At 32.7% G+C, this 72,089-nt stretch overlaps 4 protein-coding genes and 1 non-coding gene across 6 annotated transcripts; 2 read left to right on the plus strand and 3 right to left on the minus strand.

Annotated features, from left to right (window-relative positions):
* Positions 1-673: 673 nt before the first annotated feature.
* LOC114379897 (transcription factor ILR3-like) lies at positions 674-4,498 on the minus strand. Its single transcript, XM_028338707.1, has 5 exons — positions 4,114-4,498; positions 2,445-2,507; positions 1,749-1,826; positions 1,471-1,633; positions 674-1,145 (listed from the first exon to the last, which is right to left on the minus strand). The coding sequence occupies exons 1-5, from the start codon at positions 4,251-4,253 to the stop codon at positions 891-893; spliced, it is 699 nt and encodes a 232-aa protein (XP_028194508.1). The 5' UTR covers positions 4,254-4,498; the 3' UTR covers positions 674-890.
* A 4,510-nt stretch (positions 4,499-9,008) lies between these two features.
* LOC114379600 (thioredoxin-like protein CXXS1) lies at positions 9,009-10,869 on the minus strand. 2 transcript variants are annotated; one of them, XM_028338288.1, is made up of 4 exons: positions 10,560-10,868; positions 10,323-10,445; positions 9,821-9,878; positions 9,382-9,467 (listed from the first exon to the last, which is right to left on the minus strand). In XM_028338288.1, exons 1-4 carry the CDS (start codon positions 10,659-10,661, stop codon positions 9,394-9,396), a joined length of 357 nt encoding a protein of 118 aa, XP_028194089.1. In that variant the 5' UTR covers positions 10,662-10,868; the 3' UTR covers positions 9,382-9,393. The 2 variants fall into 2 exon arrangements, with proteins under 2 accessions (XP_028194088.1, XP_028194089.1); XM_028338287.1 differs by lacking the exon at positions 9,821-9,878 and having other exon boundaries at positions 9,009-9,467; positions 10,560-10,869.
* Positions 10,870-30,322: 19,453 nt separating this feature from the next.
* Positions 30,323-36,578, minus strand: LOC114378017 (kinesin-like protein KIN-14N). Its single transcript, XM_028336522.1, has 17 exons — positions 36,305-36,578; positions 35,950-36,204; positions 35,628-35,772; positions 35,425-35,534; positions 35,206-35,325; positions 34,902-35,084; positions 33,669-33,878; positions 33,506-33,580; positions 33,190-33,336; positions 32,973-33,111; positions 32,757-32,866; positions 32,263-32,424; positions 31,960-32,159; positions 31,565-31,646; positions 31,334-31,438; positions 31,149-31,253; positions 30,323-30,815 (listed from the first exon to the last, which is right to left on the minus strand). The coding sequence occupies exons 1-17, from the start codon at positions 36,374-36,376 to the stop codon at positions 30,636-30,638; spliced, it is 2,400 nt and encodes a 799-aa protein (XP_028192323.1). The 5' UTR covers positions 36,377-36,578; the 3' UTR covers positions 30,323-30,635.
* Positions 36,579-53,726: 17,148 nt separating this feature from the next.
* Positions 53,727-53,799, plus strand: TRNAA-AGC. The gene has a single exon. It is a non-coding gene; the product is annotated as a tRNA-Ala (tRNA).
* Positions 53,800-57,195: 3,396 nt separating this feature from the next.
* On the plus strand, positions 57,196-57,826 carry LOC114378815 (protein MAIN-LIKE 1-like). The gene is made up of 2 exons (XM_028337425.1): positions 57,196-57,351; positions 57,464-57,826. The coding sequence occupies exons 1-2, from the start codon at positions 57,196-57,198 to the stop codon at positions 57,824-57,826; spliced, it is 519 nt and encodes a 172-aa protein (XP_028193226.1).
* The last annotated feature ends 14,263 nt before the right edge of the window (positions 57,827-72,089 follow it).

The raw sequence follows: 72,089 nt of genomic DNA on the forward strand, positions 1-72,089 counted from the left end.
AACAGTTGGACTTGAGAGGATGCTTTTGACACGGTGTTAGTAATATTGAATGGTAATTGAAAATGTGTATTATAATTAGCATGCGGGGTTTTGATGGCTTGGAAGTTTAGTAGATTTACGAAAGATGGGACCATGCAATTTGTGCTTTTAAACAGAATAAATATTGTTTTTAATTCTCAACTGTTAAGGTTTAAGGGAATGGTCAAGGGGTCTCTTTTCCAAGGCCAGAACATGCCAACGGCTTACAACAATGAAGAATCAACAAAAACAATAGAACTCAATTTTTTTTTAAAGTTGTCTCAGCCCTATTCATATATTATCGTTCCTCTAGCTCAGCCTCAAATTTAGAAGAGTCATCAACCTCCACGTTATAGACAAGCGGCGTAGGGCTAATATACCTGTCACCGAAACACCATATGTAGTATTTGTATTTACACCCCCCACACATCTCACTAATAGTTGAGAAACTTTCAATAACTTAATCTATTTGGCGTACAAAGGGAAATATGGCTGCACGAAATTTAAAACTAAAACTAAAGTACCATAGCTCTATTGCTTCCTTGATTGTTAAAACATAATATCTAGTATCTACTAGCCTATTTTGCAAAGCCTAAACCAAAATAATGCTACTGCCAACCTAACATTGGATTATCTTAGAACACAGTAGCAAGTATTAAAAAAGAGGTGAAGACAGCCAGAAAAGCTCATTTAACATTTACATGCAAATACCAGCATTAATCATAATAGTATCATATGCCGAATACAGTCAGAAGTCACCACTGGGTCCAGTTAGAATACTTAGAAGAAAACTAACAAAGCCAAGAAGGTATTGGTAAAATGGATACAACCTTGGACCAAAATGCTGGCCCAGAGAATTGTACAGTGCCAGCTTAGGCAACTGGTGGTCGGAGAACATGATCCTGTGAGGTATCCACTGCAGCAGGTGGCATGAATTGCCACATTGCAACTCCTGGATAGCTAATAAAAGGTACCAACTTGTTGCCGTGGGCTTGGCCTTGCACCGCAAATGCAGCAGGGGGAGGCATGAAACTAGGCTGTGCATTCAATGATTTCAGCTGCTGCTCCAGCTTCTCCTTCTCTGCCTTGAGCCTCTGTTTCTGATCGCGAAATTCATTCTTCTCAGCCTATACAAACAGATAAGAAATTTGATATTTAATTCAGATAATATTGAGATTTTCAGTCACCATTAGGAAAAGGAACTACTTTTAAGGCAGAAAATGAGCTGTTTGGTTTGAAAAAAATGTTTTCTATTTTTATTTTTCAGTTACCTTGCTTTCAGCATTTTCCCTATTTTCAATAGTTTGTATAGGAAACAATGAAAATAAATTGTTTTCCCTGTTTCCTATAGAATTTTTGAAAACATAAAACAAAATGAATAATAGGTAACATTTTAATAATTAAAAGTGAAAACAGAACATTCTCTTATATGAATGTAACTTGAAACCTCACCTTCAAATCTTTAATCTTTTCTTGAAGACCCTGATTAGTGTCTTTCAACTTCTGGGCTTCACCCCTTAATTGGGTCACCATTCGGACAGCATCAATCAGGATAGCAGTCTTGTCCGTTTTGGCAGGCCTTCCAGGCTCCAAAATGGAGCCCAATTCAACAAACCTAATCATATCCATCATATAAGGTACATGCCTCAGCTACACATTTACACAAAAACTCACACAAGGATAACAGAAAGACAGGGGAGGTAGTTGGAATTTGGAAGTAAACAGTGTACTTGTCATTAAGCCTATCTCTTCGCAACTTCTCTCGACATGCCTTGGAGCTAGAAGCAGCACATGATTCAGACCTAACTCTGCAACAGGAAATCAACAAGAAAATAAACTTCCTCCAGGGATAAGCAGGCTGGATTGGGTACACTCATTTTTGGAGTGTAATCATTGATTTAATGTTGATATAAAGAAGAGGAGTTGATGTTACTAGACAGGGAAGTGTTATACTTGAACAAGATAACATATGCAATGCAATAGGATTTGTGATTATTTCTTCTTGATTAACATCACTTGCCCTAATTAACCTCATCCTTTGACTTAACTATATTATAGACATCTGTCAGTTGGTTTAAAATCACTTGTTGCTAGTGGTGCCAAGAAAATTTATTTAAATTATTTAAAAATTAAATTAACACTGCCTTTAGATTTAACTTAGGTTTTCAATCATTATTAATTTATTATGGTATAAAAAGAAATAAAACAAAACAGAACAGTAAACCATATGAAGACAGTAATAGCAAGTAGCCAGGCACACAAGCAAAAGTGCAAAACAGAGATTACGAAATAAAGTGAAAAGAGAGCATCAGAAGAGCAGGTAAGATTGCCAAGTGACTAAACATGCTGATTCTTTGTTTTCTTTCCTTTACTTGGCAATATTATTTTATTCAATAAAAATGAATGGGGAATAGAACAATGTGTACCTTTTCTTTGAGCCAGACTCTTTGAGACCGTCAGAATCCCCCAATGAGCCATCAATGTCAACACTAGGAGTAGATAATATTGTAATAAAGAAAAGCCAGTCAAAAAATAACTTTTTTTATAGAGGCACAGGTGGAGAGGTAAATATAGTAAGAATAAAATGTCAGCAGTCATGTTTGACCAAACAAAATTGTATATGGCCTTAAATCACAGACATATATGTTTTAGAAAGGAAAAAAGTAATCATCTAACAGTAAAAGGGAATTGAAATATATTCATTACATAAGAATGTATTACTAAGAATGGCAATAAAAGTAGCATTTCATAGTCCATATTCCATAGGTCTCTAAGGAAAAACCCTTCCTGAATTGGTATTATCAGCCATTCAGATACTCAAGTTCTCAACCTAAATCCATCCACTTCTCTCCCCTAAAAAAATGTCAAGCAAAAGAAATATGCATGCTTCTGGTAAAATTATTTCCCATTCTCATAATAAAACCTAGAACCAAAGGAAAATGGCAGTAACGGGAGTTAGAATAATAATCTAGTCTTATCCCCCCACTAGGAGGAGTTGCTTTATTGGGCTCTAGCAGTAGCCAAATTTTAGTATACCATTTACAGAAGATTTTTCTTAATGGTTTTTAATAACACCTTTCTTAGGTCTTCGTCTTCCTCTGCCCCTTAATTAGAATATCCTCTTCTCTATTACCCCCCTTCTCTGACTTTATCAGGCTTCTTCTCAAATGACTAAACTTTACCACCTTACGTGAGTTTTTTCTTCTCCTCAATAGGTGCTACTCCTTCCATCTCACTTTCTCTCAAATATTTTTCTTCATAATATTGTACTTATCCAATCCACTCGTCCACCTCATCACTCTCATTTCTTCCACATTTCTTGTCCTTATCAGCACTTTCGCTACCCACAACAATCACTTCCATAGAGCATTAACAAACTTGTAAATCATACTTCACAGAAGAATCTTCCCTTGAGTTAAACAACCACTCCACAATTAATTGTGGCTGAAGCACTTTTCCATTTCACCCACCTAGCTTGATTCCAACCTAAGATGACATTATGACTTCAAAATAGCAAACCACCAAACTTGGAGGTACAAATGATCCCCAATTTCATATGCCAACAACTTTATTACATAAATGTAAATAAGTAAATTAAGAAAACATGAATTACAAGCCAATCAACAGTTCTTTAAAACACACACTGCACAGTCATAAAATGCAGAAACATACATCCATTATTAACACAGAAAATTAAGCAATGTGAAATCTGCAGAAGCAATTAAGACTCGCACGTGCAAGAATGTCCTGAGGCACCAGCATTAATTCTGACCAGACATTTACACACAAAAATACCAAATTCAGCCACGTAACATTCAAAAAACAAAAACCAAAACAACAACCACCGGTGACTAAGAAATCCCAAATTCTTTTATTTTAAAAAAATCACATTTCTTCCAAGACCACAAAATTCTGTACGGCACAGAACTTCCGAAACACAAAACCCTAAAACCAAACATTCACAAAACCAACACAATCAAACACCGATTAAGAAACCCTAATCATCAATAATAAGCAAAAAGAGGCGAAATCAGAGAGTGCGAGAACGAAAGCGAGAAAAGGGAAAACGCAATTAGCGAAGCGATCTGTGAGTACCCGACATTGGAAGGAGCGTCGAGGGCGTTAGGGGGCCATGTGAAGGCGGAGGAATTGACGCCAAAGGTGGCATCCGGAACGGGAATATCGTCGATCAAGCCGTAATCGAAGAGCCAATTGGTATTTTCCCGGGAAACCATTCTGAAGGGTTTTCCCGGAAAATTGAGGATTCTTTTTTTTTTTCCCGCACGGGGAAGACGCGGTGTTTTTGTTTTGCTGGGGAACAAATGGGGACTGTTGTTGCGTGGGGGTGTGGGGTTTGCTTGCACGTTTTCAAAGTTCGGAGAGGAAGAAGAGGAAAAAAAGGAAGGTTATTTAATTTAATAATATTTAACTATTTATTTATTGGTATAATTGTAATTGTTCTGGGACGCGTGTGTTAGAGTGAGGAGATGGGGAAAATTGGTGGCAACTGGCAAGTGGTGATTGAATTCTTCGTCGTCAGCTTTTACGACAAAAATAGAGTTCCGGGCTTGGACTTGGGCTTCAGTATTGGCCACTCTTGTTTGGATTACGAGACTTTTAATTAATAATTTCTTTTAAAAAATATTTAAATTCCAGTTAAAACCAAGTGTATGATTGGTTCGGCAAAGAATTGATTTTAATTCAATTTTAAATGTAACTTTACATGTTTAATTTCATGTAGGAGAAAACTTTAGAATTGATTATAGGTTGAGAATTGATTCTGAATTGAAATAATTTTAAATAATTTGTCCGTTGAATTCAAATTTTTTGACTGAATTTTATTCCTAATTTAATTTTATAATAAAACATTAAAACATAAATCAAATCACTTTAAAATTAATTTTAAATAAAATCAATTTTATAAAATTAATTTCATTCAAAATTAATTTAAGAAATTAAGTTAAAATGTTTAGTTGAAAATCAAATATGTAGTTAGGAACATATTTGAATTTTAAAGATAAAATATAAATATTTAAAATGATTTCTAATATTCACTTACAAATTCTTATACCATTCAATTGGTATGTAAATTTAAAAGCAGAAAATCATATGATACTAGAGGAGTGAAGTTCACTTCAATAGATGAAAATATTCAAATGAGATTGAATGTGAGAGAGAGTGATGAAAATCGAGATATGAGAAAGCACATAGGGTCATACATTTATATATAGGATTGAACTGAAATAATTTTTTATAGTAACTAAAAATAATTTTATATTGTATTTTAAATTATGTAATGTAAATATAAAATATAATTATACATTTAAAAATATTTATTTATTATATATTTCAACCATAATATAATTTATAAATTCAATAATATTAATTTATTATGAATTTTAATTGTATAAAAATAACATTTTTTTTTACATATGACTCAGCACATACATCAACTAACACAAAATTATTGTAATTTAATCATAATTTAAAGTTTGAATATTTGATACACAACTATATTAAATACTCAAAAAATATAACTTTGTTACTTTACTTGTCTTATTTAACTCAAGTAAAATTATTAAATAAACGTGATATGATATGTTACAAAAATAGACTAAATTACAAAAATAATACATTGGTATCTCCTTATACATTATAAAAACCTCTTACTTATTTAAAAAATATTATATCTATCGTACTTTTCTACAAAAGAAATTAATGTAAGTGTTAAAAAAGTAAGATGTTATATAATTTCAGGAAATCCCAATAACATGATTAGTGTAATTTACTTAAAAAAAATTTATCTTATATAGCACACAAATAAAAACTAGTTCTACGTATCAAGAAAACCTTAAAATACCAATTAATTACAAAAATTAATTTGGTTAACCAGAATCTTAAGATTAATTAGTATTTTATCAGAAATATAAATATAAATGATCATTTAAAGAAGTTATTGTTACTAGTAGGCTAGTAGCATTTTGTGATGCTAGTAGTTAGGGATGAGAATAGGTTAGGCCGGCCACTTAGCCTATATAAAACCTGACCTGAACTAACTTATTTAATTAAAAGGCTAGGCTCATGTTTCTTTAAAAGCCTATTAAATTAAATAGACCAAGATTAGGCTTGTTAAACAACCTTATAGATAGGTCGGCTTTTATATATATATATATATATATATATATATATATATATATATATATTATTTTTTGGATACAATTAATTTTTTTTAAATTAGCAGATTTTGTGTCTCTTTATATTACTCATAATTTTTATTAGCTTTCTTATTTTTGTTAACGTTTCATTTCCATTAACTTTCCTATTACGACCAAAGAAATATTAAAGATTTAATATGAAAAAAGCTTTTGAAAAGGTTATCAGGCCAGACCAAGCCAAAATAAAAATTTTCGATAGGTTATAGGCCAAACTCAAATCTCAAAAATTCATCGTAGGATATTAAAGTCTGGTCTCATTTATTCCCACCCCTTATCAGTAGTAGGAAATAAGGATGGTGTTAAAGAAGTAATTTTATAAACAAAAAAGTGTTTATGCCTTTTGATTTTTATTTCTTTTTAATTTGGTATCGTAACATATTTTCTTTTCCTTTTTTGGATTCCTTGAATGAATAGTTAATCACTGCACTCTTTTTCCTTACTTAATGGAACACGAGGACATATCACTAATGACGATTACTTGGCACTATGTATTAAGAGGCTTAGCTATTTGTGGAGAAACAAAAGAAATAATAATGGTTGGGGAAGGGAGGGTGGGCATAACCTCTGTTTGGAATGGTTGTTTATTCAAATCTTAAATATTTGGTGCTTTATGGGATAGTATTGACTATTGGGGTGTTTTTGTTCTATCACTTGTTCAAAACAGAATCTCAAAATAGTATCTACACTATACAATTAAAATCTATATTTTTTGGATCTGGATCCTCTAGCAAATTTTCTCTACTCCTCTCTCCATCGAAAATCCTGACCGTCCAATATTGCAGCCAACGATCCAGACAAATCAAGCTACTAAAATATCATTACAATAATTTTGAACCTTTGGATGCTACTAAAATTAATACAGTGAACTGAGTACGCAATGGGAGACTGGCACTGGCAGTACGGTAGCTTCACAATATAACCTGAATCAAATTATTACAGTGGACTGAATATGCATTTGGGTTTATCTATTTTTATAAGTAATGAAACGCAAATGCAATATATTCATTCTTCATCACGGGGGCTTTGAGTGAATATGCTAGGGAGATTGGTTCATCAGTGAGGGAGGAGTTCGGGGAGAAGGAAGGGTGAGCGAGTGATGGAGCCTGGAAGTTGCTGGAGAAAGATGGAAAGTTGGATTTATTTCTAAACCTTTAGATGCATCCATAGGTTAAACTTTATTGTAATAATTAATTTAATTCTCTTAATAGCTTGTTTTGTTTGAACCGTTGGATGCAATGAACGGTTGAGATGTTTGCTGGAGAGAGCTGTAGAGAAAATTTGCTGGAGAATATCCATGCCAGATCCATATCTTTTATGTATCAAAAACACCCTATATTATTATCATCAATGTTATTTTTAAAGGTTTAAATATTTTCACTTCTTACAGTTTAATGTTTTTTTATTTTAGTTTTTGTAAATTATATTTTATCCTTAAATCAACTTAGATGACGCTTTGACACATAAAAAATATTATCTAAATCGCCATAAGGACAAAAAATTTAAAAAACAGAATTTAAAAGGAATAAAACTTAAATTTGTTTGCAAAAATGAAAATAAAATGATAAATTGAAAGGATTAAAAATGTATTTAAGTTTTTCTTTAAAATAAAAAGAAATATAATTGAGGTTATATAATAGTGGATGGTTTATAAAGATAGGTACAGGGATAAAATATTAAGAAAAAATATATATATTTACAAATGTAGTTATAAGAACAAAATGCACATAAAAATGTAAAAATGTGTAATCAAAATTCCCTATTTTCTTTACCATCATGATTCTGTATCTATGTTTATAGATAATTATTTTATGTATTATTAATTTGATTCTTATATATGTGATATATTTTTAATTTGATCTTTATACGTGTAAGATATTCTTAATTTGATACCGATAAGAAATGAAAATATCTAACATGTATAAGGATAAATTAAGAATATATAGTGACCAAATTAAGGGGATTAACTATCAACATAAAATCATTAGAGACAATAGGGACCAAATTCGTAACCTTTCCACAAAGAACCCATTTAATAAGTTTTAGATAGAGACCAACTTGAGAATTTGTGAGTCATTTGAGACTAGCTAGGGTCCGTTTGTGTAAACTGTTTTTATTTTTTTAAGAACTAAATTCTATTTGTTTCTTTAAAAAATATTATTTTCATAATTATATTTTTTAAGTTTAAACAAAAATCCCTAAATTATGTATTTATCCAATTAAAAATAAAGACAAAAATCAAATCATTCAATCTAATTCAAATTACCTTTAATCAAATTAAATTTAATATTATATTGAAATCAACCTGGATCAAACTGATAAATGATATTTTATAAGTATTATAAAACATCGGAAACACAAACATCTGTAATTAGTTGTAAGATCTATTTTTTTTTATTAAATAGACAAATGTTGATTGTTTGTTTTTGTAAGAGCTACCATTAGTTATGTTTTGTTTCTTTCATGTCTTTCTCTCTCTAACGTACGTAACTATATTTTGTTACTCGCAAAGAGGAAACCATCTAAATCCATTAACTAATATGTCTTCGATTCACAGTTTAATCATGATTTAACCATCAATTTAATGGATCCAAGCAATTAAATCATGACCGAGTTCTTTCGGCCGTTCAATCCAATTCGACTTTTCAGAAATTGCATTTAGAGCAATTAGAAATTGAAACTACTTATCTTTCCCAAATGTTCCTGGTAAGTGTGTGAATTATATTTAAACTAATAATTGGTTTAATCGGTTTGAACTAATATGACTTGGCAATCAAGTTGCATTGATAAACTTAATATATACGACTACAAAGTATACAAAAAGAGAAAATTAAAATAGCATTCTGAAGAAAATGAATACACTAAAATACCCTTTTATAATAAAGTAACTTGCCCCTTCAAACCGACACTATTCCATGTCCACACCAAACCTTATACAAATAATAAAAGATCAACCACTTGGAATTTGTGACTTACAAGGAACGAATCCTATTAACTTTATTTTATTATTAAGAGAATAAACATAATGGGTCTTATTTAAAGCTCTGGCAAACTTTGTTCAATGTGTTCGTTCATGCATCATCACACAGACTTGGGTGAATGTGTCTGGTGAATAGAACAATTGATCCTTTTCCTTAACTCATCAGGGTTTGCACCCACAGTTTTATCCACTAGAGCTCCTCGATTCATCAACAAAAAGGTAGGAATGGCTTTGATTTCCAACTTGGAAGCTACTTCCTAGATAGAGCCACACAACACACATTAAGAGAGAATTCTGAATACAAGTGATACTCAACAATTATATGCACCAGAACTTCTCTCTTGGAAGCTCTAAAAAAGGATTAGAAAAGATATTAATTCATTATAAGTCACCTATAGATATCATCAGCAAAGTCACAATTATATATTCTTGTGATTAATAATGCCATTATTCTAAGTTAATAAAAGGCTTGAAACCTACGTGATTTTATTTATTTATTGAGATTAGATTAGGAATAATTTTAATAATATTATTATGTTTGCTGACATAAAAACAGTCTACATGACCTCAAAGTTGGGTTTGGAATCCAAAAGTAAACAGTCTTATCCACCTGAGCTCCTCCACTCATCAAAACAAATTAAAGGCTTTGATTTCCAACTTGGAGGCAACTTCATAGATAGAACAAAATATGAGAACATAGCAGTCGAACAAAAGTGGCTAAGAATTATGAATATAAGTGATATATACTCAGGAATCATGCACAGAATTTGTCCTTTCAATTTTCAAACCATTCATAAAGGATAGCAAAAGATATTATTTATAATTGTAGGTCACTTTTTTATATCATCCGCAAAGTCACACTTTATTAAGAATCAATTAGTTAAAGGCTTGAAACCTCTGTTTTTTTTCTCTCTTTTTTCTTGAGATAGAATAGAAGCTTACATGCATTCAAAATTAAACAACTAGGAAATGTTTTTCTGGACAACGCTTTTCATGATTTTATATGAATATTAGATAGCATTGCATGTTCTGCCAATTAGAAGCAGTAGTTTTATATAAACACCAAACGATGAAGGATGTCCTTCCCACCATAGGTTATACAAATAAATTACCTTGACCTCATCAACATCAACATTCAGAAAGAGAACACTTTGATAGGTGGAGGCCAGTTCTTCAAAAAAAGGATTCATAGTTATAGAAGGCATGCACCAATAAGCAGAGAAATGAACCATAACCTGCAATAGGAAGAATAAAAGAGTTATTAATAACCTTAACCAACCAATTGTAATAATTACAAATGCAAACTGATTTATAACTAAATGAATCCCCAGAAAACAAATGATACTCACAGGATAGCCTTTATTGGTTGCATTAGTTATGTGGTGTTCCCATGATTTTCTTGAGTCAATTTTCACCACTTTAGATTTTTTGAGCTGTTGTTGGCCTTTCATTTCTTTCTGCTGCAGCTGCTTCTTCAAAATGTTGATTTATATATAAAATACTCTTGGAGGAAATCTCAGTACTGTAGAAGAAATGCTGATTTTCTCTTGAATAATAAATCTGTTTAATTGAATTATATAATACAGGATATAACCAATCTAATCTAGCTGGGGCATTGTTTTAGCTAATTCTTTGGTCATGTTCATTTGGCCAAATAATAAAAATTATAGTTAGACTTCTATTATTAGTGTTCATGCATATATAGATCTATTGATAACAAATATATATATATATATATATATATATATATATATATATGAGAATTTTGCCAAATTAAAAAACACATCTTGCTATTTGTCAGCTTTGCTCCCTGACTCGTGTCATGATGACATGCAAAAAACACAGCAAGCAGTGGCAAATTCTAGTCTCTTATCAGTGCTGTGGAGAATGGACCATGCCCATATTTGCTAACCAAAAGAAAAAGAAATACAGATGATATTATTATTAATATTAATAAGATTAAATATGTTTAAGATCCATATATACAAATATAGTAGTTTTATATAGTTTTTTTTTTCTTATATCGATTATTGTAATATTCATTTTCATTAGTCCCCTCTGTGAACCTGTCAATAGTAACATGTTTGACATCCTTATAAATATAATAATTTTGGTTTTATATCCTAAAAATGTATGACTTTCAGACTAAAATATAAAAAAAAATGATAGACATGATACAAACAAATTTTAACTATTTTTATCTTATTTAATAATATTATTTCAAAAATATCTTTCAACTAATTGATATTTTATTTTCTATGACGACTCTTTAATTGTTGATTCAATTTCTAAAGAAAAATACTTTGCAAAATATAGCATTTTTGTTTTTAAGTATTCCCTATCATGAGGACAAGGATTGATCAAAACAAGCAATGGCAAATATTGTAGGGGTCATAAACAATAAAAACAATTTATAGAAAGTAAAAGTAAAAATTATTTTTTAAAAAAAAAATGTAAGACACGTAAAATATGAATGATGAGGATAATTAAAAAAGTTCCTTTTAGAATAAATATCCTCCTCTATTAATGAATAACTTAATTTTTAGAGCTGTTATATGATACCATAATAAATCTATAGAGATTTTGATTGTGGATAACAGCTGTATGAATTCTCATTTAATGAAGTCATTATGAATTCCCATTTTATGAAAGCTATAACGAAACAAATGACATGCTTCATTAACGAGAGTCGAGAACTTATGCAGCTATTGATTCAAAAACTAAGCAAACCCCCTAAATTTATTAGAATATCACAAAATATCTCGTGGTATTTTATCATTTAGTTTAGGTTTAATTGTATTTTTACATTCAACTTTTTAATTATCAACAAATTTTGTCTTTCACAAATTATTTTAGTGTATTTTATCCCTAACTTTTAGAACCTTAGAAATTTTATTCTCTTCATTTTTCAATTAATAAGCATAAAAGTTGAAGATAAAATTTATCAAAAAATTAAGAAAATATTCGCTAAAAATTAGGAAAATTAAGTAAAAATTTTCAAAAAATAGAAAATTAGGAACAAAATGATAGAAGTTAAAATTCATATATTTTTTAAAAGTTAAGAGTAAGATATATTAAATTAATGTGTTGAGAATAAAATTCGTCAAAAATTAAAAAGTTCGAAATAAAAATATAATTAAGCATCTTTTTACCTGTGGGAGTAACAAACATCACAATAATAACTCAAGACATGCTATCTAACCAACTGAACTCAACTATCATTAAGCCTTTAGTTTAAGGATCTGAGAATTCTTGTTTTATTTGCAATTTTTTTTTAAAAAAAAAACTGAAAATTCCTGCTGGCATGGTTGTTAACCGATGAAGTAATTACGTACAAGTCATCTTGAAGTTAAGACATCTGATTCGAATCTTTGACATTACAAGGAAAGTTTATAAGTTGTATTCTCCTTCTACGTGCTGGTCCAATCTAATATTATTAGCCCCCCAAAATATAAAAACAAGATAAGCTAAGGAATCTAGTCTTTCAGTTTTGGCAGGCAACAAAGTGACAACAAAATCTTGAACCTTAACGTTTTTATTTTTTATGAGGAACTTGCAATTTTGGATATATGGATTTGGATATCTCATGTCATTTTCACAGCCAGAATTTCTTTATGTTCCAAATTCTTACGAGAGATGTGAATGACAATGGTCAAGTAGCCCATTTTATATAAATACGCAGCTAAACAAGATCATGTGTGAGACTACCACTCTTGTGATGATGTGTAGGCCATCCTTGTTGGTATTTAAATCTGCATATGATTTATCATGAATCAATCTTGTCCCTAACTGCTGAAACAACTAAGGATGGTTAACCTTATCGGCTAACGTATTCAGCATACTTAATTGGAAATTTTAAATGATGTTCTTTAGTTGTTTTTGTTACAATTATTTGATATGTAAATTTTTGTTTTTCATTTCTATCAATAAAAAAATGTAAATTTTTATATAGATAATTCCTGAAGCAAAGGTGGTCCTAAGCGTCCAGGACTCTGTTTTTAAAGAGGTGCCAAAATTTTGTGTAGTTTTATAAATATTAAAATAAAAATTATATAAAATAAAACAATCATTGGCCATTAATCAACTCATTACTAATGAGTGATATTTTCACTTCTCAACTAAATCTTATTTCAGAAGAATTCTTTTTAAAATTTACTCATAATTTTTGGAAAAGGAACATGTGATAGAAAAAAATTTAATTTACTCATAATTTTGGAAAACTAAAAAATTGAATAATTTTTTTTTTAAAAAAGGTCTCTAAATGCACACAATCAAACCTTGAATCTCCTAAAATTAAATTTTAAATTAATTTTTTTCTCTAATCTATTTTTAAGGCTTGATTTAGTCTTTGAAGTTTTTTAGATTAAATTTAGTCTTCTAATTTATAAATTTGGCTCAACATGGTCATGCCTTTAAACTAGACAGGTGATGTTAAAAATGTATAATTAATGATAATTTTAAATCGTCATAAACTATAATAACATTAGTATGTTCTTAACATCATTAGTTTACTAATTGGAACAGAAAAATAAAATTAAATCAATTTTAAAAATTAGAGAAGATAATTGAACTCGAAAAAAACTAGACAATCAAATCGAACCTAATAAAGTTAGAGCATGAGTTATTTTTGTTTTTTTATCCATTTGTTTTATTTTTGTTTTAACGTATGTTTGAAAAAAATGTATTTATAAAAGTAAAATTTGCCTTTACAAACATAGTTAACTAATTAAGTTCTCCAAAATGCCAGAAAAAGTCAGACAAAATATTTAACCAGAGAACATATATTTGACTATAATGTGACATGTATTTCTTATGTTATTTAAAACACGTATAAAATTCTAAGAAAAAATTGTTATGTATAAAAATTTAAAAAGATATGAAATTTCTTAATTTTAAAATATGATATAATAAAATAATTCAATTATTTTACAACTATACTTATAAAAAAAATTAATTTTATACTATAATATTAAATTTTTTAAACAATATTTTGAATAATTTAACATATACAAATTAATTATATTAAATGCAAACTATTGAAATCAAAAGTACTTAAAATAACTTATTATTTTAATCTTTACTAGAAAATTTATATTTCATCAACACTTATGTGATATATTATTATACGTGTCTAGTACTATCTTTATCCCATGAGAAAAAATATATGCTATGTTAGTAACTATTAAGTTCTGTGGCGTGAGTATTTTTTTTTTCTTCTTAACTAACATAATCATGCACTTTTAAGTTATAGCACGATACATTAGTTGTAACAAATACTTAAAAGACTAGTATTTCTGTTTGCTCAAATTTCCATTAAGGATTTATAATGAAATTATATGTTGTTAGTATATTAAAAATAATAATATAAAATGGAGTTAGTATTAAAAAATATTTTAATTTAAATTTTTCACATTCTCATCACTTTTATCATGTTGTTATTATCACACAACAGAACTCTTAAATTATTTTAATATAATATAAAAATCTCAAAACGAGTTTATTTTGAAATTAACCACATTTTTTAAAAGTTATTTTTTTAAAAAAAAATTGAAATGAAAAGTAAAACAAATTGTTGTTTTTAAAATCTTCAAAACTCAAAACTAAAAATCACCCCAAATAGAGCCTAAAGTATTTATAGGCCTAATGGATTTGCTAAGTTGTAGGGGGTATTATTGAATAAGTAATTTAAAACTCTTTTGTAATAAAAAAATTTGATAAATTTATTTTCATATATTTGTTAAAAAAAGTTAACCTTATTTCAAAAAAAATTGTTATATCTCCACCTCAATGCCCATCAAATCAAGGTTAGGGGTTGGAATGAGTCAGGTAAACACATAACCCATATTACCACGGGAGACATCAATTGTATGAATTCGGTCTTCTGCTTCAATAGGTAAGGAAAGATATAGTCTATTAACATCTTAAACTTCAGGTTGCACAAAGGTTAACCACCTTGAGGTAAAAATAACAAACATGCGCATATGATATCATATACAAATAACAAGCAATAGTGATTCAAGATTACCAAACTCAACATTGGTCATACCCTAGACAATGTGTGAAGCCACTATGAAGAGCATGCACGACTTTAACTAATAAATTCTTTAATGTGAACCCAATTTTAATTAAGTTATCCAATTTTAGCTTTGGGAATCAACGTGTGTTTATATGTTTATTGGGTCAAGCCTAATAGGCAAGTGTGTTGAGTTTGTGTGTAAGGTCTAATGGTATTAATATCCATGGTAGTTCTATTTATTTAAAGAAGGGTAGGATCTTTACTTGACCCGAGTCCTCTATGATGACTTAGGGTGTGTTTGGTTTGCATTTTCATTTTTTGTTTTCATTTTCTGAAAATTGTTTTCATTTTTAAAAGATTAGAATTCTAAAAACATGTTTGGTTTGACTTCTTATTTTCTGCTTTCAAGAAATAAAAACATTGAAAATTCATTTTCAAAAGGAAATGTATTTTTATATTTGTTTAAAATTACATTCCTTGCCACCGCATTTTCATTTAACCCAAAATGAGGTTCCTGGTTTCAACTGAAAACTAGATTTTATTAAAAACAGAAATCCAACCAAATACATTTTCATCACCATTTTCTATTACCAGTGAAAATGAAAACAGAAAACAACCAAACTAAACACCCCTTTATTGTTCCATCCAAGAGTTAGTATGTAAAAGAGGAAAGCTAAAGAGGAAGTTCCTTTTTCCCACATATAGGCTTGTGTGTGCGTTTTCATAGTTGCTCTAGGTAGTATCTTCAAGATCTATGTAATTTATATTTTTTGTTATTTTTTGGGCATTCTAAATTCTAGCATAGATCTTATTAATACATACACTTTCACACTTGACCAATATTTAATAGACATTCTAGTGAGATTTAAATTGATTTGTAAAATTACAAATTTTATGTTTCAAATTATCTTATTTTTATCTTAATTAATTTATGTTTTAGGTTTGATTTGGTCCTCTTATTATTTAAGGTTCATTTAGGTTCGTGTTTTTTAAAAAATAATTCATTAGGTCTTTTATTTTTAAAATGTTCAATTAGATCCTTTACCCTGTCTTTGGATGAGGTATTTAAATAAGGTAATTCATTTTTTTAATGAAGTTAAGATACCTCTATCATAATTCAGTTGTTTGGATATGAAATTTCAAAAAATTTAAAATGACATCAATTTTTAAAAGAATTTTAATAGACTAAAATGGTTGGAATTGAAATTCCATCTAAATGGTAAGAATTTCAAATTCTCTCCTCTCACATAGGCCTATTCGTTCTCTCACACCTAAGTGGTGGTGGTGGTCGAAGTAACACATCACGGCGGAGGAGTCACCGAGAAAATCCTCCAGCTTCGGCAGCGACAGCGCATGGCCCACACTTTGTAATGAAGATTCAACGAAACTCATGTTGTTGTGGTCCATATTCTGCTCAACACATGAGGCTTTACGTTAAATTGAACTAGTAAGAACTAAGATGGAAAAAATATAGAGATCGACAACGCCAAGCCTTGAGCGACGCGAAGTCGATCGAGGCAGAGCTCGGCGTCATGCTTTTGGGTCTCTTCGCGCTTGAGCTGCTCCATTGTCGCGACGAACCTTTTATCATTCCATCTCTTTTTGGGGAGAACGTTGAGACCTCTGTGCCCTCCCATTCTTGATTGTAGCAACTTACTATCACTATAGGGGAGTGGGAATTTAATGGAGTTATTTGTGAATTTCTGTAGTCTATAAAACTCCAACCTTTGATGGACAATTAGTTCAGGCGGAAGGTGAAGAGGCTGAATAGAGAAGAAGAAGGTGAGGAGGCGTGTTAATACAAGAATATTGGGTAAGATTTAAAATTGTTTAGCATTAAAATTATTTTGATTATTTAATTATTAAATATTAAAAAAATTAATTATTAAATATGTTAGTGCTTAGCTTTACTTAGTTTTAAAAGATTGGCTAAAATTTTGTTAAAACATAAGCACTTAGACAATGAAGGAAAGCTAGAGTTGCTGCACATGATGTCTAACATTATGTCAAGGAATCAGATTGGGCTGCACAATGCACAAGGCAAGATAAAATGTCAAATGAAGAATTGAAGCTGCAGGATCCACGATGTCGGATACAATGTCCAGGACATCCTGCCCGAAAATACTGGACACATAAATCTGTTATATCTTTAACAGATTAATGTGCAGTCAGCAACAGATTAGGAGCTCTATCTTTAGGAACGAATTAAAAGATAATTAAAGATTGAATTACAAACTTGAATAGTTTCGTTCAGGGATTAGAGATTGAAGATAAAAACTAAAAGATAAAACTTTATCTTTTAGATCTTTAAGTGCAGATTTTTCAGGAGAATGTTAGAGCTTATCCAGCGCAAGTTGTTGCAGCCCAGATACGTACACTGCTATATAAACATGAAGGCTGCACGGGTTTTTAATCAAGTCAGAGATTGAAGAGTTATTTTGTGAGTTTTGTGACTTGAGTGTTTTGTGAGCCACCTTGATGCTACCCTAACATCAAGTGTTGGACCTGAGTGTGTAGAGTTGATCTCTATTGTTCAGAGAGCAATCTCTGGTGTGTCTTTGATTTGTTTGTAAACACGGGTGAGTGATTGAGAGGGAGTGAGAGGGGTTCTCATATCTAAGAGTGGCTCTTAGGTAGAAGTTGCATGGGTAGTGGTTAGGTGAGAAGGTTGTATACAGTGGCTGTTAGATCTTCGAACTAATACTATTTTAGTGGATTTCCTCCCTGGCTTGGTAGCCCCCAGATGTAGGTGACGTTGCACCGAACTGGGTTAACAATTCTCTTGTGTTATTTACTTGTTTAATCTGTTCATACTGTCATATACAATCTGCATGTTCTGAAGTGCGATGTCGTGACATCCTGTACGACATCTGTCCTCAGTATCAGAATTTCAAAATATTTTCTCGCGTTAAAATTATTTTGAAAATTTAAGTATTTAAAAAATGACTAATATTTATTTTTATTCAATATTGAAATTTTAATTTTTAAATAAATATTTTAAAACGAAAATTTGAATTTCATTGAAATTGAATTACTTTATCCAAACAAAAAAATTAAAATACAAGAAATTGAATTACTTCATCCAAACAAGATATTTACAAAATGAAAGGAATTTAAATCAAGACAATTAAAATGTTGTGTATTTGAATTTTCTAAAAATTTTCAAATCCTTCACCGAAACACAAGGTTATGTTTTTTAAAAATGTGTTCAATTGTGGTTCCACTTCTCTTTATTCTGCTTTGAAAAATTAAAAAAAAGTCCAAAATTGATTTTAAATAAGACTTGTAGAAGAAAAACTTCATGATGAATCAAGAGTGATTCAAAGATGTTTTGATGATAACAAAGATGATAACAAAAGATGATGATAAAGATGATGACAAAAAGCTCAAAGGTCAATCAAAGAATGAGTTCAAGATAGAATCAAGAACACTTCAAGTTTCAAAAGGAAAGTCGATTTCAAGAATCAAGATTCAAGAGATCAAGATTCAAGACTCAAGATAGATTCAAGAATCAAGAGAAGGCTTAATCAAGGTAAGTATGAAAAGGTTTTCTCAAAAATTGAGTAGCACATGGATTTTTCTCAAAACATGTTTACCAAAGAGTTTTTACTCTCTGGTAATCGATTACCAGATTGTTGTAATCGATTACCAGTAGCAAAATGGATTTAAAAAAGTTTTCAAATGAATTTACAAGGTTCCAATTCATTTCAAAAAGCTGTAATCGATTACAATGTTTTGGTAATCGATTACCAGTGCCTTTGAACGTTGAAATTCAAATTCAAATGTGAAGAGTCACATCCTTTCACATAAAAGCTTTGTGTAATTGATTACACTGATTTGGTAATCGATCACAAGTGATTGTTTCTGAATAAAATCAAAAGATGTAACTCTTCAAATAGTTTTTGACTTTTTCAAATTGGTTTTTAAGTTTTTCTAAAAGTCATAACTCTTCTAATGGTTGTCTTGACCAGACATGAAGAGTCTATAAAAACAAGGCTTTGTTTTTCATTTCAATCATCTTGAACACTTATTCATACAATCATTTACAAGCCTTGAATCTCTTTGAACTTCTTCTTCTTCTTTGTACCAAAAGCTTTCTGAAGTTTTCTGGTTTTCCAAACCTTGAAAACTTGTGTTATTCATCTTTTCATTCTCTTCTCCCTCTGCCAAAAAGAATTCGCCAAGGACTAACCGTCTGAATTCTTTTTGTGTCTCTCTTCTCCCTTTTCCAAAAGAACAAAGGACTAACCGCCTGAATTCTTTTGTGTCTCCCTTCTCCCTTGTCAAAGAATTCAAAACGACACAGTCTGAGAATTCTTTTGATTCTTCCCTTTCCCTAATACAAAAGTGTTCAAAGGACTAACTGCCTGAGAATTCTTTTGTATCCCCATTCACAAAGTATAAAAGGTTTAACCGCCTGAGATCTTTGTCTTAGCACATTGGAGGGTACATCCTTTGTGGTACAAGTAGAGGGTACATCTACTTGTGTTTGACTGAGAACAAGAGAGGGTACATCTCTTGTGGATCAGTTCTAGTGGAGGGTACATCCACTAGGGTTTCAAAGAGAACAAGGGAGGGTACATCCCTTGTGGATCTTTGCTTGTAAAAGGATTTTTACAAGGTTGAAAGAAATCCCAAGGACTGCAGGTCACTTGGGGACTGGATGTAGGCACGGGTTGTTGCCGAACCAATATAAAAACTCTTGTGTGTTTATCTCCTTCTTCCCTACTCTTTTAATTTCCGCTGTGCATTTAATTTCTGCTTTTACTTTCTGTTAAGTTTCTCTTCTACTCCTCATTCTCTTAACAATTTAGTAAAAGCCTTAGAAGAGTAATTTTTTAATTAGTAAAGGTTTAGGAATAATTAATTCAACCCCCCTCTTCTTAATTATTCTGTGGCCACTTGATCCAACAAGACCTACATTTTAAAAAATAAAGGACTTAATTGAACATTTTAAAAATGAAAGACCCAGTTGAACCATTTTTAAAAAACTCATGACCTTTTACTTTTAAATAATAAGATATTCAAATTGAACCTAAAAAAAAATTAAAGGACGAAAAAAGTAACATTTTTTATACATAAAAATCAAGGACAATTATAAAAAAAATTTAAAATAACTCACACAATCTACTTAACCTATTGTTCTATATATACTACCTTCATATTATCTTCTTTTTTTTTATCAGTGGGAACACATAGCAGAGGAAAAACTAAGGTATAATGAAGGAGATGCCCATTGCATTAGCTAGAAGCAGATTGCTAAGCTCAATCGGGGGGTTGAGAGAATGGTACTATCAACAACACCAAAGGAACCACGGTTTGCTAGCCAGTTGCGCACACATTGCCTTCGTGCAAGGTGTGTTGAAGGGTGATGCTCACGAAGAAACTTGAAGGCCCTGGCAAATTGCATGAAGTTCTACTGCAAGAGAAGTGCTGAGGCCACACCACCCATATCTGATGAGAGGTGCTACACTCACGAAGCAAATGATAGGTAGTTTCATTGCTAAGTCGACATCGTACACACTTGCGGTCACTTGTAAGGTGACACTTGAAAAAGAGACATGTTAGTGGGTAAACAATTAATATAAGAAAGCCATAAAAAGTGTTTGATGTTTTCTAGGAACTTTAGGGACCACATCTAGGGTTTGTGACCAGTAGCAACACTGGGGTATTATGTGATAACTGTTAAATATGAGATATTTTTTATAATAAAAATATAATGAAAATAACCTTAAAAATATTTATTCAACAGTTATTTATGCTTAATTGTTAAGAATTAATGTTTTTCTTATTTATAGTTTGTAGATACAAAAAAAAGGGATTAAAAGCCAAAAAGATGCAGAAAATAGCATAAAAAGGAAGATTTTGGCATCAGGCTTAGCGAAAAGAGCCCACTCAACGCGCAGCGCGCGTTCAGCGCAAAAACAAGAACTGGTGCTAAGCAAGAAGAGTTGTGGTAAGCACAAAAACAGGCACCCACGCTAAGCGAGCAGCGCAGGCTTGGCACGAGTACGCAAGCCCAAGTCCACTCCAGCAACTATAAAAAAAGGATCAAACCAAGGAGAAAGGACACACGAGTCTCAGAGCACTCTAATACACACCTAAAGCTTGAGAACTATCCCTTAGGGAATTCCTTCTTCTCTTCCATTATTTTCTATTCCCTTTTCCATCCCGTCTCCTCCATCAGTTCACTATACCCCTTTGAAGTGTAAGACCCCTTTTGGCTATGAGAGGCTAAACCCTTAGTTAAGATCTAACAGACCTAAAAAAGCCAAAAGATGTATTGTATGCATCATACCTATCAATGCAAAAGGTATTTTCTTTCCTATTATCCTTTCTTACTTTAAATTCATGTATCATTCATCCTTGCATCATCTTTAGGGGTTAGGTGAACACAAAAGGGTAATCCTTAATAGAAATACAAGGAAGGTCTTACATGCATCAGTTTTAGGGATTAGTCGCTCGACAAAGGGTAATTTCTAATAGAACTAAAAGGAAGGGGTATCTTAATAAAATTATTGCTAGACATAAAGTGATTGCATTATGCCTATGCATCAAAGTAAGCATCTAGAATTACGACTTCATGCATTTTATCTATTGAGTCTTTGCAAAGACATTTGGGAGATAGATAGGTAAAATAGGTTTGTCATCGTGAGACATCAGGGGCAAGTATTTTAATAGATGTGGGTAGGGAAAATTCACCTAATTGGTAGAGAAAAATATAAAATAATACATCTTAATTAGGTAAATAAGACATGCTAGGTCCTAACATTCCTATCTCATTGAATTCCCTATTATTTCCTTTGTCTTCTATTAATAGCTATTATTTTATATCATGTTGTTTTAAACTCATCTTTTATACTTCATCTCATCTTCTATTTTATAAATTGGAAATTATCCAACACAAGTACAAAACAAAGTCCCTGTGGAAATCGACACTCGGACTTTCGAGTCTTTACTACTTGGATATTTTGTTACACTTGCCAAATGGTTAACACTATGTTCTCTAGTAAGCCACTTGTAGGTAGAGTTGGTTGTGTTGTATTCCCTAGTGGGAGACTCACTTGAAATAACATATTCTTTGGTAGCATTGTGAAGATAAGTGTCACAAATTATGCTTGTTACATTTGGGGTTAGAGGAGTGGCTAGCATATGCAGATCTCATACCCCATCAACACACATATCCTTCAAAGACATGGTTGTATCTTGGATGTGGACGTAGTCCACCATGGAACAAAGGGGTCCTTGATCACACCATCGATCAAACCAGAAGGAGAGATTACCTTCACCAACATGAAAATGAAAGCTAGGTTCCAAGAGAGTGGTGGCTTTAATAATTGATTTCCATGTGTAGGAGCTACCGTCATACTCCTTGAGTTCATGGCCAAAGGATTCTAGCACTTACTTGACCAACCTCACTTGAGAAGAGTTTGCATTAACAAAGAGGAGGCAATCATCGACAAAGAAAATATGAGATTGTTTTGGTCCCCCTAGGGATCTACACTGGCTGTCAAGTATTATCTTGAACCCTTTCCTAAATTAGTATAACAAGTTTTTCAATACAAAGAAGGAAAAGGTATGGTGATAGGGGGTCACCCTATCTCAAGCCTCTAGTAGGAGAAAAAAGGGCAAGCACTTCGTTGTTCCATTTGAGAGAGAGGGAGGTGGCCCTTGTGCTATTCATAATTTATCTGATAATAGACACAAGGAACCTAAATTCAGTGAGAGTCAACTCCAAGAAATCCCAATCCACTTGATTGTATGCTTCTTCAAAATCAATTTTGAATAGAATAATTCCCTCATTCCCCTACATTTTATGCATATGATGGAAAATTTCCTGAGTGATGAGGGCATTGTCACTTGTGCCTTGACTAGGGATAAAACTACTCTAAAGGGGCCCAATAACATCATCCAAATAAGGTCTGATCTTATGAACAAGAAATTTAGAGATAGCTTTAGACAGAACATTCACAAACGGATTGGCTAGAAGTCCTTAAGTTTCTCAGGAACATCAATTTTAGGAGTTGGGACAATGACAACATCAGCAAGAGCAAGATTTATGTCACTTGTGGAGAAAACATATGCTACCAATTCCCAGACATCACTTCCCACTGTGTCCCGAAAAGTTTTAAAGAAAACCAGCTAGAAACCATTTGACCATGGCTTTGAAAGAATCCATAGATAAAAGTGCCAAACAAGTCTCATCCATAGTGACTAGCTATGATAAGTCACGGTGCATTTTGGAAAAGGTCTTTGAAGTACTTCAGGGCTTCCCTTTTCAACATGTCATCATCTAAGCACCAAATCCCATCAATCACAAGGCTTGTAACCCTATTCTTTCTCCTTCTGATCACAACTTAAGTATGGAAAAACTTGGTATTTTTATTTCAAAATTTAATCCATTTCTCACACGATTTTTGGAACCAAAAGATTTCCTCTTGGGTTAGAGTTTCATTGTAATTTTCCTGTAACTCCTTCTCCAATCGCACAAGATTACAAGAGACTTGATACTCGAGTTCTCTATGGACTTCCTTCATACATGAAATAAGCTTCCCTTTCCTCTTGAAAATGTTGCCAAACGTGTTAGCGTTGAATTTCATTAAGTCCTAATTTACATTGTGAAGTTTGACAAACACATTCGAGCTCAACTTGTTCCATGAAAATGCAACAATGGGCAGGTAATCTAGGAGGGTGAGCCATGTTGCCAAGAAATGAAAGAGACTATTTTTCTTGCTCTTAGCCTTACAACAACTCAAAAGAATTGGATGATCTTGCCAAAGTGGTGGCGAACCTTGAGGCCTGACTGAAGGATTCGAAGTCTAGGCTGGAGGAGTTCGAGCTATGAGTGGCTAGGGAGAAGAAGGCTAAGAAGGAGCTTAAGGAGGAGTTACTAATTTACTAGAAGGAGGTCATGGAGTAGCATGGGAAGGGCTTTAACAAGGCCGTGAAGCAGGTCGGGTTCTTCTCCAAGGCCCTTGATTTGGGTCTTTTGACCCTTTCAAGGATGTGAAGGATGATGTTTTTCTTGACGAGGAAGATATTGCTGCTGAAGAGAAGGCTACTGAGGAGGAGGCTGGCGAGGAGGAGCAGGATGTCGGGGCCAATGTTTAGGCCATTGTTTCTTTTTTTATTTTCTTCTTTTCTTTATTGTTGGATTTCGGCCTCATAGGCCTTGCAATTATGACAATTTTTATTTTTCTTCAATGCATATGTTTTTCCTTTGTTGACAAATTTTGCACCGTGTGTTCTATCTTGTGTGTTTGGCTTTGTCTGTGTAATGCTCCGTTACTTGTGGTAGTGAGAATAAGCCACCAGGATGAGAATGGAGTCTTTGACGGTGTAGGAAGCAGGACCTTGGTGATGTAAGAAGTACAGAAGTGGATGATATGGAATCATCTTAGGTTTGATTTCAACCTAACTAATGATCTTGTCACTCATGTGGTGGTTCTTTTTTCTTCTTTGTAGAGCATGGGTTTTACGAGCCGTTGGAGAACCGACCAGGGAATTATTCGTCCTAGGTTTTGGAGAGACTCACCAAGGGTGGACTACGGGTTTGACGAGCCTGAAGGATTCACCAAGGGTGGACCTTGGGTTATGCGAACCCTTTGGAGAAATGACATGTAGGACTCACCAAAGACGAACCTTGGGTTTTGTGAGCCCTTTGGAGAAACAACCTATAGGACTCACCAAGGGCGAACCTTGGGTTTTGCGAGTCCTTTGGAGAATCGACTAGGGAATTATCCATCCTAGGTTTTGGAGAGACTCACCAATTGTAGACCTTAGGTTTGACGAGCCTATAGGACTCACCAAGGGTGGTCCTTGGGTTTTGCAAGCCCTTTGGAGAAACAACCTGTAGGACTCACTAAGGGTGGACCTTAGGTTTTGCAAGCCCTTTGGAGAAACAACCTATAAGACTCACCAAGGGCGAACCTTGGGTTTTGCAAGCCCTTTGGAGAAATGACTTATAGGATTCACCAAGGGCGGACCTTGGATTTTGTGAGCACTTTGGAGAACCGACCAGTGACGTGTCCATCCTGGATTTTAGTGAGACCCACTATGGGTGAACCTTGGGTTTAATGAGCCTATGGAGCTGCGACCATGGATGTACCTGTCTTGAAGACCCAAGACAATTACAAAAATGAAGGGATGTAGAATTTTATTCAATGTATTTGATTGAGTGCAAATTCCCTTTGTTATCCCATATGTGCCTCATTAAAACTTCTCAAGCCAAAACCCTGATTTTTCTCTTTTGGGACAAAAGACTTGAGTAGGAAAAGGAGTACAACATTTGGTCTTGCATTAGGTCAACTGAAGTAGAACTTCAGGTAGGCAGCGTTCCATGTTCTTAGAATCGCTTTGTCATCCAGTTCATGTAGTCTGTAGGCTCTGTTACCTAGGTTTGTTGTGACCCTGAGTAAGCCTTCCTAGTTAGGACCAAGCTTTCCCGCTCGAGGATATTTTCAGGCTTCGCCTTGGACTCGCCACACTAGGTCGCTGGGTTGAAAGGTTCATGGTTGAAGCTTTGTATTGTATCTTCTTACTGCTCAGAGCTTGGTAGCTTCTTCTTTGATCCTGACCATTTCTCAAACTTTATCTATTGTCTCGAGCTTTACCCTTATGTTTTCTTCATTTTGTTGTTGCTGGAACAACAGTCTCCTTGTTGACGATTCCCCGACTTTAGCAGTGATCATGGCGTTTGTGCCATGTGTGAATCGGTAAGGAGTTTCATTAGTCATTGTCTAAGATGAACAATGGTAGGCCCAGAGTATATAGGGGAGTTCCTCTTTCCATAGACCCTTAGACATGTCGAGTCTAGTGCACAGGGCCCTGAGGATGACTCTGTTGGCTGTCTCTGCCTAACCGTTGGTCTAAGGATGTTTGACAGAGGTGAAGAGGTGTTTGACGCCCAACCTTGTTACGAAGTCTTCATAGGTTTGAGATTTGAATTGTGTATCGTTGTCAATGACAATGGCGTACGAGAGGCCATACTTGCATATGAGGTGTTTCCAGGTGAATTTCTCCACCTTATTGGTTGTAATTTCTCACAATGGTCTTGCCTCGATCCATTTGGTGAAGTAGTTGATGGTGACTAATAAACATTTGACTTCTCCTAAGCCTTTGGCAGTGGTCCCAATATGTCCATTCCTCACATGGCAAAGTGCTAAGGAGAGGTCAGACTGTGGAGATTGTCAGGATAGGTGCGTGGAATATTTGCAAACTCTTGGCATTGTCTGCATCTCTTTCTGAAATCAAGGGTGTTAACCCTGAGTGTCGGCCAGTAGTAGTTGATGTGCACCACCTTGGTTGCAAGGGAGCTTTCCCTGGTGTGGAGACCACAAATCCCTTCATGAAGTTCTCTCATGACATAGTTTTCTTGTTGGTTATTTAGGCACTTTAACAAGGGTGTTGTCAACCCTCTTTTGAATAGCTTGTCATCAAGGATGATGTAGTATTTGGCATCCATTTCAGGCGTCGGGCTTCATTCTCGTCTAATGGCAACACCCCTTGAATTAGCAGATTCTTGTAAGGCGTTATCCAGTTTGGTTCTTCCTCTTCTCCAGCCATAGTTTCCTTAATGCCTATGGTGGGTATTTGGAGCGTCTCCTGGATGATAGTCTTGAGGTGTTTAGTCTTTTTGGTACTGGCCAGCTTGGAGAGCAGGTCTGCTCTAGTGTTGCTTTCCCTAGGTATGTAGTGCATCTCAAAGCATTCAAAATTTTCAATGAGAGTTTTGGCAATGTGGTAGTACTTGAGAAACACTATTTCCTTGGTCTGGTATCTGTTGGCAACCTGCACCTGGACAAGCTACAAGTCTGTGTAGCATCATAGCTTCTTGGCCCAGACTTCTCTTGCTAGTTTTAGAGCTACAATAAGTGCCTCGTACTCAGGCTGGTTGTTTGAGGCTTTAAAGTTGAGCTTGATGGCATGCTCTAGAGTGACATCATTAGGGCCTTCGAGGATGATTCTTGCCTGGCTCCCCTTCATGTTGGGGGCATTATCAACGTAGAGGCTCCACCAGTTTGAGGTGGTTTGGTTGTTCCTAGCGAATTTTGCCAAGAAGTTTGCCATGAACTGTCTTCATAGGGCCGCAGGGTTTGTACTGAAGATCAAACTCTGAAAGTTCTATGGACCATGCCACCATCCTCCCTGCTACTTTAGGTTCTCGCAAGACCTGTTTGATGGGCTAGTTTGTCTTGACTACCACTTGATGACTCTAGAAATAGGGCATGAGACCTCAGACCGAGGTAATGAGTGCTAGTGCCACCTTTTCTATCATTCAGTAGCGCTTCTCGGCGTCATGGAGTATGTGGCTAGTGAAGTAGATAAGGAGAAGGTGTTTCCCTTCCTCTTGTACAAGGGTTGAGCTAACGAATTCGTCAACTATTGAGAAATATAGGAGTAGGGGTACTTCTGGCCTGGGTCGATTCAGGATAGGCAGTGTGGCAATGGCCTTCTTGAAGGCTAAGAAGGCTTGTTCGTAGGTTTCATCCCATAGGAATGACTCAATTTTCTTGAGCAATTTATAGATCGGCTTCGCTTTTTCGACGAGCTTGGGGAGGAATCTGTACATGGATGCTAGTCTTCAATTCAACTTTTGGACTTCTGGACGTTAGCAGGGCTATGCATCTCCAGTATAGTTGTGCATTTGTCGGGGTTGACATTTATTCTCCAATGTGTGATCATAAAGCCTAGGAACTTGTCTCTGCCGACCCTGAAAGTACATTTTTTTGGGTTAAGGCACATGCCGTATTTGTGGAGCTCTCCAAAGACCTCTTCCAGGTTTGCCATGTGTTGGGCTATGCTTTGAGACTTGACAACCATGTCGTTGATGTAGACCTTGATGTTTCGTTCGATCTGCTGTTTGAAAATTGGGTCCATCAATCTGGTATGTAGTGCCTGTATTTTTTAGGCCAAAAGGCATGACTACGTAGTAGAAGTTGGCATTTTCGGTTATGAATGTCGTTTTCTACTCGTCTTGAGCGTGCATCTGAATCTGGTTGTATCCAGAGTAAGCGTCCAGGAAGCTTAGTACTTGGAACCCGAACGCTCCATTGACTAGCCTGTCAATGCTAAGCAGAGGGTATGCATCCTTGGGACACACCCTGTTCAAACCAGTGTAGATAATTACTGACTTGTAGATAATAGCCAGTAGATAAATGTAGCTTATAGATAATGTTACATATAACATGTAACTTAGAGATAATTGCTAGTAGATAATTGTACCTTATAGATAATGTGTAGCTTTGTAGATAATTGAATACCTGCCAAGAGATAAAAGGATGACAATATATTCAAATAATAAGAGGTTAGAGATAACTTGTTGGTTTAGAGCCCGACTGCTAAGAGCTAGATATTCGTGCTTCTGTGTCAGGACTGACATGGAGGGTTAACATGTGTCTCAGAGTGTCATGTAGCGTGACACATGTATTTTGTGGACCCTAGACAACACAAGAAGTTATCTAACATACATAGGAGGTAACAATGAAAAAGGCTAACCTTGCGATTAAAAACAATACAGATCATGGTTGTTGTTACTTTCCCATATTTGGGAGACCTTCAAAGGTCTCCCACGTTAGCCAACACCTTTCTTTCTTTATATATCATAGGTCAAACACTTCACTCCAAAGAAGATTAAGCAATTTAACACATAAGAGGAAATTTTTGGATTTTTATTCATTGTTGAAAAGACTTAAATCATTCACTAATTTGAATTTGAAATTACATTATAAATATTTTGAAATTTATCTAAAATATAATAATTCTTAACATTTTGATAGTGAAAATTTATTTGAAAAATTAAATTTTTTTTAGAAATGTTTTAATAATTGAATCAAAATCAAGTTTCTTTTTTAATTCAGGGAGGGCCCAAAGGACCTCAAAATCAAGTTTTATGATATTGAGTTCTTTAAAGACATTTAATTATTTTTCTAATGAGTGTATACCTTATAGAATAATATTAACTACTATTATTGTATTTTCTAAATTAAACAGTCTCCTGCTCCTATGTATCTCCTGGAGCAATGAAGAATGAGAGTCCACATAGTTCTTGAATTTTTGTGTGTTTTAATGATTCTTATTTTTATTATTTTAGAATTTTTGAGTTGTCATATTTCATGTGTCCTAAAAGTAGAATTGATAGAGGTGTTGCACTATTTTTTATTTAAATATTTTTTATTTTCTTTACATAAAATTTTAAGACATCAAATTATCACAATTTATGTCTTAGAACTTTAAGGATTAAAAGAATGTCACATCGAATAACCTATATCTTTTAAATTGCTAACTCATTTTTTTATAAAACATTTTTTATTTGAAGATTTTATTATGAAAATAATTATTGTCATTATTATTATTATTATTATTATTATTATTATTATTATTATTATTATTATTATTAAAGAATGTAAGGACAATATTCAAATGATTATGATGATATTATTTTTTCAGTTTCTTCATGGTACTAAAAAAACTCAGGTCCGTCTCTAGATGCATATGAGCATAAAGAAGCTGCCCAAGAAAAGATATAAAATGCATAGGAGAGATCAAATTACACTAGTATAATTTCAATAATTATTACATTATTTTTATAACTTGATATAAAATATGATTTTTATTAATCATGTTGACTTATATCTACATATTATCAATATCGTTTTTATCAAATTTTGTCAAAATTGAACAACAACAAGATAATTAGATGATCGATATTTTAGTATATTTTAAAATGTTTATATTTCAATTTAATCTATATGAAGGAAGTACCAAATGATTTTAGATTAATATGAAATTTTACATATATGATCTATGTGAAAGAAATTTTCAATCCAACGATGAATTTTAATAAAATGTTATCCAATTAAAAATTATAAAATAATATAATAGTTATCAAAGTTACACTAATATATTTCGACCCGTCCTCAAAATATATATATATATATATATATATATATATATTTGTTCAAGTGGAGCTTTAAAGCATTACTCTTGATACATCGCCATGATTCTAAAAATCAAACCAGTCTAGTCAGTCGAAGTAAGATTAAATAAATATTTGTTCACTTTTGAAATATTATAATAAATCTTTTTTTATTGATATGCTTGTAAACAAACTAGTTCACCATTCCCATTATCACAAACAATTCACTTTCCCATTTGTATAAGAGAAATGTTATAAATAAATTAATACATAACATTAAGCAGAATAACAAACTGGACTTGGCTCCAAAAAAAAAAAAAAAAACAAATTGGACTACTAGAAGGGGTTCTATAAATGGAAGCTTAGTAACTTTCTTCACTATACAAGCTATATGCCGCTGTTAGAATCAATCTCATTTTCATTTTATTGTGATACTCATACAGGCACTTGGTTGCCACAAATGGTTAAAAAACAAATACACATTTCTGAAGATTAGAAATAGCTCAAGCGAGACTCTATTGAACGTCCATTAGTTTGACGCCGAGGTGTTCCAATCTCACAAGCATTGACTCTTGATGCAAACCTGAGTGAGCATAGTGACTCGCCAATTGAAGAAGGATCAGGTGAAATGTTCACAAACATTAGTGTCTTAGAGTCTCCACCTAGACAAGGCTGTTCAACCATCATGTTCAAGAGATTATTAATTATTAGATTATCTCAAATCATTCAAGGCCAACAAAAAATAAATCATCAATTTTGTAGTGTGGAATTCAAAAACAGGTTTAATTGTCATGCACTATCATTGTGAAACTTTTAACACTATATCTCAATCCATCAGAAATCATCCTTGGAATGACTTTTAAGGTAATTATGATAACAGTCAACAAGCTTATAATATACGATGATTTCTGATTGGTTGATAATGCAAGAAATTTTACACTGGAAATGCATGACAATTAAATTAAATTCTTTGGAATGCCATGTGAAAGAATAATAATGCATTACCTGAAGGAGATATGTAAGCTTTGAGTTCCTGAATGGCACATGATCCTCCTTCTTGGCTAAGGCGAATATAACATCACTCAGTGATGATAAACTTTTGTTGATTGCCTGGTTACAGATGAAAGAGTTTAAACTATGTGAAATCAAATAAGCACAAGTGAGAATAAAAGCACCACGACTTTGCATACTTGAGTTTCTTTCAACCGGTCCCCGGTTGATCCACTCTTTGAAAGCCGCTCGCTACCAGCTAGATCAATGAGGTTCAGAACACCTTGTACTTGTTGGTCAGTGCTCTGGAAGAAAGATAAAATAGGTTGCATTGTGATGCAAGTCAGTGTGTTTGTTGAAGGTTGAGATGGAAATTGAAAACTAAACATAGGACATGGTTTTAGTTATTGTCAAAAGAGAAACATCTTTACCTCATTTACACCGTATATTCGAAGAGTGAATACAAAATGACTTCTTGATGATTGTTCATTCATCTGGGTTTTACCCACAGATCTAAAAGGAGGTAAACAGAAAGAAAGAAATCAATACAGTTAAGTTGGAAATAAAAAGTTTTGTGACTACTTAGAGAAAATAAATCAATATTTTGTTCCATTGAAATTATGTCAAACTATGTTAACAAAACCAGTTGTCCATTTCTCTTAATCCTATTCAAAGCTATAATATGATAGTTTCTAAATGCGTCAAGATGTATAAGTATATAATGTTAGTAAAAAATGGTAAGCTCACTTGCGATGTTTGAGGTATTAATAATCAATAGTTTGTTACACCTTACAAGACAATAGAATATACACTAGAAATTAGTTACCTGCTATTTGCAGCTTGATTTAAAAGAAATGCAACCTCTTTAGCACTATGAACATCCACTACTGTGAGATCAGAAACTTGTGTATTTCCATTTGCGTCATGTTTGATTGTATATTGTTTTCCAGGAGTACCATTTTCCATGCGTGTTGTTGTAGATATCAGATCACGGATCGTTTCATTGTATATTTCCAACATTGACACCTGTAAATTTTGCAAGGAAAACCTTATCATCAATTCTGTGTCATATTTAAAATTTTATACGCATTGCAATGGTGTAAAATTAAGAAGAAAAATACTCTGTTACCTGCATTTCATATTTCCAGCCTTGAGGTTGCTGAGACTGCTTTGTTTGAAATATTTGCTCTAATGAACGAGGTATCAAGCCCTTCTCCTCTGGATGTCCAGGCCTTCCCATCATTGTATAGGTTTTCCCTGACCCTGTCTGACCATAGGCAAAGATGCAAACCTGGAAAAGAAAACATCACCATATTATTATACATCAATATATACAGTATATATATTGATTTACAAACATTCATGCTAGAAAGGCAACATCCAACACCAAATCTAACAGATAGACATGTGTCTCACAAGACTGATATGTCAGAACCAAAGAATCACAAGACAAAGAAGGGCAAAAATACAATACAACATGAAAGTGAGTATAGAAAATAAAGGGTTTTAGAATTCTGCTTTTCCAAAATTGACTAGTAATAGTGCATTAAATGGTTGATCCATATGTATATACGATTTTAAATGAATAGTGCTTTAGAGATGACAGAAGAACTTTGAAATTACCTTGTAACCATCAAGAGCACTTTGTACAAGCTGTGAAATTTCTAGAAAAACTTCTTCTTGTGATGCCTCTGGTGTAAAAACTTTATCAAATGTAAAAGAATGTTTTTGGCCTAAGAACAAAACAAGAGCAACATGAGTTGATATTTTTACAGCACAATCTAATTCAAGGAAAATGAAATAAGAATTGTTTAAAATACATCATCACAACAGATATACCATTTTGGGCTAGGTCAATGGCTCGTCCAGAAGTTTCCATTGATGTTGGATAACTGAAAATCTTGCCTTCTGTGCTACAACTTTCATCAGCTAATAAAGGCCTCACTCGACAGAATACACGAATGTTCCCTTTTAACTCCTGTTAATATGAAGATTATTAAGGTGTCAATTATTATTTTATTATTATTATTATCAACGTTTTGGTTCAGGGAATTACCAAAATGGTATTATGTAATTTTTTCCTCAGCCTCTCCCCTTCTATAAGTTTATATTCTGCATCTGCTAAGCGTCTTTGTAACTCATTAACAAATTTTTGTTGTCCTTCGTACTCTGTCCTTGTCTCGTATGCAGATATATTAGACACCTAACAAGGAACAAAATCCATGAATAAGATAAATAATCATCATAATGTATATGTCAAGGACCAACTAAAGAATTAAGCAATTAGGTAAAATTTCACATTCTTTATCTAACAAATATATCAAAGATTCTATACCTAGTAGTATACAACTTTTAAAAAAATTCTTGATTACCTGCAGTTTCTTCTCTGCAGTTGCTAGTTGCTCTTCCAATGCCTTTATCTGATTATCTTTCAAAGAACATTTTTCCTGGAGGAAGGAAGCTCATCCTCTCATGACTCCACAATAACAGAATGGTGTGATATTTAATAAAAATAAATAGGGTATACAAACCAACCTCCAGATCATTAGCTTTTAAGGTCAAGCTGTCCAATTCAGTGGAGGAGTGTTTCTTAGATTCTTTAACTTTCTCTAATTCAGAACTTAAAGTTTGTACTTGAGATAATTGCCGGTCTCGCTCATCTCTTACTTGTAGCAACTCTCCTCTAAGAGAGGAAACTTCTGTAGCCAGGACATCCTTCTGTTTTATAGCCTCCTCTTGAGAAGACTAATAAAAGAACCAAGGAAACTGGGTAATATACCAGCTGCATGATAAGTAAGAAATAAAAGAGAACAAAAAAGACAGCAAAACAAGTTCAATAACTAGGGTCATCGGAATTTTTTTGAAAGATTAAGATAGTTATCTTAAATCTAAAACCAAAAATTACATGTGCCTAAAATTAAGATAAAACAATATAAAATACAGTATTACTACATCTCTTAAAACTCTGCAATCAACTAAACTTGGCAGGATATTAGCACTTTCAGTTCTTTGGTCCTTCTTAACAAGGATTCTGATGAGATCTTTAGGGCAGATATACCTTAAGATCATATAGTTTCCACTTTCCACCACTAAAAATAATGCAGAAAGACCAAAAGCATCAGGTCCTGAAGGAGTAACATCTTGTTACTCTCTGTTATTTTCACTAATATTCCAATTTCTTTAATATATGAAAAGTGTTATTAAATTCTTGCTCGTGTTTGTATGTTTATTAATAAAAGTTTTAAAATGATTTGATATTATTAAAATAACTTATCCTCAACTTTCAAAACACTAATAGGAATATTAGAACCTTGGTCAGAGATACTAGCATTGGACTAGATTCAAAGAGGTCAAAGATTTTTTTCTGGAGTGAATTTTTTTTTTTTGGCAAACATAGGAAGATAGTCCCAAAGATTCTAATATTGCAAATGCTAATGTTTAAGGGGAAAGATAAATTTCTCTGTTCCTTTTTATCATTGAATTTGAAGGTTTATTATTGCATGAATATTGGCTACTTTTGAACTATAAACTATTTTCCTTAAGCATTACTCTATTCACTAATCACTCATTCAAAACCAGTTGACGATGAAGAGGGAAGAAAATCATCAGATTCTCTAATCATCTATCCATGTCCACAAAAATTGCAGCTTTCATATTTTTGTGCTCATCACAAAGCGTTTTTTATGTATCTACTAAGACGGCAAGTATCATGTATATAGTCTAGTTGAGCTCTGAATTGAAACAGTTCACATGTGAAAGCAAACTCACAACGGATATAGTAAGTTGACCCCTTAACATGGTGATGTTCTCCACTATAGTAGCCTTCTCTTTTTCTACGCGTTTAAGTTCATCCTCAACCGACGAAAGCTCAGAATGAAGTTTTCCATTGTACTGTTGTAAGCTTGTAATGTAATCCTGTAACCGCTTATACATTTCATTGAGTGATGCTATCTGCAAAAGTTCACAGATTGAAGACATTTATTTTTTATCATATTCACAAATTATTGGAAAAATTGAGAAGTGGAAAGAATCAAAGAAATTCAATGGATTGGAATTGTACTGTTTATTTTACCTTCTGATTTGCACTTTGCATCTCTCGTTGGGCTCTTCCAAGGTCCTCTGACAGAGTACTATGTGACCTCTCAATGTCAAGCCTAGCTTCTCTCTCTTTAACAAGAGATTCCGCTGCAGCCTTGTATATACAATGATAATAAAAAGATTAGAATTCATCGTATAACATTTCCTTTCACCATTTTTGTTTTCATCCAATTGACTAAAAATTCTTTCTTACCGACTTTTCTGTTTCTTCCTTTATCAATTTTTCTTGTAAGGAAGTGCAATTCCTTCTCATTTCCGAGATAATTGAATTTAATTCTTCTTCCTTGATTTTAAGCAGCAACTCTATGATCAAACAATTCAAAGCATTTTAGTAGTCAAAATCAGCAAGGGTGTTTCATAATTGAAAGGGGAGAAAAAAATGAAAACTAATCTTACCAATTTCTATGCATTTTTGCTGGGTCAGTTCCAGTGAATTCTTTAACTTTTCCTGCTCTAGAGAGTAGTACATCTCAAGGTCTTGGAACCATCTGATGCAAACCTTAAGCCTTTTTATATAATCCATCATATTTTCACATCGTTCCTAAACGCATAGAGCATGATGTTAATATATGAGTGATGAAGCAATAATTCAAGCAACACTATGTACCATGTAAATCAAACAACACACAAAGCCATGAACGTTGAACAATTTGATCTCAAATCCAAATATCAGAACAAACAACACACTCCTAAAATAAAATTCCAAACTTTAATTAACCTTATAATTAAATCTGTCCTTTCTCTTGGCTTTCTCACTTAGCAATGCTTCCACATCCTCTCTTGTGAACTCTATGACACCATAGTCCGATCCAGCATTGCTTGGAGGGGCACTACTGGGGCCAAGATCGTGGACACCGCCATTGACAACTGTGAAAGCTTGCCTTGTTCTTCCATTAATTGGAGTCCCCACCATTTTTTCTGCTCCAACTCTTTGCTCTTTATTGTCTAGGAGGAGCACATCACCCTCAAAATTCTGAAACCTCAGCATGATAAAAGATTATATTTTTAAGTATGGTGGTGCAATGAAACTGAAGAACAAGAACAACCCATGATTTAAAAAAACAAAAGGGTACCTTTGAATTTGAAGGAGGTGGTGGTGTGGATGTGAGTGATAATGGAGGCCGGTTCTGGTTTTTGGTGACCATTTTGAAGCACAAGCACTTAGTTAGAGAGACATATGAAAGAGAGAGAAACTCTGACTAATGTGGGGCCATGAATTGTTTTGAAAGATAACAAACAACAATAAATCAAAAACTGTTGCTTTAGCAGGCAGGAAGATTGATGAATGAGGATGATCCACAAACACAAAGAAGAGAGAGAGAGAGAGAGAGAGATGAATAGTGAGAGAGATAAGTAAAAAAAAAAACAAAATCATAAAACAAAGTGAAACTTTTATGATGTGTTTTCTTAACGTGTTTGCTTTAGATGATGATAGATTGCATGATGTTCTGTTTGTTACTTTGTTTGGTACTGTCACTGTGAGTGAGTTTGAATAAGTTTAGATTTCACTGTCTTCTTTTGAACGTTCAAATTAACTCAAATTCTATGATTACAGAAAAAAATTAAGTTTAAAATTTTCCGAAATGACTCATTTGACAGATTGTGGATATCAACTCTAGGGAATTTCTTGTTTTGCATATTCAAAGGAGTTAATATAACAATATGTATCTGAATGCACGTGTTGGTTATTTCAAGAAGTTTAAAAGGATAATACAAATGTTTTATAAAATAATAATAATAATTTGAGTAGATTCATTAAATTTTAACCTTTAAATAGGCTGGGGGGATCACGTGTAGTAAGATTCTTATGTATTAGTATAGTCTCCTTTTCCATTATTGCCTTGTATCTTGACAAGTGTAACAATCATAATATTAATCATTATAAAAATTCTTGAAGCTTTTAACCATTGAAGTTGGAAAAAATATCACCCTCAGATCGGAGTTCTTGGGCAATAGTCTGTCTATTCTCATGCCATGATAACGATAAAATTGATTATAAAGTTCAATAGTTTATAGAGTTTTATATATATATATATATATATATATATATATATATATATATATATATAGAGTGCATAGCAGAGAAAAGTTGTGTTTTAAAATGTTCAACGTTATTATATATATTTCTTAAGAAAACCATTATCATAATAGATGTTTCGATTCATACACTGACACAAACAGGGGAGATATAATGATATAACAAAAAGTTTATAGGATAAACTGAAGACAGAATTATATTGAAGAAAAAAATAACCTTTCTAGAAAGTTTATCATTTTTCACTCTTTTACTAATATATCTTTGCTTCAATTCACTAATATCCTAAACATCAATTATTTAATTTGGTGACAAGATAACTATCTAATTATGGAATATCAGTTAGCGATCACTTAGGCGTGAGATTAAATGGAACTTAGATACTAATTATAGGTTTGATGAGATGTTGTATCTACTTCTTAAAATAGTAAAAAAGAATAACATTGATTAAAAAAATAAAATAAAAATTTACAAAATGCTACGAAGTTATAAAGTATATCAAATAATAGGCCAAACCATCATTTGGTATTTTTTTTCAAAATTACCAAATGAGAGTAAAATTTAAATTAATATGCAGGGATAAGCCCGAGGATATTCTACTACTTCTGAGTATGTAGTGGTAAACTGTTATAATTTTTTTTTCATTGAAGTCGTATAAAAGTTTACGACTTTAATTTTTTTTTTATACGATTTTGAAATCGTAATTATTTTCTTATTTGCAAATTATTTATGACTTTAAAGTTGTCAATAGTTTTTAATTTTAATTATTAAAATATTTTTTAGTTTTATTTAATATATTTTTATATTTTATATATTGTTTTATATAATTTTTTATTTAATATTTTTTAGTAATGTTAATAATTATTATTTGTTTTGTAAATTAAAAAATAATACAAAAGACTTAAATTTAAATAAAAATATTAAAATATACTACATATATTAGTTTAACAAAAATATTAAAATGTGTTGTTATTAATATTAACAAATAATATTAATTTATAATTTATCAAATAATATTAATTTTTTTAAAATTATTTTTGTTTAATTTTTACAGTAAGTAAATTAGTAATTTTGTATAGTAGTATTAATTAATATCTAGCTACAAGACATAGCAGGGAGACCACCCATTAATCATATACATAATGAAATTAACAAACTAATTTTAAATAGATTTAAAAAATGTTTATCGTGTAAAACTAAAGGGTATAATTATAGTAACAGTTGATGACTGTTAATGTAATTTCTATTTTTTAATTTTATATTTGTATTTAATTTGTATTGTTCATTTTATATTAATGTATTATGTTATTTTTTATTTTAACAATTATTTTTATTATTAAATTATTATTATTTTTTATTAATATTTAAATAATTTATAAATAAAATGAATTAATATTACTGTACAAAATTATTAATTTACTTAATGATAATTGTGAAAATTAATTAATTTTTTAAAAAAATAAATTAATATTATTTGATAAATTATAAATTAATATCATTTATTAATATTAGTCACAAAACATTTTAATATTTTTGTTAAACAAATATGCATAGTATATTTTAATATTTTTATTTAAATTTAAATCTTATGCATTATTTTTTTAATTTACAAAACAAGTAATAATTCTTAACATTAACAATATAAAAAATTATAAAAAATATAGAAACTATTAAATAAAACTAAAAAATATACTTTAATAATTAAAATAAAAAACTATTTACAACTTTAACAGTTTGCGACAACTCAGAAGTCCGCAGGATATCCTGTGATTTATTCATTTTTAGATATTTAATTTAAATTTTACCTCCATTTCATAATTTTTTTTAAAAATACCCCTTAATGGTCGTTTGGCCCAAATAATATGTGTATAAACTATATATAAAGCATTTTTCATAGTTTCACACATAGCATAGTGATAAAATGGTATAGAAAAATACTTGTAACGAACAAAACGACTATGCATAGTTTATTGTGTGTTCTGACATGTGCGGGCTAGATTGAATAAAGCTATATATACCTAATGATTAAGACTTCAAGAAATTCAAAAGTACTACTGATGAACAGGGCCATGTACAAAAATTGATAGTTTGGTGGCATCAAGTTACCTTAAAGAATAAGAAATGGATGCTTTAATACGAAAGAATTATTGAGCTTTCTGCTTCCTTAAATTGGAGCATCAATTCGTACAAAGTAGAATTACGATTTGCTAAACTACATTACTCCCTAAACTTATTTTAATATTATTAAAATTTCATTAAAAATGATAATAATGATAGAGTGAAGTGCTGTATAAAGTTGAAAATAAAAAAGTTGTTGATAGTTAAAACATGATTTGCATCCCTAGAACTATTTTAGTTTAACGTAAATGCAAATGAGTTTTTTCTTCGGACATGTAATTAACACCTACTTTTAATGTTGTACTGTTGTTTCATCGATTAGAGAAATTGTACTTGGGAGAACCAAAACAGTAAGGATAAATTAAAGAGGAGTAATTAAATTTTGATCATGTAAGATGTATCTATGCAGTAAATATAAAACGTGATTATTTCCCTTTTATACTCATGATTTTGGGACTTTTATTAAAGGGTGTAATTTTTTTTTTATTTGGGGTCAATTATAAATTATTACGAAAATGAGATAAATTATAACATGTATTAAGTATTACTACTTTTAAATTAAAAATTATAACATGTGTTATGATTTATTATTTTTTTATAAAAATCGTAACAATTTTTTGACTTTAGTTTAATTTTTGTATTTACTACTTCAAAGTATATATGTTTTTTTAACTTATGATTTTGAAGTGATAAGTTTTTTTTTACGACTTTGAAGTTGTATTTTTTATTTATTTTTTTTATTTTTTTATGCTTAAATTTTTTTGTTTTAGGATTTTTTTATTTACTTGCATTTTCTTTTGCTTTGTTTTTAATTTTTTTAAAAATTGTAAATAATTTTATTTATTTAATTATTAAATAAATATTTTAAATTTTATTTGTTATTAGTTTTATTTAATATCTTGTATATATTTTTTATATTGTTTTATTTAAAATGTTATATATTTTTTAATATTGTTTTATTTAAAATATTTTATATAATTTTTTAATAATGTTTTACTTAATATATTTTGTATATTTAAAATTTAGATATTTTTTTTAATAATGTTATTGAATTTAATTTGTTTTGTAAATGAAATATATTAAATATACAAAATTATATAAAATATTTTAAATAAAACAATATTAAAAAATATATAACATTAAATAAAATCATATAAAAAATACATACAATATATTGAATAAAATTAATAACAAGTAAAATTAAAAATATTTATTTAATAATTAAATAAATAAAATTATTTACAATTTTTAAAAAAAAATTAAAAACAAAAGAAAAGAAAAGTAAATAAAAACACTAAAACCAAAAAGAAAAAAAAACGACTTCAAAGTTATATAGAAAAAAATGACTATAAAATTGTATAAAAAAATATACAACTTTAAAATTGTAAATAAAAAAAATTAAAGTTGTAAAAAAAATTATGACTTTAATTGAAAGAAAAATAAAAAAGTCATAACACTTGTTGCGACTTATTTTATTTTTGATAATCATTTAAAATTGATCTCAAAATGAAAAATTGAAACAAAATTTGCACCCAAAAGTTACCATAATTTCACTCCTACCAAGTATATTATTAAAAATAAATGCAACATTTATGTTGAAAACGATTGTTGCTGAATGTTTCGTTTTAATCAAACCTCCCTAGCTATCTTCAAGCGTATATTTTAGTAAAAGAATCCTTAAGCATAATTATGTTATATATGTGAATTCAGATAAAAATGTTCAGCATAGATAGATCCCTCAATTAAGTTAATTTATTGCCAACTCTCCAAGATTTCTACTTTAATGTTCCTTACCAATAAAATAAGAATAAATTAATGATCATTATTCAACCCTTATGCTGTGCAAGGATCCAACATTACTTCATCCAAATCCAAAACGTTTGGCAACCAGCTTAGAATTAAACAACTACTATTTTCAATGTTGCTTTAGATTGGGGCTAAGAATTTTCCCTTTCATTTTCCAAGAAAAGTTAGTACACAACTTTCTTCTGTGCCAACTTAGCAGAATGGAATATACAGTGAAAGCAAGTCACATACCACCTCACATGTTATAAGTAGTTGGTGCTTCCATTCACTTCTTGGTACTCAGCAGCATTCTGTGTCCTTTTCCTATGACCCCCCTTTGTGAGGCTTTTTCTTAAGCTATGCCCGTGGAACTGACTCATCTTCTTCTCCGTGTACCAAATAAAGTTTTGAATCGAGCCTGTTGCACTATACTATCAGTATTCAACTCATTGTTTTCCATGTGAAGTAGAATAAAGTTCAAAATTCTTCCTCTCACAATCTCACACATGCTCAGATCTTGCCCTTTAAAGGTAGCAATTCAGTGTCACCTAAAGTTCCTAGGGATCAATCAGACACCCTTTAACCGGTTTTTTCCCCATAATTATACCTATTTAATGTAGAATATTTCTAAAATATATTAGTTTACTAAAAAAAATTCTTAAATTACACTAGTTTTATGGGACAGTAAGAAAGACGAGTTTGATTTTCCCGACTTATGTGTGGTGATGTTTTTTTAAATTTAAGTTATTAAAATAATATAAATATTATATTATATAAATATATTTTTAATTGGTTTTAAAAATACTCTTTTATTAAATTAATTTTTTATTTTTTTAAAATTTTTTAAGAGTTTATTAAATTAATTTTTTAATAAGAAAATGATATTATTAAATATAATTATTTTTCTTATATCATTTAATTTACATAAGACATTTTTTAGGGGAATATTTTTTAAATAAAATCTGAATTTTATCTAATAATATATTTATTTTAGTAAAAGAATTAAAATTTTAATATTATTATTTTACTAAATATAATTTGTTTGTTATGTCATTAGATTTATTTAAAAATGATAATACTTTTTGTTTAATAATTTATTTATAGAAGAATATTATACTACATTATCAATAAAATATTTAAATAATCACATTTGGTTAAGGAAATATTTAAGATAAAGACATGTTGGGATAATTGTTTCTGCTATGGTCATGTTGCCGAGAAATTCCACATTTTTTTTACTTTCCCGTTCATTTTCGTCTTTGTCCATCTCAATAGGAATGCGAGTTGAAACGAGACGACCCTTTGCGGTCCTCTTTCTCCTTGGATCAGGACCCCATTGATCTCCTTCATATTCTTGCCACATTGATTCATGTGTCAGTAAATCAAAGACGTTGTCGTAAACGTGAAAAATGTGTTGTAAAGTGGATAGCAACGACACATAGTTCATGGATCAACATTGACAGATTTACAGGCAGTTATGACGTGAGAACACAGTAAGTGTTTAGCCTGATATTCCCCACAATCACACTTTTGGGATTGTAACATTACTCTAAACCTTCCAGGTGATTTAAGTGTTTGAAGTGAGGATTGGGTCTTTGTTAGAATAAGTGTGTGGTTGTGTCTGTCGAATTCATTTTAATTCTTGTTGACCATTATTCATTGCCTCAAAGACAACTTTAGAATACAGTGAGTCAGAGTTGATCATTGCCCGAGTTTGTCGACCTTTAATAGGAAAGAGTTGTGCGGTCTTGAAGTACGCCTCCTCAACCAACGATGACACTGGTAAATGTCTTGTGTTTTTGAACATCGAATTAGTAAACTCAGACAAATTTGTAGTCATATGTCCCCAATGCTTCTCCTAATCGAAGTATTGTACCCAATTCTGTTTGGGTAATTAATCAAGACATTTAGTTGCACTTGGCTTATTCGTACGGATATCCCCAAGATGTCGCCAGTGCATCTTCTCCGTGTATGTGTAACTTGTAAATATTCAATCAATCTATTAAGTTATGAAATTTGATTGAAAGTAAAGTTTAATGAAGAAATAAAATAGATTCTCACCGGCCAGCATGAGTGGTTTCACAGTTTGAGTTACCACGAAGAAAATTTTGTGCAATGTGACACAGGCAAAAGAAATGGGATGTGTCCTAAACCCATAAGTTACTTGGGTCGTTGGTTTGCCAACACCCTGGTCATCGCTTTGGTCATCATTTTGGTGATTGATATGATCAAAGAACGTTGATCCTCATCCTCACTAAAATCATCCATGTTTTCCTCATGAAATCGTATAATGGGATCTTCGTTAGCGGTGGGATGTTAGATAGGAGTGTTAGGTGGGAGGGATATATGGCAAAGTTAGATAGGAGAGTTAGATTGAAAGGTTAGGTAAGAGGGTTAAGTGGCAAAGTTACTTACGAGGGTTAGGTGGGAGGGTTAGGTAGGATATTCAGTGCACGTGAATGAATAATGTGCAGTTGCAGAATAGTGTAAGAAACATGTGAGTGAACAATGTGCAACACCACACATTAATGTACATGACAGACTGTCTGTTGCATCATGAGTTTTGACCGCGGTGTTCCGCATCGCGTGTCGAGGTCACGTGGATTGTTGAGAATCACATTAATGGGGGTAAACATACGCATGTGAGTGAATAATGTGCAACAACACACATTAATGGGTTGTCGGTGCATGTGAAGGTTAGGTACGACATTGCTCTGTATATCTGAAATCATGCATGTGTAGGCTATTATTACTGAAGTAAATTGAAAATGACAACTTCAAAGCATGCAACAACTACAACTACATAATAAAGACAGAGAAAAACTTAAATGCAATACAACAACAAAATATGTTAAATTATTCATTCTAATTTCAGGGAATTGTCCAGCTTCTGCTCCATGTCGGCCCAACTTAGGTCATTAACTTGAGTAAGTGATATTGAATTATGAACATCAACTTTAAGTTCCATACATATTACACTTGTCATATTCACAAATGTATGAAACATGCACAAAACACCTTCTTCGTCAATAATTTGAATTTCCCTATATTGAACTTGACCATTGAATTCATATATAGGACAACGATACCAAAGTGCAGTAATTATAGGCATAACATCATTATCTGTAATTGATGAATGTATTGCGATGATTATGTTTGGCACTATCATTGTTGGATTCAAGAGTAATGATTTTGTCTTGTCACCTCTGAAAACTGCATTTGCACTTGAACTTTGAATGATTTCACCATTGATATGAATATATGCACTAATTGGCTCTGACCTCATTTTGCTTGCTGTCTTTGTTTGCTCTCACAATTTGATTTGATGCAACTATGCCAAGTCTTTAGTGATATGGTGAATTTATATATACCATCATTTATATAAACCTCTATTGCATCATCAACATGTTCATCGTTCACGTACTTCAATTAACGACTTAATCACTTTCTATTACCATACAATACCTGAACCAGAATCGCAAATTATATCATTATTATCGTCTACCGGGTATCAACATATTGCCCCAATCAAATAATGTAGAATCGATCATGCATTGATCACTACATTGATTGGACGATGGAGGCCTGAAACATACACCTTTCACCTGCCATGGGGTGAGTGCACCATCACACTTGAAGATGTTGCACTACATCTAGGCATTAGAGTCGATGGTCATGTTGTGGCTGGACTTAGCTTCTTACATTGGGATGAGTTATGCGACGAGTTACTAGGGGAAGTCCCTCCCAAAAATGCACGTAAAGGAGTTGCACTGAAGCTAACATGGTTGCTAAGCATCTTGCGCGCACCATTGCCTGAAGAACCAACTATACACCAACTACAATGCAGGTGTAGAGCTTACATAATGTACATGATTACCGGTGCTTTAATTCCTAATAAATCTGGAAATAGAGCTCATCAAATGTATTTGAAGCTATTACGTAATTTGAATGACATAAAAAAATATAGTTGGTGTTCAGCTTGTTTAGCAAACCTGTATAGAGAACTATGTCGAGCATCATCGGAGGTTGGTAAAGTTATGGGTGGTTGTGCCATACTATTGCAGTCATGGGCTTGGTGCTGCATGCCTTTTATTGCACCAAGAGTCCCACGACCCGAAATAACTTATCCACTAGCTAAAAGGTTATTTACATATAGCGAAATCTAAATTTTAATTTCAATGATGCATATTATAACATTACAATGAATACTAGTTTTGTATGTTTTACATTTCAGATGGAGTGGTGGTAGATTAGAATATAGGGCCACATCTCGTGGTGACTTGGTCAGATATAGATCTCATATAGATCATATGGAGAGTCATGAGGTATAATACTATCATGAACTGCACCATCAATATGTACATATTAACATTTACTAATGTTGCATTGTTAGCATATATTTCAATTTTCTCGGGTCCCATATAGAGGATTTGAAGAACACCTATCGAGACATGCATACAAAGACATAGAGATTTGGTCTGCATGTATTGCAATTATTTGTTTTCCGATTGTGGAATGACATCAAACAAACCGGGTCAAGCTACAATTTGGACTACAACAAGATATCCATGTTGATCCCATGAATCTTGATCGACTTCACCAAATTGACATGCGATGCAATCATTACAGTGACTGGATGGAATATCATGTAGAGTGAATTAATATCTGGAAAAACAAACGCAATGATGTTTTAACTGGGCAATGGGTTGAAGGAATAGTGGCACATACACCAACGTACATGGAATGGTATAGGAAAAATACTATTTTGTTCTTGTCTGTTGCACAACAACTAAATGATTCACGCACAACAATTACCCATAATGTTGCAGGAACAAGTGTTGAACAAACACATTTTAAAATTCCACATCCTCAGTCAATGTATTGTACTCCTTCACCTGTTCATCAAACTTTTGGTTAGACTGGCGAGTCCGATAACGCAACCAGCCATGAATGGATGACTAATTTATTTGGCGTCGATTTGAATACACCAAATTCTGCAGCATCATATTTAGCTTTTTTACAACAGTTCGATGCACCACATTTGTTTGGAGAACAAGGACAAAGTTCTTCAGCTGTAGCAACCCACATTGAATATACTGACATAGAACAACAACATCATCATGACGTGGGAGAACCAGTCATACAGGAAAGAAGAAATCCACGATGTAATTGATGTCCACCGCCTTGTGGGACTGTCCATCATCTTGGTCATTGAAGTATAAAATGTTGTGATAATGTGATCAAATATGTTTAAGTACCCCTGTAACGATTTCATGAACTAAGATTTGGACCCTTGCAACTATGCTTAAGTGTCTATGTTTTGCATTTTTTTTAAATTATGTCCAACACATTAATGATATTCGTGACACACTTTTTCCATAGTTTGAACGTCAAAGAATCCAAAAAAAAGATATTTGTGACACACTCTGCAATTTGCACACATCTAAAATATTAAATGTCTCACCAGCAAAACTGACATGAGATGGACAACTCAGAATTTCTTTTTTCACTCTAAAAATTATAATGGATGTCTACTCCATCAATTACCAAGGATAAATCACAGTCCAAATTGACAACACTCTGCAATTTGCATACGTCTCTAAAAAATTAAATGCCTTACCAGCAACACTCTACAATTTGCACATTATGGACCCTTGCAAATATGCTTAAGTGTTCATTTACCCGTTCATCTAAATACATAGTTAACTAGTGATTCACCCAACTATAAGAAAATTCTATAAATACCACTACAGCTAAAGACATTCGTAACACTTTCAAATTTTCATCTCAATCCCTACCACAATGTGTCACTTAACTGCATATGTTTGTGTTTACTACAACGACCAAATCTGCAACACTAATGAGGGCACCACCTTCGTTAGTAACAACACAAAAATTTTCATGGTCAACAAGGTCATAACCTTTATATAATTGCTTGAACTTGTTTACCAAAAATTAAACATTGAACCACAACAACATATCCAACATCTCCACTTTCGGTGCCCTATATTTGAGTTAGGACAACATTATATGTACACATCTTTTATCATGCGACATGATGCTAATGTTCAACAAATGTTCAACATTTTTTACAACAACGCATCACTACCATTTGTGGAGTTATTTGCCATAATCTGTGACAATAATAACCCACCAAGAAACCAACATGGCTTAACCTCCAATCTTAAGGACTTATCAGATGAATACAAGATTTGTTAGGTCAAAAATCATGATAGTGATACTAACTACTCTTCTAGGCCTGAAGGAAGTAACATGTCTTCATCCCATGAAACAATATTCAAACGGGATTAGTAATCTACGGATGATTCATGTCTTAGTTATTTCTGCTTTGAGGTTTTCATGTAGTGTCTTATGTCCATGTTCAGTAATCACTTTACATAATGAAATAAATTTTTTGTTTAAATTTAAGTTAGCAATTTTCAGTTTACCCACTTCTATTGCAGTAGGTGGGATGATAACATAACTGTCGAAATTCACAACACTTTGCAATTTACACTACACTGTTTCAAAAAATTAAATGTCTTATCAACAAAATTGACATAAAATGGACAACTCATAATCTCTTTTTTTACTCTGAAAATTATCATGGACATCTGCTGCATTAATTACAAGGGAAAAATCACAGTTCAAATTGACAACACTCTGCAATTTGCACATGTCTCTAAAAATTAAATGTCTCACCAGCAAAACTGACACGAAATGGACAACTGATAATATCTTTTTTTACTTTGAAAATTATCATGGACGTCTACTGCATTAATTACAAGGGAAAAATCATAGTCCAAATTGACAACACTCTGTAATTTGCACATGTTTCTAAAAAATTAAATGTCTCACCAGCAAAACTGACATGAAATGCACAATCTCTTTTTTCACTCTGAAAATTATAATGAACGTTTGTTGCATTAATTACAAGGGAAAAATCACAGTCCAAATTGACAACACTATGCAATTTGCACACATCTCTAAAAAATTAAATGTCTCACTAGCAAAACTGACATGAAATGGATAACTCAGAATCTTTTTTTTCACTCTAAAAATTATAATGGACGTCTGCTGCATCAGTTAGCAGGGAAAAAGAAACATTGGATTCTAGAGAAGCCTTTAACAAGAACACAACTCTAACCTTATAAGATTCCAATACACATCAACGTGGCAAAATGTTCATACAACTATAAATAACACAAAACACCCTTAATACAAACTCACAATTTCACACAACATACCTTCATAAACCAAATTCAATCTTATTACTATCTCATTTTTGGGAGAAACAAGCAGCCAGACCATTGCTAACTCGAGATTAACCTTCATTTTTCCAAATGGATCAATCACTCACAACCAAATTGGTGTTTATTTTCAAAGTCGCACTCCAACACCAATGCAAGTTCCTAATGACTACTCTTTTGATACACTCAAGCGTAGAATGCACAACACCCTTTAGCTAACCAACAATCAATTAGTGGATGAAATCTACTACCAACAACCATTCATAGATGTAGGTCAACAATACTTTTTTCAATCTCTACAATTGAAAAATGATTATGATGTTTACACAATGTTAATGTGCAATGAACAATACCCGTGTGTTGGCCCTATAGAATTATTATGTACCATCAATAGAACATCGGATAGTATACTCAACTTGCTTCAATCCACTATCACTCCTACTCATGATGCAATTATGTATTACAACGGGAAGTGGAACATACAATGCCAAGGTGGGTTTTTGGATTACTCCTTCACTGGAACAAATCCAATAAGATTTGGCATTACTTCAGGATGTAGCATGAACAAACTCAAGGATTTAATCAAGTAAGTTGCACTTATAGGGGTTCCCCTTATGTAATTCATGAATCATAATTGGTCAGACGATTGTTCTTTCGACAACCAGGTCATGTTAAGTATTCAGAAACTTTAATCGAATATGAAATAACATAATTGAAAAATGACGAAGACGTGTTAAAGGTGTTAGCACAATCCAACTATTGGAAACGATTCTGCCCAATAAAAAATTTGGCTATTTTTAACAAACCAATAACCGAAATAGAAGAAGACATGTCTCCTGCACAACATATTTTAGATTATCGTTAGTTTTGTCATATTTGCGTTACAATTGTATTTTTTAATGGGTTTCATTATTCTCGGCTATCATTTTAGTTACCACACTTTTAAACTTTATGCCTATTGTATAAGATAGATGTATTCATTGTGTTTTTTAATTTATTTTAATACTACTAACTAATTTTCTTATTTTTTAATTAACGAACATAACAAAACAAAAACATCAATAAAACATAAATTTAACTAAAAAAATACATATATCGTAATTAAAAAATTATACTATAATTTTTTCCAATTTTTTCAATTTTATTTATCTGTATATATCTCTTAAAAAATTTACAAAAAAGTAAAATAAATTAATTTAATAAAAAAATATTTTTAAAACCAATTAAAAATATATTTATATAATATAATATTTATATTATTTTAATACTTTAAATTAAAAAAAAAAAACATGAATGCACGAAAGTCGGGTGGCAAACCTGACTTCCTTAGTGTCCCATGAGACTAGTGTAGTTTAGAAATTGTTTAGTAAACTAGTGTATTTTGGGAATATTCTAGATTAAATAGGTGTAATTATGAAAAAAAAAACCTCTTTAACCTTTTCTTTGCATAAAGTCTATGCTAGCAGGATACTTACTCTATCTTCTCTAAAATCTGAAAATGGGTAGCAAATCTTACTAAAACATTATTTGTAATCCAAAAATGATAATAATAAGAAGCAAACATTATTTGTATGACGATGGCCGCACACGACACCGGCGCGACACACAGGAGACACAGGTTGACCTGTGAGTAGATGAATGGAGTGAGGCAACCACCACAGGTGACCAGACAAACTTAGTGAGAGAGGGCAAAGTGGGTAATGTAGGACATGGCGGAGAGTGGGTCAAGGAGTCTACATTCGAGTTAGGTGAGGGACGAATAAACTAGAGATTTCAAAGGAGACACGACACTGACAATTTTGTAATTAGGAGTAACAAATGATGATGGTTTTATGTAAAATCATCGTCATTTTCGTTCCCCCTAATTACAAGATTGTCATCGTTGTATATTCTAAGAAAGTTTCGTAAAATTGTCTTAGAATGTATGTGATAAAAAAAATTATTCTCTGTAGTTACAAAATTGTCACCAGGTGACATTTTAAGATAATTCTACATAACTATCTTTAAATGTGTGTCGTAAAAAAAACAATTTTTTAGCGGTGATTGCTAGTTTGTCTATAAGTGCTTATTTTACAAGTATGTACAAAGGATTTCATCTTACAAAGAAACTCACTAGGTCTCCCTTCAGATGCAGTATATGTCAGTTTGCACTTTGGCGTGAATTTGATGAATTAATATTGAAGTTCAACAAAGTCATTGATCTACCAATCGCAATCACATGTCGGGGTTATCATTTGGTTGTTATACACAAAGGTGTTGTGATCTACCAATCACAACTCACAAGGGGTTCCTTAATTTCAAGTAATCACTTTATAGATGATAGAGCATTATTTTTAGTGGATCTATAGTTGCTGGAATTGAGCCAGAATTTTTTTTGGTTTTTTTTTTATAGATGAGTGCACATGATAAACTGAACATGGTTAGCTAGCTTCTCTAGCTCTCTTTATTTTAACAACTCCAAAGTGGTATGAGACAAGTGAATAAAGTAATCAATGCAGTTGAAAGCATAAAATTTTCATTGTGGCCTGCAAACTTATGCCTCTGAATGACTTCACTAGGTCTCTATGGCTAGCTAGGCATGTGGAAGATTATTATGGATTTTAGCATTTTTCAAAATTAGATTAATAGGACAAGTTGGTCCATCTCTTTAGTCTTGATGGGGCTTTTAACCCATGTATATAAGTCTGGCTACAGGTAGAATGAAAAGAAATAAAATCATGATAAAAGTTTTGGATTAAAGTATATAAAAGTATGGAATCCATACTATTTTTTTTTTGTTGTTTCTCTTCTTTTCGCACAATCGCACGCTTCCTGAACTAAAATTACAAACATCCCGTGAATACTTTTAATTTCTTTTTATATGTTTTTTCCTATTACGTTCCATCACTAATCAAATTAGTCACTTATTTATACTTTTTTTCTATCTCTCCCAAGGAGATTATTCAAGAATCATTTTCCCTAAATAAATTGGGTTCTTTAGAAACAACCATAAAATTTTAAAAAATGTTTATTTGTGACTTAGGAAGAGTTACAAGTGTTTATTATCACCGAAGACAAACACATTCTTTTGCATGGTACGTGATAGATAAAATTTATTTTATTTATCTATTGTTCTCTGGGACTCTTGAGACTTTTTAAAATTAAATTAAAGTAATTATTTTTGTCTTTAAATGTGTAAAACGTTGATAAATTTGTTCTCGAAAGATGAAAATTCAAATTTTAATCCTTAAAAGTGAGAAAAGTGTAACAAATTCATTCATTCATTAACTTCCGCATGTTATCATTAACGAAAGAACCTATTAGACACATTCAAAGACAAATTTGTCAGCGCTTTACACATTTAGTGCTCTATACATATAAAAAATAATATCAAACTTAATTTTGTCATTACATAATATTGTCATAATAGAAATTTTAGAATAACAAACAAATTATATTTATTATTATGTTTGTTCTAACTTATGTTTGTTTTCTTTTTTTGTAAGTGTTTATTGTATAATATTATGCTTGCAATGATTAAAAGATGGGAAGGATGAAGATTATATTATATTTTGGATAAATAATCATTTTCGTTGTTGAATGTATAGAGTCCTGACAAATTCGTCCTTAAATGTGTCACATAGATTCTTTCATTAACGATAATGGATGAAAGTTAACAATGGATAGATTTGTCGCACTTTTTTTACTTTTGAAGACTAAAATTTAAATTTTCATTTTTCGGAGATAAATTTATCAACACTTTACATATTCATGAAAAAAATGATTATTTATCCATTAAATTATCCTATTTGCTAAGTCTGAAAATCCCAAGGAGGTGAGGCTTTAACGGTGAAATAAGAATTTGGCATGTACAAAGCAGACTGGTACATATTTGAATCTTAATTACGTTAATAATTTAAAATCATTATATACTAAATATATATTGTTAGGCTTTGTTTCGTAGAGGAAGAAAAAGTAAATAGGAGAGAAAGTAATAAAAACAAACGATAGTCTGATTAAAGAGAAATAAAATTGAATAAAGGAAAAATATTTGACTTAAAATGGTTCAGTGGACGAAGAAAAAAAAATTATCATTTTGAGAATGAGGATGAGCTGATCACCAGCAAGGGAAGGAGGGCAATATTGTGACATTCAGCAACGATGATCTTTTCTCCTTATTTCTTCTCAATCAACCAAGTAATTCTGCAATGTATGGTTCACAAAATTTTAAAAAATTTCTTGCTCATTTCTCGCGTACAAAACCGGTGAAGTTTTCTTGATTCCGACACCTTCCTCCCCTTTCTCTTTTTTGCTATTTCATCGTTATCAAACACAAGGTTAATCCATTATCTTAATTTTTTATTTTAATTATATCACATAAGTGTAAAATGTTTTACATTAATCTTTCAAAATAAAATGTCTCTATTATATCAAATTGTTCTTTTCATTTTTTTTACAACAATAATGATAATAATTTTGGTTGACATGCTCATCTGATATGATGTTTCTTACGATAATGTGATAAAAGGACTAATTCAATCTAATAAAAATATTTGAAGGGTATAAATTATTTGTACTTAGAAATATGTTTTTACATAATTTGTATAATATTGATTAATAAATATAATTTGTCTGTTGCTCTAAAATTTTGATTGTGACAATATAAGGTAGTGATAAAATCAAGTTGTGTCTAATATTTTTTGTAAGGATTAACTTAATAATTGTATATTTTTGTGTGATAATACCTTATTCAAAATATGAAATTCAAATAAAATATATAACAATTAAGTTAACCCTTACAAAAAAAAGAAACACAACTTAATTTTGTCATTATCTAATGTTGTCACAAAAGAAATTTTAGAACATCAGACAAATTATACTTATTAATCAATATTATGCTTATTATTATATGTGTTTTAACTTATGCTTGTTTTCTTATATTTTAAATGTTTATTGTAAAGTTATATTTGTAACAATTAAAAAAGGATAGAAGATTAATATTAAATTATATTTTGGATAAATTGTCATTTTCAACTGTGAATATATAGAGTGCTAACAAATTGGTCCCTGAATGTGTCACGTAGGTTTTTTCATTAACAGTAACGTTAAAAAATTAACTAATGAATGGATTTATCATAATTATTTTTCATTTTCGTAAATAAATTTGACAACATTTAAGACATTCAGGATGAAAAATTACTATTAACCTTTTTTTTTATATTAAAATAAGCTTGCTACATTATGCATATTTATCAAGTTATATCCTTGCATTAAAAGAGGCTTTCCACAATATTATTCTTGTAAATATATCATTCATATTAACTGTAAGGGGATGTAGCTCAGATGGTAGAGCGCTCGCTTAGCATGCGAGAGGTACGGGGATCGATACCCCGCATCTCCATTTTTAACGTCAGCATATAATAATGCTAATATATCTTTTCCCTTAAACTCGACAAATTTATAGATTGTCTCGTACCTGTTCGTGGAATTGCCTATGCGAATGTTTTGGACTTTTTGGGTGGGAGGTGAAGTGTTGTGCAATGCAAGTCTATGCCGTCACATCTCACCAATTTCAGTAGTCTTTTAGGTCCATTTGTGCCTACGCTTTCTCGTTAAAATCCTCATATTCATTCTTGAGATCCATAGAAGTGCCATTTTCACTAACATTTAAAGGTTACATATGATCATAATTATTTGAAATGGGCATGGTATTACTAATCCAACATTATTAATTTATTACCAGAGCGTTTAGATAAATTTCTTCTTAAGTATATATATGAAAGAAGAAAATACGAAAAAATAAAAAATTTATTTTATTAGTTAAAATTAGTTTATTCATAGGTTAAAATTGGCTTTTAAAGAAATTAATATGAGATAATTTTAATAAATTAATTTGAGAGAAGTTAATTTCATTTTCTATTTTTATTTTTTCTCACTAATATATGGAGAAACTAATCGGGTATAACAAACAAGAACTTCCCGTGATAATATGCCTTTTCATTTAAATTGTATTTTTTAAGATAAAAAAAGTTTGTGGTTACGAAGCTACAAGTTAGCATTAAAATCTTAATTTAGCCATCACCTTGGAGAACACACCCCATGTGAAGTGAGATGCCGGTGAGAAATATAAAAATGTTCATAATTCTAATTTTTAATTTTTAATTTTGTTGACCGTATTTTACAATATTCCGTGTCTAGGTATAAGGTTCTAAATTATTGGAACAAGCATTAATAAAAAGAAAGAGAACAAGAATAAAAAAGGAACAAAGCACACAAGATAATGCCTCCTTTGTTTGGTAGTACGGAATGGCATGTGGATGTGCACAATGAGTAAGAAGAATTAGAGTAGCTGAGGAGGCATGAGTTTGAGTTGGATGGGAATGGGAATGGGAATGTTCCATTCTCATCAATGCCCATATGTTAAAAGAAGAAAACATATGCATAATTTTAATTTGTTTATTTTCATCCTTATTGTAAAGTTTTAGGATCATTATTTTTTTTCATTTGTCACTTTAGGCTCATCACATTCAAGAGAATCCAACAAATAAAATATGTCTATAAGTGGCCTATTAATTCAGATTAAGTAGTACGTTATTATGGTTTTTGTACCACTGCATTGTTTAAATGACAAGAAGCAACTTTGTTCATTGCATTTTGTTTTCAGTATGATTTGAATGTAACTGTTGTCACATGTAAAACTTTCATTGCAACAAGAACTTTTGCCCATCGATGGGACCTCTATCATTATCCTGTCTCCAACGATTTCATTTTCTTAGATTAATCATGGTTCCAACATTTACCTGAACTTAGCTGTTATTAATTATTAGCATTATTGCATGTATTGCTTTTTCTTCGAGAATTTGGACAATTATTGGGCCCTGGTATGAAATTTCAATTTCCTAGTTGCACACAGAATTCATTGCTGTCCCAATTTCTATTTTAGAAACTCTATAAGGAGGAAACAAGGCACAATAATGTATTCTTTCGGACAAAGTAATATGATACCTTGAAATCGTTTCCTAGCATAGATAAGGACGTGTTCAACGTTTCGCCACATATTTTCTTTGGAAACTTTCAACTCTCAATTGATATTATGTTGGACTGGAAGAGGGTGTTGCTAGGTGCACCTAGCAACATTGCTGGTGCACCCAACAATTAGGGTGAATGAACAAAATTGTAATTGTCTTTGGTTTTATTTTAAATAAAAAGGCGCCCCACTTCTTCCGCTGCTTCGTCTTCTTCTCCTCTCACATCTCCTTCCGTTCCGCCATTTCCTTCCTCGCGCAAGCTTCTTCCTGCATTTTGGAGCTGCATTTATGTGGTTGGGCTTGCGCAAACTTCTTCCGTCGAGGTTAGTTCCCTTTCTCACCTAGTATTTAGTTGAATTTTGGTTGTAGGGTAAACGCCATTGAGGTTAGAAGAGATAGGATGCAGAGTGGAATATGAACATGTTCTGAATAGGTTCAACACATACGGAAGAACTTCTTTCCTATGTGTTGGTGAGGTGTTAACATGCATACGGAAGAACTTCTTTCGTATGAGTCATGACTTTATGGAAGAACTTCTTTCGTATGAACATTTGAATTTTTTTTAATAATTTAGTTAATTTTTTTTTAAATTTAATTGTACTTGTTTGTTTTTTTTTAAAATTTAATATATTTGCATGAAAATATTATATATTAGGTAACATTTTTGTTTTTGATGTTTAATATATTTGCATCAAAATAGAAATTAGGGTTAGGGCTAGGGTTTAGTTAAGGGTGCCTAGGACTGATTGTGTGGTTAGGGCGTAGGGCTTAGGGGGTAGGGGAGTGTTTATGTTAGGGTTAGGGTTGAGTGTAGGGGTTAGTTGAGATGTTAGGGATTAATATATACGATGGTATGTAGTTAGGGTTGGTTGTTAGGTTTTAGTTTAGCGGTTAGGGGTGGCATTAGGGTTTGGTGTGGGGCTTAGGGTTTAATATATGTTGTGGTATGTTGTTGGTAGGTTGTTTTAGAAATGGTAGATATGTAAAGGGGTAGGGTTGGTAGTTAGGGTGTATTCTAGTGTCAAGGGTTGGTTGAGCTTGGGGTTAGGGTTTGTAGTGGTTTAGGGTTGTTGTTAGGGTTTAATATTTATGTTGGTATGTTATTGAGAGTTTTAGTTGTTAGGTTATATTTTATTTGTTAGGGTTTAGGTTGTGGTTTAGGTGTAGGGTTGAGCTTAGGGTTAGTGTACTGATTATGATTTAGGTTAGGGGTTAGTTTACTGATTAGGATTTAGTGTAAGGGTTGAGCTTAGGGTTAGTGTACTGATTAGGATTTAGGTTAGGGGTTAGTTTACTGATTAGGATTTAGCGTAGGGTTAGTTTTTAGGGTTTAACTTATGTAGTGCGTAGGCGGTAGTGTTTAGGGTTTATACGTACTTATTATGGGTATACGATAAGGAAAGAAAAAAAAATAAGTCATTCAATTTAATTTGGGTGTTTTTCAACCTCAACATTTTTTTAATGGGGTGTTTAGGGTAGTGTGATTAGGGTTTATAATGTAGGGCTGATGACTTAGGGTTATGTAGCTTTATAAATATATGAATATTGAATTTGAGAAAAAAAAACATGTTCATCATGATTTGCAGATCATGGTTAGAATGAGAGGTTTACGTCGTTCATTAGGTAGGGGTATAGGCAAAGGCCGAAGTGGACAGGATGAGCATCATCCAGATGATGTTCCTTGGCGGAGTAGGCCTATCGCATCCGTCCGTAGGCAACGAGTACGTGTTGCTGAGGAGGTTGCTGATATGATTGAGGATGTTCCTTAGATGACTGAGGATGTTCCTGCAGCTGGTGTAGAGGGCTTAGTTGCTGATGATGTTGCTGCGGGATCAGTTGCTGAGGGATTCCTTGGTGAGCCACGTGACCTATCAGTGCTGACTTCCTATGCTGGTCATGTTGCACACAACATATGGACTGGAGAGGTATTATAATTTTTAAGTAAAGTTAATTGTTAATTATTTGTTATTGTTGAGTTGTTTGTGATAATAATTTTTTGATATACTGTTTTTTGGAATGATATGTTCTTCAATTCAGGAACGTCCTGACTTGAAGTTGGCCTCCCACGGTAGGAAGGTAGAGAAAATTGGGAGGCCAGCACCTGAGATTGAAGGGCTAGTCACTGCCACAGGATTAAGCCCTTTGATCGGGTGCTCAGTAGTCACCGGCGATCCGGGACTTATATCTGTGCTTGTGGAGAGGTGGCATGGGGAGATCAACAGCTTCCACCTTCCAGTGGGAGAGCTGATGATCACATTGGATGATGTGTCGTCACTCCTCCATCTGCCGATCACAGGCGCCTTGCACAGCTTCGAGCCTTTTCTTTTGGAGGAGGCAGTCGTGTTGTTGATGGAGTTGCTTGAGGTCTCGGGTCAGGAGGCTAGAGCTGAGACTGCATAGGCGCGTGGGGCATATGTATAGCTGTCGTGGGTATGGGATATCTATCTGAGTAGATGCAAGGCTTGACGGTGGATTGTAGCAGCTCGTGCTTATCTCCTTCACTTGGTTGGTTGCACTCTTTTCGCTAAAAAGAGTGCAACACATGTCCATGTAGTGCATCTAGAGGCTTTTCGAGACCTGGGTGAGAGTGGGAGGTATGCCTGGGGAGCTGCGGCGCTGGTGCATATGTATGACCAGTTAAATGAAGCTTCTCAGAGCAGTAGACGACAACTTGCTGGGTACATTACTTTATTACAGGTAAATTTTGTGTTTGTAATATATTAAATTGGATTATGATGCAAATATGTTTTTTTATGTGTATTTGACATTGATCTTATGGTCATCTGATGTTTCTAGTGCTGGATATATGATCACTTTCCTAGTTTTCATGACTGCATCATTGACGATGTGTATGATGAGACATCCCCATGTGTCTGCCGGTGGCTTACGACGAAGGGTTATATCAAGGGATTACGAGCACTGGCGTATCGGACACGTTTGGATGCTTTGACAATCACTGACGTGTGCTGGATGCCCTATGGTGACCACTGAGGAGTTAAGGGGTTTGAGCTCATTTCGTGCTTCCAGGGCCAGGTTAGATGGGGTCCTATTGTGGTCACAGTTCAACCAGATAGGGTGGTACGATAATTCGGGTACATTCAGGCCATTCCTCCACCGCCTATTAGTGCCTCCTTGTCATATGAGGATATCGACAATAGGAGGATGCATTACGAGGACCATATAGCAGTTGCGGGTGAGATTTTTGTTGTGCTTGGGCAGGTATCAACAGATTACATGGAGTGGTTCTTCTAGATATCTCATTCGTTTGTCACGCCCACATAGGCAGGTGATGAGCCCAGACATCCACCTGCCCCACAGCATGAGGAATACGTCGAGCCAGGTATCCCGGAGGTTCTAGTGGGAGCAGACGTTGGACCATCACAGGCACCTGCAGTGGTAAGATTAGTTGCTTTAATGTTTTATTTTATAAATTGTGGTTTATTTTAAATGTTGTAATAAATGTGTTTTTATGAATGTCATAGGATGGTTGTGAAGCGATCACAGAAAGGTTGGAGCGTGTGCTCAACCTAAGGATGGTCACTGAAGACACAAAGTTACATGAGATCGTGAAAGATTGCCTCAGGATCGCTAGGGGGGTGACAACTCAGATGGAAATGTTAGGGCACGACGAAGACGACGCACAGATCATTGATAGATCATGTTATGTCTTGTATTTGACAACATTTTTGTATTTGTTACATTATTTTGGTTATAACTTTTATTGAAATTATTTGTTACATTATTTTATTTTTTGTACACTCTATATCACACACCTTCCAGAATTGATAAAATTAATAAATAATAATATGATGATCAAATTATCTTAAAAAGAAATATAAAAAATATAACGTAAAAAAGTATAGAATAGAAATAAAAAAGGCGTATTATTCTAACTTGTAAGTAATTTAAGATTAAAAATATCAAAAAGTTTAAAACATAACTAGATGTAGATTTAAAAAAAGAAAAAAAAAGAGTGCAAAAAGAATTAAGTCTAGTAGGGATTACCAATGTTGTAGCAATACTATTGTTTTCATTGCAACTTTGAAAGAATTATAGTAATTTTTATGTATTTGTGAATGCTAAAATTTAATATTGTCAACTAGTAAATAAAAACATTGTTAGTAGTATGCAAGTTAAAAAAATGTTGAGGAATGATGTACACCAAAATTTTGAGGAATCATCGTTACAAATCGCAGAACCTTGTACCAAATGTTGAAGTTAAACCGTCTATGTTCTTTTTCTTTTTTCTTTTTCGTTTCCATTTTTACATCGTGCCCCTACTCCGCAGACATTTGTCTTTTTATTTTCCAAACATTTGTCTTCTAACAAATTCTTTCTTCCTACACTTATACTCATCACTCCTTTCACAGCCAATTAACACAAATGAAGTTCTTCCTCTACTACCAATATGTGTGTCAGACCTCATAATGATTGCAACAAATCCGTTTTCATGGGCAACCGATCGAGCCCACAACAAAACATCATCTTGGGTACCAAAGACTTACAACGCAACCCCGACATATTAATTTTTATACAAAACATACATTCAACCAAATGACTCAACCTATATGAACATCATTACCTGAGAAGTATTAAAAACTTCCGAACAATCAATATGTGGTGATTCATTCACACCACATTCTTGTTCATTTTCATAATCCATATCAACTTCTTGAGACATCGTATTGTCATACGTCCATTGAACTTCGTCCTTCTTAACGACAAGTAAATAAGTTACAACTACATACAAATTACCATATTAGCAAAACTAAAAATAGACTAAATAATAACTACATACATATTACCAACACATTCAAAATTTATAACTAAATAATTTACTTAAACTAAATACAAATTTTGGACCTAAATAATTTCAATTTTCACTTATCATATATTAAATTTGTAATAACTAACTAATTTTAAATTTCTACAACAAATTACCCAATACGTACTACAAAAACACAATAATAATAAATTTTACGAAACATCTAATTTCACAAAAAAATACTTCAAACAAATAAAAATTTTGCACCCTAATAAACAACTAAAATATATACAACTATAACTAACAACTAATTAAACATTTTACTACTACAACAAAATACAATTATTATACCAAAATTATTTAATATTTAGGCTAAATTATTATACCTAATTAAACCAATTATCCACAAATACAAATTATTATACTTCAAATATATAATATTCATAAATATTAATTTTTTCACAAATCTAAAACAAAAACTAAAACTAAAAAAAAAAATTAAACTAAGAACCTTACGGAAGAAGTCCGTAACAAGCTTACGGAAGAAGTTCTTCCATAAGCTTCTTACATAAGACCTTCTTCCGTAAGCAGCTTATGGAAGAAGTTCTTCCGTAAGAAGCTTTTGGAAGAACTTCTTCCGTAATTGTAAAATGCTTCTTACGGAAGAAGTTCTTCCGTAAGCTTTTTACGGAAGACCTTCTTCCATAAGAAGCATTTTACAGTTACGGAAGAAGGTCTTTGTAAAAAGCTTACGGAAGAAGTTCTTCCTAAGTTCTTTCGTATGTTACATCTTACAAGATACCCACAAAAGCCATAAAATGTGTACCTCCGCCGAAAAAAACACCAAAAGCTTGAAACCGGAAAAGAAAACCGAAAGCACTAACTCTCTCGACACTTGCAAAAACCACCACGAACGGAAAAAACCACCACGAACGGCAAAAACCACCACGAACGGCAGAAACCGGAGAAGAATGAAAGAAACAAAGCTTGAAATGTAAAAGAAAACCGAAAGCGCTGCCAATTTAAATAAAAAAACAAAGGGGCAAAAATGGCATTTTCTAAAAGTGCTGGGTGCAACAACAATGTTGCTGGGTGCACCTAACAACACCCTAGCTCAATAGGTCCAAATTTTATGAATAGGCCCAAACCTATTGTTTGGAAGTCATAAGAGCCCTCAAAGATGATAGACTATGCTCCAATGACAACTTCCCACTACTAAAACAACTATTTTTTTTGATGCAAGCTCAACAATGATTCTTGAAAAACTTTCTTTGTTTGGGTAACGATGACAATTTTATAAATATTTTTAACATTTCAAAGATGATTTCCACAAAAACGTCGTTGAAGCCTCAAAACGACGATAATTTTTAGGAAAGAAGTAGGTCTTCCATGTAAGAAACTATGTTTTATAATTAAGATCTATTAATATTTAAATGAAGAGTTTAATTTTTTTTTTTGCTTTTCTTTATTTTTTGTTTCCTAACATGTCCTTTATCCCTTTCCCCTTATCCAAATTGTGTAGCTTCCATTGTTGCAATCGTCAAAGCCAACAACACCTCCACTACTACCATGGCTACCGTGACAACAACTTTCATTCAATTTTTTTCTTATCTTCTTCGTCCCTTTTCATTTTCTTTATCATCTAAAATTTGATTTTTTTTCCAGATATGAACTTTCCCCCCCAAATTTGAGATTGGTTATTTGACGCAAGTTGACTTCGCTCACCATTATCAATGGAGCCATGTTTTCGAGGTGTGAAGTGACTTTGGAGTCAACCTCACGAAGTCCTCAATGTAAGAGATAGAAATAGAGAGAGAGAGAGAGAGAGAGAGAGAGGGAAAAAAGGAATGTGAGCAAGAATCACAGAAGGGAAAAGTGTGGTACCACGACCACGAGAGTAGATCTTTCTAAAAACTTCTTCTTCTCTCCCCCTTCGCAAACTTCACCTGTTATCATTGCAACAACAACATCGACGACAATTATAAAACACCATGAATGCTCGCCATGATGCCCTCCATGGAGTTCTCTCTACAATTTTGGACAAATTAGCAATGTTGTCCTCTTTCAATATAAGGACCCATTTTTTGTCTGATAGGAATTTATCCTTTTATTTTTGGTATGTGCAACACCCTTAATTACTATTATGATTTCTCTTAATTTATTTTTGAAATTATGGAATTAATTTAAAACAAATTGTCCAACACCCTGTCTAAAATATTGAATAACTTTTTGTTGCTTATTTAAAATGTCATTACTTGAAATTGATAAATCACTTTTGGAGTGATATTTTGTGTGAGTTGTTGTGTCATTTTCATGCATTTTCTTAGAAGAACTCACGTTTGGATGCCAGTTTTATCTTGCAAAAGCATAATCGCTCAATTGAGTGAAGAGTTAAAATTTGCATTTTTATAGGAAGATTTGAAGACTCTTTCACTTGGCCATAGGTGTGGTACATTTAGCATTACCTTGGTAAGCAGTACAACCATGGTAATAAGATGACTCCATTTTTGAACAGCGTCAGCCTTTCGAAGATCAGCGTGGTGAATTCAATACAATCGTGGTCTGCACCATGATGGCCGTAGTCATTCCATAACGTCCTAAATCTTCAGTGTCACAATTTTTTACCACGATTGTGGAGAATTTCAGCATGGTCATAGTGTGCCTAATTTGAGTAATTATCCTTAGGAAGATATAAATAGAGTGGTGGTGTCTGTAATAGAAGATTTTCACTTTTGACATATTTTTATGAATAAAAAAGCAATTTTAAGGTTGTTGAGGGTGGTGAAGTGTGGGTAATCCTGTGAGGATAGATTTGTGATTATCATTCTTCCCTTCTTGGTATATTTATGCTAATTTCATATAGGCTTTCTAGTTGTTCTTTGATCATGAGCAACTAGTCATCCTAGTTCGGGGGTTATGATGTAACTGTCTAATTGTATCTATTTCTCCATTCTTATGGAATTCCTTAGTGTTTTATATTAATTAATTTTCTTCCTTATTTTTATTATTTATTTGTGAACTGATCATTCTTATGCTTAATCGAACGTATTGTGGTGATCATCTCCGTATGTTTGATAAACCTAGGTAAAGAATGTTTTATACCAAATTATATGATCAAGCTGTTTGGGTAATCTCCGATAGATTAATTAATCCTTAAATGATCACCCTTGGATGTGATTATATTCTTTGACTTAAATTAATATATCTATGATCATTGAAATATTGATTTAAGGCAAAGAGCATCATTAGACCTTTATCATAGACTTTGGTTAACCTTAGGAATCAATAATTAACAGTGGGAGGAATTCCATGAGAACTGAGATAGGAAAAAATTGGTACTAGTGAATCATAATCTCTAGTTGCTTTGAATATGACTTAAATCTCTCTTTTGCGTTAGTTAATTTGTTTTCTCTTAAAATTAAAAACCCCAAAAATACTCCAATCTTATTTTAATTATCTTGGCTGTTTAGTTATAATAATTTTGACTATTTGGGAAATACAACTAGTCTTTAGGGTACGATATCCAAACTTAGGTCCATGATACTATTGCATAGCATATACTTGCCCTTGTGCAGCTATTATTTTTATGCATCAAGTTTCTGGAGCCATTGTCGGGGACTAGTTTCAAAAATTCCTGAGCAATTTAATATTGTCACACTGACCAATTTTTGTTTTCTTTCATTATTTATTTAATTTTTTGCTATTTCTTTTAACTTTTTTTTTATTTCTCATTGCGTTTGATCTTCTCCTCTGCTTTTTAATGCATCTAAACTAGGTTCCAAAATCTACCACTACAATACAAACCTGATATTAACAAGCTAATTTGAAGACTTAATGCAAAACTCAATATTTAGAGGGAGAGAGAGAGAGAGAGAGAGCAATGGCAGCTGATCCAACTAAGACCCTTATGAACTACCTCACTCCTACTTTGGGGGTAAACTAATACCATTAACTCCCCGATCTATCTAAAGGAGTCATATTTGACTTCAAGCATGGGTTCTTACAGATGTTGGAGAATAACCCGTTTAGTGGTGCTACCCATGAAGACCCTAAACAACACTTGGGGAGGTTCATCAAGTTAATCAAAATGGTGAAATAGAATTGTGTACTGACATAATAAATAAGACTTTATGCCTTTCCCTTTTTCTCTTAACGGGAAGGCATGGGACTAGCTAGGCTCATTGTCAAAGAATGGAATCACTACATGGAATCAGTGCACAAGTGCCTCCTTAAGGAGGTATTTCTCTCTCATGAAGATAGATCATTACACCAGGAACACTGAAACTTTATGCAAAGGGAGCAAGAAAGTCTACCTGAAGGTTTGGAAAGATCACAATAGATGATCAGAAGTTGTCCACACATAATAGGATGAGTTTGGATGCTGCTTGTGGGGGAAACCTCAAGTTAAAGTTCCCTACTGATGCCATCAAAATCATTGAAGACATATGTTCTAATCCCTACAACAACTTAAAGGATAAAAGAATTATAAAGGGAGGCGTTGACTAGGTGGAGACAAATGAATCCCAAACTGAATTGGGAAAACAAATGCTAAAACTGCAAGAAACACACTAAAAGGGGGTTGAATAGTGCGTATATCAAAGATAAAAACTTTACGTGATAACAAGAATAATATGGATAATACTGTGTTAAGCACTGGTCGTCCACTAAGGTGTAGTGAAGAATAGAAAGGTCGTCCAATGACAGATAAAAAGTTCTTAAAACAAATTTTTAAATAAGCACTTGGTGTAAAGTGATGTTAGAAACTATAATAAGAATACTAAATAAAACTTTATGGAGAGAAGTAGAAACACTTGGTTTATACTAGTCCATTCAACTTAATACTCACTAGTAAAGGTTCTACTAATCAAAACTAATTACAAAACAAGTATTCTAACCTGCCACTCCTGGCTTTACGAGTATTCTTAACACCACTTATGGTATCTTCTTAGACTCCCCCTGAATCTAAGAACCCAGGTATTTTTTAACACTAAGCCACACCTGGATTTCACAAACAAATGCTTGATTGAATACAAGTATTTTTAACACTCAAAGATTGAATATACATTTAAGAAAAAATATAGAACTACCCTACTTTGCAAAGGATAAACAATGCATATTGTCTAATGTTTTAAGCAAAATTTTGCTTCAAGTATTTTTCTTGCGATCTTGTTATGTCTTTTTCTTGTGTTTTTGGTCAGTTTCTTCATTGAAGGAGACATCCATTTATAGACTTTAGTGAAGTATCCATTATGGGATGTACATCATTATCTTGAAAGGACCGTTGTCTCAAATAGAAGAATGAGGTGACATGTCAAGCTCTAATTGGCCAGGATTTTATCCAAAGTACAGACAACACCATGTGCTTTTTGTTTGCTTTAAAAGCGATCTTCAAGGGAATATTCCTTGAAAGCCTTTTAGTCTCTTATATATTGTCCTTTTCTTAAATTCAAATGTTAGCTATTCAAATGTAAAAGAGGCAAATAGAATTTGAATAATATAGTACATGTGCAATTTCCTTTTTGGTGATACCTAGTCTTTGAAATTTTGATGGAAAAAAGTAAATTTGTAAACATGGAAATAAATTCATCGAAGAAAATACTATCTATTTATTCGTGGAGGTATTTACCGATCACAAACATTTCTAGAACACCTCTGGACATACGAGTTTACCTTATGACAATATGTTATATTGATATGCACAAGAATGGACACTCATTGATTATAACGTGTTGGATGCTAGGTTAAAACAAAACAGTCTCTATAGCTGTGGATAATATTTAATGTTGTAAAACATAATAATCCTATCCACTTGTCAAAACTCATTAGAATATCAATAATTTACTTATTGTTATAGATAAAAATTTAAGGTGGATTAGATGCATGGTTGTCCAGACCTAATAGATGCAAGCTTTATCACTAAAGATTGAGATACTCATGAGAGTTCAAGCTTAAGTCCCCATCACTACACCTCCATTCCCAACCTTTGGTAAATGTGGGATTATATGTGGGTCAGGAGAATGAACTGTTGATGATGGGTTAGTTGCAACCATGGATGAGATCAACTTTGTTGGGAGAAGAAACAATTTTTATAATTGGTACCCTAGCAATTTCAATCAAGGACAATGCTTTAGGCAGAATAAGGGAATGTTTAGGTATCAACCCATGCAAAATCAAAGACCTAGACAAGAGGAGAGACAACCCACTCTAGGAAACCATGCTTTAGTATATGGCCTAGAATGATCAAAGACTGAAGTAGGTAGAGTCCCAATTAACTATTATAGAATTTCTCTTGTCACAAAGGCAGACATGCACCCTCCCTTCACTGCCTGAACCAAATCCTAAGAAGGAGGATGCCAATGTTGTGATGACTAGAAGCAAGAGGATTCAAGAGGACTCTCATGAGAAGAAAGGTTCTTTCACAACAACCATAGATGGTGTCCTTACTAAAAAGGACCAAGCACCTGAGAATTAAGGTTCCTATTGATGGGAACCAATACCAAAGAAGGAAAGGAATATGAAGAAAGAAATATCGTCATCTCTTAAGGTAAGTATATCCTTTCCTTAGAGAGTTAAGAATGGCCAGCAGGATGTGTAATTTAGAAAATTTCTTGAAGTTATGAGAAAAGTGCACATCAACCTCCCTTTTGAAAGAGATTTTATCAAACAAAGGAAAATTGGAAAATTTTGGCACTATGGCTCTTAATGAGAATGTTCTACTGTGGACCTTAGGAAACTTCCCTGTAAGATGAAAGACAACAGTGAATTTACTATTCCTTGTTTAATAAGGGGATCTTACTTTGATTAGTGTCTATGTGATTTGGGGACTAGTATAAATTTGATGCCTTATTCTGTCATTAAGAAATCGGGCATGACAAACTTAGAGCTTACTAACATCACTCTTCACCTTACTGATAATTTAGTTGTCAATCCTGGAAGGTCAATTGAGGATGTGTTATTAAGGTGGACAAGTCCATCTTTCTGCCAGATTTTGTAATTTTAGACATGAAGGTAGATAAAGACTTTCTATTATATTGGGATGACCTTTCCTTTGTACTTGTGATTTTCTTATTGAGGTTAGGTTTGGTAAACTAACCCTTAGATTAGGGGATGAGAGAGTAGTGTTTAACTTGTCTGACACTTTGAAACAACCTTCCTCATTTACTTAATGTAGTTTCATTAAGTTTATTGATATATCTGATGCATTGATGGAGGGGGTGTTCTCAAGTATGGGGATGCCTAACCCTCTAGAGAGAGTTCTCATTAATGAGGACCTTGACTGGAAGTTGAACTCAGAAGTGGAGGAAATATTGACATTTTTCTATTCTCAACATGGTCCTAGATCGTCTAGTTTTGAGAGGTTAGAATGGGGCAATGGCCTAAAGCCAAAGCCTTCTATTGAGGAACCTCTTGTATTGGACTTGAAGCCCCTTCCTTACAACCTTAAGTGTTCTTTTCTTAACCCTACATCTTTTATTTAGGTTATGATTTTTGTAGGTTTACATGAAATTGAGGAGGAGAAACTATTATGGGTTCTCAAGGACAATAAGGAAGCCTTTGGGTGGAAAATTCATGACATAAAGGGTTTGGACCCCATAATTTTCAATCATAAAATCAACATTAAAGCACACAAATAGTTACCCCAAAAAAGACTAAATCTCAACAAGATGGAGGTGGTCAAAGGAGAGGTAATTAAATTGTTAGATGCATGAATTATGTATCCTATTTTTGATAGTCCTTAGGTTAGCCCTATTCAATAAGTCCCTAAGAAGAGGGGCACTACTATAATGGAAAATAAGCACCATGAGCTCATAGTTGTGATTAAGACAACCAGGTGGCGGATATGTGTTGACTATAGAAAACTTAACGAAGCCACCTAAAAAGACCACTTTCCCCTTCCCTTTATTAACCAAATGATTGAGAAGTTAGTGGGCAAAGCTTTGTATTGTTGTTTAGATGGTTATTCTGGTTATTTACAAATTCTAGTTGCTGAAAAGGACCAAGAAAAAAATTACTTTTACATGTCCCTATGGAACTTTTGCATATTGACGGATGCCATTTGGACTTTGTAATGCTTCTGCTACTTTTCAAAGATGCATGATCTTTATTTTTTTCTGATATAAATGAGTCTGGCATTGAAATATTCATGGAAGATTTTTCTATTTTTGGAACTCTTTTTGACACTTGCTTGCATAACTTGAATGTGGTCTTGAAAAGGTGTAAAAATACAAGGTTGGTTTTGAACTGGGAGAAATGTCAATTCATGGTGAAGGAGTGCATTTTCTTGGGGCACATGTTATCCCATGTTAGCACAAAGGTTGATCTTGCCAAGGTGGAGGTTATTGCAAATTTGCCACTGCCAAATTGTGTGAGAGTTGTGAGGAGCCTTTTTGGGCATGCTAGATTCTCTATGAGGTTCGTTAAGGACTCCTCAAAATAGCTAAACCCCTTAATGATTTGTCGACTAAAGATGTTAACTTTGAATTTTCTAAGTGCCTACGGACATTCAATATTCTTAAGCAGAGTCTAGTGAGTGCTTCTATGGTGACAGCCATTGACTAGTCACTACCTTTTAAGTTCATGTATGATGCCATTGATATAGTTGTGGGGGCAGTTTTGGGGAAAATAAATGATAGGGTGTTCCATACCCTTTACTATGCTGGTAGAACCTTTGATGATGCCCAAAAGGACTACACCACATTAGAAAAAGAGTTTTGGCACTTGTTTGTGCTTTTGATAAATTTAGGCATTACTTGGTTTTGTCTAAGGTTATTTGTTATACTAACCACTGTGAAATTAAGTATATTATGTCTAAGTAGGATGTCAAACCCAAGATAATCAGATGGATCTTCTTACTACAAGAGTTTGACTTGACATTAGAGTCGAAAAGGACTCTGAGAATTTAGCAGCTAACCATTTGTCTAGATTAGACCTCTAAGTCAGCTAGCTAGTAAATGATTGAAAAATAAAGGAGAGTTTTTTGGATGAAAGTCTCCTCAATGTAGTTGTAGTTTTAGAGACACCTTGGTATGTGTCGCAACCTACCCTTCGGTGGGAAGGCGAGGCGAAAAGCCAAAGGTGCATCTTCGAAAAAGAAAACGCATGGGAGTCGCCACCAACGTTTATTCGAGGAAAACGTTAGAAAAACCAAAAAGAGGTCTATGAATTTTGAAAATAAGGGTTCAGGAGTTATTTACGCACGGGGAAGGTATTAACACCCCATGCGCCCGTCACAAGGGACAACAACCTTTAATCGAGTGTGCAAAAATGTGACTTCAATATTATTTTTTTCCCTTTTTACGTATCCTCAGGTGCGATGAGGAATTCAACCCACGTAGTTCTTTAAGTATGAATGTTTTGTGTGTTAAATTGATTTTATGTTTTTTTGAAAGATTTATTTTAATTGCAAACAAAAATTCGTTTAAGGCGTTGGACCTTGAAATGATGTTTTAAATTTTGAAAAGCGGAGAGAATCGTTTAAGGCGTTGGACCTTGAAACAATCTCAAGTGATATTTAATGAAAAGAAATTAGTTATGATTTGGTTTTATCTTGGTTTTGTTTATTAACTTTCAATCTATTTAAAAAGACGATTTACGACACCAATGATCAGTTGAAATTTACTTTACAAGAAGAAAAAAGATTATTGAAGGTAGAAGAATGAGATGAAGGTGCGCAAAGCAACAAAGAGGACCCCTAAGGGTGCATAGACTGTATCCAAATCCTTAAAAAAATACTAACCGGATGACGAACGAAGAACACCGAATGAAGAACGATGTAGAAGTCGATTATGGTCGCAATTCGGTAGCGCTTCAACCTCGTTTTTCTCTTCTTTCTTCTTCTTTTCCTTGATTTCTCTCCAATTTCTCTTAACACTGAATGTCCAACCCCTTCCTCAGCCTCCTTCATGCCTATTTATAGCAAAAAAGGGCACTTGGTGGACTTGTAGCTCACCCAGGCGAGCTGGTTACTTCAACCCTAAGCCATTTAGGGGCCCAGGTGAGCTAGAGGCTAGCTTGGGTGAGCCAGGTCTAGAAAATAGCCTAGAATGCCCCTTTTGCCCCTCCTTTTTGGTATTTTTTGCATTCTTGATCAAAACACTGAATGAGCATCTATTTCGCACTGTAACTGGCGTTTAACATCATAAGTCGACTAGTAAGGATCAAAAGATCAACGAATGATAGTCCCCGGACGAAATTAGGGTATGATAGTTGCCCCTTTTTACTTACATTTTATTGGAAATAAAGGGGAAGTAAAGATAAGGACACTAATTTCGTTTGAGCAATCTTGCTATTCGATCGGGCAACTGGCGAAAACCAAAGAAGAAAAACTTGTAAACAAAAGGACATTGAAGTCCTATTAAACGTAAAAAGGGAGGACATGGAACTCCTATAAAGTAGAAGACATTTGAAGTTTTTTTTTTCAAAGCATAGAAACAGAGGACATTGAGTTCTAAGAAGCACAAAGACAAGTACATTGAGTCCTATAAAAGACAGAAGAAGTTGGAGTCTTATAAAGTGTAAAAGATAGAAGACATTGGAGTCTTGTAAAAATGTAAAAGGATGAAGACATTGAAATCTTTGAAATGTAAATGAAGACATTGTAGTCTTTTGAAAAATGACTGAAGACATTGAAGTCTTTGAAATGTAAATGAAGACATTGTAGTCTTTTGAAAGCGTAAATGACTGAACACATTGAAGTCTTTGAAATGTAAATGAAGACATTGTAGTCTTTTGAAAGCGTAAATGACTGAAGACATTGAAGTCTTTGAAATGTAAATGAAGACATTGTAATCTTTTGAAAGCGTAAATGATTAGAGACATTGTAGTTTTTTAAATGTAAATGAAGACATTGTAGTCTTTTGAAAGTGTAAATGACTGAAGACATTGAAGTCTTTAAAATGTAAATGAAGACATTGTAGTCTTTTGAAAGCGTAAATGACTGAAGACATTGAAGTCTTTGAAATGTAAATGAAGATATTGTAGTCTTTTGAAAGCATAAATGACTGAAGACATTGAAGTCTTTGAAATGTAAATGAAGATATTGTAGTCTTTTGAAAGCGTAAATGACTGAAGACATTGAAGTCTTTGAAATGTAAATGACAGAGGACTTTGAGTCCTATGAAAGATAAAGGCAAGTACTTTGAGTCCTATGAAAGATAAAGCAAAGGACGTTGAGTCCTATGAAACATAAAAGCGAGATCTTTGAGGCCTGTGAAACAAGCCAATAGGTACTAGTACCAAAGGGCTTAACCTTATGAGAAAGCAAGAGGTTGACTTTTTGAGAGGGTCTCTCATCGTAAACTCAAAAGATAGGACATTAGATTTGGGAATTGGGTATATAAAGAGAAATCTATGCACTTATTACCTAACATGATTTTTGGGATGCAGATGCATGGAACCTTCATCTTGAAATTCAGTAAAATGTAAAAGGTTTTGAATCATGAAAATTGTAATGCTCATGACATTCTTTCCTATTTTTGTGATTTTGATTTTGATTTGATTTTTTTTTGCCTTTTTTGTGTGGAAAACATAGATTGATTGTCTCTTTCTGAAAGACGTGATAACTCATGAGATCTTATCCTATCCTTTTGCAAATCTCTTCGGGGACTTTCTCAGAGTGTATGTTTTGTTTGATTTAGTCACCTGCCAATTTTGGAGTGACGACAATAGAGCCATTTGACATTTAATTAATCAATTGAAATATTGATCCTAGGGTTTTCCCCTTTCTTTTTAAAAACTTCAGTTATTCTGACAGCAAGAAAACATAAGGCTTTGGGACCGATCGCATGCACCATGGAAGGATGGCAATGGATGGTTACACTTTGGTGTATGACCAAATGAAACTTTCTTGACTTGAAGATTATAGAGTGATGCCAAGGGTCTGTCGATCCCGCTGAAACT

This window comes from Glycine soja, chromosome 12 (assembly GCF_004193775.1).
Source record: "Glycine soja cultivar W05 chromosome 12, ASM419377v2, whole genome shotgun sequence".
NCBI lineage: Eukaryota > Viridiplantae > Streptophyta > Magnoliopsida > Fabales > Fabaceae > Glycine > Glycine soja.

Bases quoted from the DNA above. Each gene is read 5' to 3' on its own strand.
- LOC114378017 (XM_028336522.1), bottom strand. From the start codon at position 36,376: ATGGTCACCAAAAACCAGAACCGGCCTCCATTATCACTCACATCCACA. The intron at 35,773-35,949 runs GTTAATTAAAGT...CTATGCGTTTAG, and splicing joins AGGACAGATTTAATTATAAG to GAACGATGTGAAAATATGAT. The intron at 30,816-31,148 runs GTAATGCATTAT...ATGGTTGAACAG, and splicing joins AGCTTACATATCTCCTTCAG to CCTTGTCTAGGTGGAGACTC.
- LOC114378815 (XM_028337425.1), top strand. From the start codon at position 57,196: ATGACTGAGGATGTTCCTGCAGCTGGTGTAGAGGGCTTAGTTGCTGAT. The intron at 57,352-57,463 runs GTATTATAATTT...TCTTCAATTCAG, and splicing joins ACAACATATGGACTGGAGAG to GAACGTCCTGACTTGAAGTT.
- LOC114379600 (XM_028338287.1), bottom strand. From the start codon at position 10,661: ATGAAAGGCCAACAACAGCTCAAAAAATCTAAAGTGGTGAAAATTGAC. The intron at 10,446-10,559 runs GTGAGTATCATT...TTCCTATTGCAG, and splicing joins CAACCAATAAAGGCTATCCT to GTTATGGTTCATTTCTCTGC. The intron at 9,468-10,322 runs GTAATTTATTTG...GGCTCTATCTAG, and splicing joins TTGATGTTGATGAGGTCAAG to GAAGTAGCTTCCAAGTTGGA.
- LOC114379897 (XM_028338707.1), bottom strand. From the start codon at position 4,253: ATGGTTTCCCGGGAAAATACCAATTGGCTCTTCGATTACGGCTTGATC. The intron at 1,827-2,444 runs GTACACATTGTT...TTCCTGTTGCAG, and splicing joins GAGTCTGGCTCAAAGAAAAG to AGTTAGGTCTGAATCATGTG. The intron at 1,146-1,470 runs GTGAGGTTTCAA...CTGTTTGTATAG, and splicing joins AAAAGATTAAAGATTTGAAG to GCTGAGAAGAATGAATTTCG.